The 60,948-nt window shown below is 43.4% G+C and overlaps 3 protein-coding genes across 3 annotated transcripts; 2 read left to right on the forward strand and 1 right to left on the reverse strand.

Moving 5' to 3' along the window:
* The first annotated feature begins 574 nt into the window (after positions 1-574).
* LOC124007315 (sine oculis-binding protein homolog) lies at positions 575-2,209 on the forward strand. The gene is made up of 2 exons (XM_046317798.1): positions 575-856; positions 1,065-2,209. The coding sequence occupies exon 2, from the start codon at positions 1,192-1,194 to the stop codon at positions 1,930-1,932; it is 741 nt and encodes a 246-aa protein (XP_046173754.1). The 5' UTR covers positions 575-856; positions 1,065-1,191; the 3' UTR covers positions 1,933-2,209.
* A 32,163-nt stretch (positions 2,210-34,372) lies between these two features.
* On the reverse strand, positions 34,373-35,851 carry LOC124007454 (5-hydroxytryptamine receptor 1A-beta-like). The gene has a single exon (XM_046318029.1). The coding sequence runs from the start codon at positions 35,722-35,724 to the stop codon at positions 34,492-34,494; it is 1,233 nt and encodes a 410-aa protein (XP_046173985.1). The 5' UTR covers positions 35,725-35,851; the 3' UTR covers positions 34,373-34,491.
* An 8,251-nt stretch (positions 35,852-44,102) lies between these two features.
* On the forward strand, positions 44,103-60,278 carry LOC124006992 (regulator of G-protein signaling 7-binding protein B-like). Its single transcript, XM_046317219.1, has 6 exons — positions 44,103-44,575; positions 45,178-45,350; positions 54,126-54,256; positions 54,529-54,673; positions 58,107-58,177; positions 58,892-60,278. The coding sequence occupies exons 1-6, from the start codon at positions 44,426-44,428 to the stop codon at positions 58,981-58,983; spliced, it is 762 nt and encodes a 253-aa protein (XP_046173175.1). The 5' UTR covers positions 44,103-44,425; the 3' UTR covers positions 58,984-60,278.
* The last annotated feature ends 670 nt before the right edge of the window (positions 60,279-60,948 follow it).

The raw sequence follows: 60,948 nt of genomic DNA on the forward strand, positions 1-60,948 counted from the left end.
ACTCTGGTTAAGAGTGTCTGCTGAATTACTTAAATGTCAAATGTAATGTTCATAAGTGGGATTAGTGTTGGCTTAAATGGTCCACTGAACAATAGCTCATTCTTCTTTTTTTTTCATTAGATGAAATGAAGGTCTCTGCTAAGTTATTAAGCTTAAAGTGTGCGCGTGTGTGTGTGTGTGTGTGTGTGTGTGTGTGTGTGTGTGTGTGTGTGTGTGTGTGTGTGTGTGTGTGTGTGTGTGTGTGTGTGTGTGTGTGTGTGTGTGTGTGTGTGTGTGTGTGTGTGTGTGTGTGAGAGAGAGAGACTAAAGTGCTCTGACCTCCCCATTTACACATTTTCTCAGGCTCCCAGTGACATCCTTTACCAGTTTCCTGTATCCATGGTGACGGGGAGATTTGTCCAATCAACAGTCAGTATTGTGTTGTGGGGAAATGCAGTGTTTCCTGTTTTTCCCACCATCTTCTTCCCATTGGTGTAGGGTGGATTTCTTTGTTTGTGACCTGGAAAGCTACAGAGAGTTCTTACAGATCGTCACATATCTAGGATAATCCATTGCTTATAAAAAAAATTCATTTAACTCTAAGATGTAAATATTGTGTTTTGTCTGTTCCTGGAGGCTGTTGCCATAGCGATAACCAAAATCGACTTTAAAAAAAACTAGTTTCCTGTATCCATGGTGACGGGGAGTTTTGTCCAATCGACTGTTGGTATTGTGTGGTGGGGAAATGCAGTGTTTCCTGCTTTTCAAACGGGCTTCCTCCCATTGGTACAGGGTGGAATTCTTTGTTTGTGTCCTGGAAAGCTACAGTGTCCTTACGGTCTTATGGAGTATCTTTGGCCAGAACCTTAAATAAGAAGTAAGTAACATTTTCCTGATTAACACACTTTTTTGGGGTGAATCCAAGCTTTTAGCGCTGCACAGTTGACTCAGTTCGGCTGAATATTAGATGTTTTATTTGAGTCTGTTGGTCAGTTATATGCAATGTATACTTTTTAATTTTGACATTTGAAATTCTGTTTTTTTATCTTAACAATTGCTAAATCCTTCATCTTTGTGTTTTAAAGTTTGAGACAACATGAAGCCTTTTCAAGCAAACTGCTTTGACGCTCAGTGCTGCCTCCATCCGTCACTACCAACAGTCATTGAGTAACAGACATTACACCACCCCTCTGGTGACTGAACCAGGGAACCATGCAGAGGCCACAGGTTACTGGTGGCACCCCGCTACAGATCCCACCACAGCCTGTACCCAAGAACAGGCACCCCATCCTCCTGTACTCCATCCAACCCTTACTGAGGGAGACAGTTATCAGTAAGGAAGGCCACCCCCATCCCCAGCCTGACTCCCCCCAGACCTGTGGCACTCAAGGCGCAGGCCAGAGCTGCTGGAGCCTGGATGTGAGAGTGGCCGTGCTGCTGGTAATCGTGGCTGGAGCTCTGATACTGATCCTGCTCTACAGACTCCTCCAGCTGAGGCACAGACTGAGGCTGGCCCAGGCTCGACATGCCCTGGAGTACTACAGTTTCTACCACACCGCCACCTACACCCTCAAGGACCCCAGGCTGCCCCGGATACTGCCCACGAATGGAGATGCTATAGAGGTCAGCCCTGTGGCCAACCCTGTGGCTCCTATTGTTGTCACCCCAGTACCACCTCCACCGGTCTCCCCACCACCCACTCTTCCTCTCCCTCCGCCCCCCATCTTGTGTCTACCCCCTCCTCTACTGCCTCCACCCCTTCTCCCACTCTCTTCCTCACTCTCTCTCCCTCTGCCCCTGCCCATCATCCACACCACCCCACCTAGCCCTCACCAGTCCTGGGGCGCCAGCTCGGATGCAGAGGTGTACTCTCGGATCGGAGCGTTCAGACCATCCAGGCTGTCCAGCCTCAGCCACTCACAGGTCATCCTGTTTGAACATTCCTCTCTCTGACATCTTCTCTGGATATTCCACATTAAGAGCATTCCGCTTTGTGGCTGCTTCTATCACCTCTGTGAGAATTCTATAACCTATTTTAATGTTCTGAATTTCAGATTTGTGTGTGGGTGTTCTCCCTTGTGATGAGGTCTTTGAGGATCATGAAAGGGATTCTGTTGAGTTCACTGTTTTATTATCCACTCACTGTTGAGTGCATAGGCTTTGAAATTTCCTGTAGCTGAATTGCAAATGTCCATTTTATGGTCCTATTAAAGTCACAAAGTATTTAAAATGGTTGCCCTGATAAGATACATTTTTCCTAATCTAAAACCATGTTTATTATGTTGTTTGTCTTGAGACATATACCATTTCTCCCACAATCACAATAACTGACCTCACTGTTTCCTTTGATGACATTTCCTTTGGTGCTTTTCCATCACTGGGTCTCTCCCTATGTTTCCTTCCCCTGTCCATAATACTTACTATACTTACTGTACTGTACTGTACTCTCTCTCTCTCTCTCTCTCTCTCTCTCTCTCTCTCTCTCTCTCTCTCTCTCTCTCCTCGCAGTCTGAAGGCATGATTGTTTAATGAAATGTTTTATTTTATTGTAATTGTAAAAAGTTTATATTTTAAAGCAGAACAGCTTAACAGAATATATTGCCAACATAATTCATGTTTATGTCTCTAAGTAATGTAAATAGATTAGATCTGTTCATCACCATCTATAGAGGATTTATGACCTTGTTGACAGACTTCTGCTCTTGGTTCTTACAATGTTTTTTTTGTAAGGTTCCACCATGCCTGAAGATTTATTCACCTTCAATAATTAATAACATTTTATTTCCCCAACTGGTCCTTCATGCATAGTTGATTCATGGGTTGTTATTTGTTTAATAAAGTAGAAGAGCAGGGTGAAACCTAAGACCTCATTTGATCCAATCCCTTGGGTGACTGTTTGCAGGACTGTTATCTGACTTGTCTACTTGCTGAAAGCATGTTAATACACTACACACATGGGCAGCGTCATAACCAGTCAATGGGTTCTGTGTAGAATGAGATTGCGTCTGCTAAATGACTTAAATGTAATGTAATGTACTGTTATAGAATCTGGACATTGGGCACAGTCAACCACATACCAGATGAGTGAGAAGCGAGGCCTTTCTGAAGAGGGATTCAATTGTAAATGTCCTTGATCATTGTGTGGATCTCTGCTTCTGCACTGCATTACCTACATATCAAAATAATCCCATTCATTTTCTAGTTATGGTTCTCCTTTTCACAGAGTTTCGATGAAAGTAGCTCAGGTTCAGTAAATGTCAGGTGCTTTTATTGTAATACTTAACCACCATGCTGTATATTTATCCTTTGCTGTCCGATGTATGACTTTCTGCCACCGAAACCCTTGAGTTAGGAATCCTGCATAATTGCTTCTGTCTCTGCTTGTCATTTAGTCAAATTTGTGAAAATGTGTGAAGAAATCGTGTTATTAATATTGCCCTCAGAGCCTCAGTGTCCAAAAGACTCCTCAAACAAGGCAATTAGTATTGGTCAGTTTTTAACAAAGTCCCTCTAGAGATTAAAACAACCACAAAATGAATAAAAGGAAGCGTAATATTTGGTTGTGCAAAACATGCTCCGTGATGGGAGTAAACTCAGTGGGCCAAATAATGTATTATAAACAGACGGACAGCATACTGTATGAGTATGCAAAATTAATTATTATTAACCATTATTTTACCAGGTAAGTTGACTGAGCACACATTCTCATTTACAGCAACAACCTGAGGAATAGTTACAGGGGAGAGGAGGGGGATGAATGAGCCAATGTAAGCTGTGGATGATTAGTTGACTATGATGATATGAGGGCCAGATTGGGAATTTAGCCAGGACACCAGGGTTAACACCCCTACTCTTACGATAAGTGCCATGGGATCTTTAATGACCACAGAGAATCAGGACACCCATTTAACATCCCACCTAAAAGACAGCGCCCTACACAGGGCAATTTCCCCAATCACTGGCCTGGGGCATTGGATATTTTTTTAGATCAGAGGAAAGGGTGCCTCCTACTGGCCCTTCATCACCACTTCCAGCAGCATCTGGTATCCCATCTAGGGACCAACCAGGACCAACCCTGCTTAGCTTCAGATGCAAGCTAATTTTATTCCATTTAATTAATGTATTTTACTTTCATGAGTAGCGTTTTTATAACTAACCCAAGATAGACCAGAGCCTGTCCTTTCCAATGGGAGCAAATTAATTCATCATAATTGACAGAACAAGCCAGAAGGGCTTGAGCTAGTGAGATGCTATTGGTGCATTCTAGCATTTATTTGTGAAGTGCACGTGTGCAAAAACAATTCACCCTTGCACTCTTTCTAAACTACGCAATTTTTTGAAACTTCGGCAAAGGGTAAAGTCTAAAAAAACAGAGTACACTCTGTTACAGATTCTAGTTTTGGAAACAGAAAATGATTCAGAGATCAAATGTTTCATCGACAATAAAATGAACAGAATGTCGGCCAAAATCCATCTTGCTTCATCTTCTCCCACTGCCGTCCACTGGGCTTCCTCTCATCACCATAATGGGTAGTGAGTGGAAACGCCGAAGCATCCGGTGAAGTATCTGTCTCTATCTCAGAGGGTTGGTGGCACCTTAATTGGAGAAGACGGGCTTGTGTTAATGACTGTAGCGGAATCAATGGAATGGTACCAAATACATCAAACACATGGTTTCCAGGTGTTTAATGCCATTCCATTTACTTAGTTCCAGCCATTGTTATGAGCAAAGGGTATGCTTTGGTTCGGCTGGCGCCGAGCTTACCTCTTGTGCTTGCATACTCTAATAAAGTGTACCTGCATACTCCCTTAAAATACCTTCACTTGGAAATCAAGAAAAAGCAGCAATAGTATTGTTTGTCCATCTTGAAATGCTGTAGCTAGTATACTGCCTCAAAAATAGTCTGAATTAATCTAAAATAATTCATTAATGTTGACATTTTTGCCAAGGAGATCTTAGTCGCATAAAATCTAACTAAGCAGCCTGGTCTCATAGAATAGACGTAACATAGTAAACGTCAATCCGGAACAGTCAAGCTAGTGCCATATTTTACATTTGGTAAGGTTACACAAGACAGAAGGTTACTTAAAACCTCTTAGGGATCCCTAAACCCCCACTCCCGCTTGAATCCCGGTAACGGGATTGATTTGACAACATCCAGTGAAAACAGTCAAAAACAGAAATACTCATAATAAGAATTCACAAAACATACAAGTGTTATGCATCAAAATAAATCTTAATTTCTTGTTAATCCAGCCACGGTGTCAGATTTCAAAAAGGCTTTACGGTAAAAGCAGACCATGCGATTATCTGAGGACTGCACCCCTCATACAAACACATGAAAATCAGATTCAACCAGGCAGGTGTGCAACAAAAGTCAGAAATAGCAATATAATTAATGTCTTACCTTGAAGATCTTCTTCTGTTGGCACTCCAAAATGTCCCAGAAACATCACAAATGGTCTTTTTGTTCGATAATGTCCTTCATTATGTCCCAAAAATGTCCATTTATTTGGCTCATTTGATTCAGAAATACACCGGTTTCATCTCGTCCAACATGCCTACAGTATCTAATAATTTACCTAGAAACTTAGTCCAAACATTTCAAACAACGTTCCTAATCCAACCTAAGGTATCCTAAAACGTAAATAATTGATCAAATTTAAGACGGGATATACTGTGTTCAATACTGGATAAAAACAACGTGAAGCGCATTCCAGGTCAGGCACAACAAAAGACTTGAGTCCATCTGAGTGACACATGGAAAGAACAGAACTACTTCTTCATTTCTCAAAAGAAAAACATCAACCAAATTCTAAAGACTGTTGACTTCTAGTGGAAGCCATAGGAACTGCAACCAGATTCCTATTAAAAAGGGTTTCCCATAGAAATCTAATGGAAAACACATTGACCTCCAAAATTGTTTTCCCTGGATGGATTGTGCTCGGGGTTTCGCCTACCAAATCAGTTCTGTTATACTCACAGACATTATTCAAACAGTTTTAGAAACTGTAATAATAATATGCATATCCTAGCTTCTGGGTCTGAGTAGCAGGCAGCTTACTTTGCGCACGCTTTTCATGGGTATCTGGGAGGATGTAAAATGTAAATGTCATTCAACCCAAAGGTTGTGTGTTCAAATCTCATCACAGAGAATTTTAGCTAATTAGCAACTTACTACTTTTTAGCTACATTACAACTACTTAGCATGTTAGCTAACCTTTCCCTTAGCCCTAACCCTAACCATTTTAGCTAACCCTTCCGCTAAACCTAAACTTAACCCTTTAACCTAACTCCTAACCTTAACCCTAACCCTTAACCCCTAATCCTAACCCCTAGCCTATCTAACGTTAGCCAGCTATCTAACGTTAGCCAGCTATCTAACGTTAGCCAGCTATCTAACGTTAGCCAGCTATCTAACGTTAGCCAGCTATCTAAAACGTTACAACGTTAGTGTTAGCCACCTAGCTAACGTTAGCCACAACAAATTTGAATTTTTTACATATATGTTTTGCAAATTTGTAACATATTCTACATTTTGCAAATTCGTAACATATCATACACATTGTAATTTGTAACATATACAAAATGGAGGATGGACATCCAAAAATTAATACATACCTTACAAAACGTAACATACACAAAATATACAAAAGTATGTGGACACCCATTCAAATGAGAAGATTCAGCCACACATGTTGCTGACAGGTGTATAAAATTGAGTGAACAGCCTTGCAATCACCATAGGAAAACATTGGCAGTAGAAATGCATTACTGAAGAGCTAAGTTACTTGTGTTTGAGATTGTGAGTTGGAAGGGGACGTTACACACAAACTGTTCCGAACTGTTTCGGATGGGAAGCATGCGTACGCCTTAACTCTCAGGTCCTCAACGGTAGCACTATTAATAGTACAAATTCAATCAGAAACAGTGCTTGTTGCCTGCTCCTGGACCTTAGTCATCAGCTCAGGTATATGCTGTGACATCACCAGTGTTCGCTCTCTCTTGTTATCTTTTCTCCCTTTCCTTAAGGTACTGATCCCAGAACACAGACATGCACTTAAATCCCCTAAGAGATTTCACTCTGCACCTTAAGTTTTTAAAAATTACACTGATTTATTTGACAAACTGGGTTCCCATGGTGACAGGTTTTTTCTGGGCTTCGAGACACATAGTCAGGTCCAACATTATTTCCAGGCTTGGCAAAGAGGAGCAAAAAATGCTGTATAAAATAGATAATACAAATACTGAGCTGCTACCCCCCCCCCTTTTTTAAAATAACTACTAGGCTGCAATGCCTTCAGAAGGTATTCACACCCCTTGACTTTTTTCACATTTTCTTGTGTTACAAAGTGGGATTAAAATGGATTTAATTGTAATGTTTTTGTCAACGATCTACACAAAATACTCTGTAATGTCAAAGTGGAAGACATTTTAAAAAATATATACAAATCATGAAAAATAAAAATATATCTTGATTAGGTAAGTATCAACCCCCAGAGTCAATACATGTTAGAATCACATTTGGCAGCACAGGAGGTTGGTGGAACCTTAATTGGGGAGAATGGGCTCCTGGTAAGGATGGGAGCGGAATCAGTGGAATGGTATTAAATACATCAAACACATGTTTTCCAAGTGTTTGATGCCATTCCATTCTCTCTATTCCTGCCATTATTATGAGTCGTTCTCCACTCAGCAGCCTCCACTGTTTGGCAGCGATTACAGCTGTGAGTGTCTCAAAGTAGGTCTCTGAGAGCTTTCCACACATGAATTGTGCCACATCTGCCCATTATTATTATCAAAGTTCTTCAAGCTCTGTCAAATTGGTTGTTGATCATTGCTTGACAACCATTTTCAAGTATTGCCATATATTTTGAAGCAGATTTAAGTCTAAACTGTAACTAGGCCACTCAGGAACATTCACTGTCTTCTTGGTAAGCAATTTTAGTGCCTTGTTGCAAACAGGACACATGTTTTGCATTATTTTGATTCTGTACAGGCTTCCTTTTCACTATCTCAATTAGGTTAATATTGTGCAGTAACTACAATGTTGTTGATCCATCCTCAGTTTTCTCCTATCACAGCCATTACACTCTGTAACTGTTTTAAAGTTACCATTGGCCTCATGGTGAAATTAGTGAGCTGTTTCCTCCCTCTCCGGCAACTGAGTTAGGAAGGATGCCTGTATCTTTGGAGTGACTGGGTGTATTGATATACCATCCAAAGTGTAATAATAACTTCACCATGCTGAAAGGGATATTCAATGTCTTTCTTTATTTTTACCCATCTACCAATACGTTCCCTTATTTTGCGAGGCATTGGAAAACCTCCCTCGTCTTTGTGGTTGAATCTGTGTTTGAAATTCACTGCTTGACTGAGGGACCTTACATATAATTGTACTGTATGAGTGGGGTACAGAGATGAGGTAGTCATTCAAAAATTATGTTCAACACTATTATTGCACACAGAGTGAGTCCATGTAACTTATTATGTGTTGTTAAGCACATTTTTACTCCTGAACTTATTTAGGCTTGTCATAATAAAGGGGTTTACTTATTGACTCAAGAAATTTAATTTTTACATTTTTAATTAATTTGTAAAAAAAAAATGTCTAAAAACATAATTCTACTTTGACATGATGGGGTATTGTGTGTAGGCCGATGACACAATCTAATCCATTTTACATTCAGGTTGTAACACAACAAAATGTGTAAAAATTCAAGGGGTGTGAATGCTTTCTGAAGGCACTATATATTGTATGCTCCAAAGGATTTCAAAGGGGTTCAAGTCCGTAGACGGAGATGGCCATTGTAAAATTTAGATTGTGTGGTAAATTCACAATTTCTTAGTGGATTTTGATGTGTGCTTGTGTAACGGATGTGAAACGGCTAGCTTAGTTAGCGGTGTGCACTAAATAGCGTTTCAATCGGTTACGTCACTTGCTCTGAGACCTTGAAGTAGTAGATCCCCTTGCTCTGCAAGGGCCGCGGCTTTTGTGGAGCGATGGGTAACGATGCTTCGATGGGTAACGATGCTTCGAACCAGGGACCTTCTGCACACATCTGTTGTTGATGTGTGCAGAAGGTCCCTGGTTCGCGCCCGGGTATGGGCGAGGGGACGGTTTAAAAATTATACTGTTACATTGTGTGCACTAAATAGCGTTTCAATCGGTTACGTCACTTGCTCTGAGACCTTGAAGTAGTAGATCCCCTTGCTCTGCAAGGGCCGCGGCTTTTGTGGAGCGATGGGTAACGAGGCTTCGATGGGTAACGATGCTTCGAACCAGGGACCTTCTGCACACATCTGTTGTTGATGTGTGCAGAAGGTCCCTGGTTCGCGTCCGGGTATGGGCGAGGGGACGGTTTAAAAATTATACTGTTACATTGATGCTGTTGACCCGGATTACTGGTTGCTGCGGAAAAAGGAGGAAGGTCAAAAGGGGGGTGAGTGTAACGAATGTGAAACGGCTAGCTTAGTTAGCGGTGTGCACTAAATAGCGTTTCAATCGGTTACGTCACCTGCTCTGAGACCTTGAAGTAGTAGTTCCTGTTATGCAGGTGAGTGAGGACCCAAAAGCGACTTAACAGAAACTGAGTCCAAACAGAGATAACATAATCCTCAATCCTTTACAGGAAATGTCCAAACGGGGAAAACATAAATCCTCTAGTTGTTGAGGGGAATTGCAGGACAAGCGGCAACAGACTGCAGGTCCCTTCGGGTAGGCGTGGGCCGTAGCGGACAGAGACACCTGCTCACACGCAGCATCTGATGATAAGGCAAAACACGACAGGACGGAACAGCTGGGGGAACAGGAGGAACAGCTGGGAGCAGGAACAGAACGATAGAGAGAGAGAGGGATAGAGAGAGAGAAAGAAACCTAATACGACAGCAGGGGGAAACGAAGAGAAGAGAAAGCACAGGGACAAGACATGACAATACATGACAGTACCCCCCCACTCACCGAGCGCCTCCTGGCGCACTCGAGGAGGAAACCTGGCGGCAACGGAGGAAATCATCGATCAGCGAACGGTCCAGCACGTCCCGAGATGGAACCCAACTCCTCTCCTCAGGACCGTACCCCTCCCAATCCACTAAGTGTCGCAGTGCGGAAGAAGAAGTCGCACTGCGACAGGATTAACGACCTGAGAAATACGGAACGGACCAATGAACCGCGGGGTCAATTTGCGAGAAGCTGTCGTAAGGGGAAGGTTACGAGTGGAGATCCATACTCTCTGACCACGACAATACCTAGGACTCTTAGTCCTACGATTATTAGCGGCTCTCACAGTCTGCGCCCTATAACGGCAAACTGCAGACCTGACCCTCTTTCAGGTGCGCTCACAACGTTGGACAAAAGCCTGAGCGGAGGGAACGCTGGACTCGGCGAGCTGGGACGAGAACAGAGGGGGCTGGTACCCAAGGCTACTCTGAAAAAGAGATAGCCCGGTCGCAGACGAAGGAAGCGAGTTGTGAGCGTATTCTGCCCAGGGGAGCTGTTCTGCCCAAGACGCAGGGTTTCGAAAGGAAAGACTGCGTAAGATGCGACCAATAGTCTGATTGGCCCGTTCTGCTTGACCGTTCTGCTTGACTGGGGATGAAAACCGGAAGAGAGACTGACGGAGGCCCCAATCAAACGACAAAACTCCCTCCAAAACTGAGACGTGAATTGCGGACCTCTGTCCGAAACGGCATCTGACGGAAGGCCATGAATTCTGAACACATTCTCAATGATGATTTGAGCCATCTCTTTAGCGGAAGGAAGCTTAGCGAGGGGAATAAAATGAGCCGCCTTAGAGAACCTATCGACAACCGTTAGAATCACAGTCTTCCCCACTGACGAAGGCAGACCGGTAATAAAGTCTAAGGCGATGTGAGACTGTCATGTTTTGTCATTAATTATCATGTCTTGTCCCTGTGCTTCCCCTTCTATTCGTTTCCCTCTGCTGGTCTTATTAGGTTCTTTTCCTCTTTCTATCCCTCTCTCTCCCCCTCCCTCTCTCACTCTCTCGCTCTCTCTTCTCTCTATCGTTCCGTTCCTGCTCCCAGCTGTTCCTATTCCCCTAATCATCATTTAGTCTTCCCACACCTGTTCCCGATCCTTTTCCCTGATTAGAGTCCCTATTTCTCTCCTTGTTTTCCGTTCCTGCCCTGTCGGATCCTCATCTATAATTCACCGTGCTGTGTCTATGTTTTGCCCTGTCGTGTCGTGTTTCCCTCAGATGCTGCGTGGTGAGCAGGTGTCTGAGTCTGCTAGGTTCAAGTGCCTTCCCGAGGCAACCTGCAGTTCTCGATCAAGTCTCCAGTCTGTTCTCGTCTTTACGAGTAGTATTATGCTTTTTGTTTTGTAAAGTTTCTTACTGGATTAAATACTCTGTTTTCGCCAAGTCGCTTTTGGGTCCTCATTCACCTGCATGACAGAAGGATCCGACCAAGGAATGGACCCAGCGACTACAGACGCTCGTAACACTGCCGTCGAGATCCAAGGAGCCATGCTCGGCAGACACGAGCAGGAATTGTCTGCTGCTCGCCATGCCGTGGAGAACCTGGCCGCTCAGGTTTCCGACCTCTCTGGACAGTTCCAGAGTCTTCGTCTCGTGCCACCTGTTACTTCCTGGCCTGCCGAGCCTCCAGAACCTAGGGTTAATAACCCACCTTGCTACTCCGGGCAGCCCACTGAGTGCCGCTCCTTTCTCACCCAGTGTGAGATTGTGTTCTCTCTCCAACCCAACACATACTCTAGAGAGAGAGCTCGGGTTGCTTACGTCATTTCACTCCTTACTGGCCGGGCCCGAGAGTGGGGCACAGCTATCTGGGAGGCAAGGGCTGATTGTTCTAACAATTACCAGAACTTTAAAGAGGAGATGATTCGGGTTTTTGACCGTTCAGTTTTTGGTGGGGAGGCTTCTAGGGCCCTGGCTTCCCTATGCCAAGGTGATCGATCCATAACGGATTACTCTATAGAGTTTCGTACTCTTGCTGCCTCTAGTGACTGGAACGAGCCGGCGCTGCTCGCTCGTTTTCTGGAGGGACTCCACACAGTGGTCAAAGATGAGATTCTCTCTCGGGAGGTTCCTTCCAGTGTGGACTCTTTGATTGCTCTCGCCATCCGCATAGAACGACGGGTAGATCTTCGTCACCAGGCTCGTGGAAGAGAGCTCGCATCAACGGTGTTTCCCTGCTCCGCATCGCAACCATCTCCCTCCTCTGGCTCTGAGACTGAGCCCATGCAGCTGGGAGGGATTCGCATCTCGACTAAGGAGAGGGAACGGAGGATCACCAACCGCCTGTGCCTCTATTGCGGATTTGATGGACATTTTGTTAATTCATGTCCAGTAAGAGGCCAGAGCCCATCAGTAAGCGGAGGGCTACTGGTGAGCGCTACTACTCAGGTCTCTTCATCTAGATCCTGTACTACTATGTCGGTCCATCTACGCTGGACCGGTTCGGGTGCTACATGCAGTGCCTTGATTGACTCTGGGGCTGAGGGTTGTTTCATGGACGAAGCATGGGTTCGGAAACATAACATTCCTTTCAGACAGTTAGACAAGCCTACGCCCATGTTTGCCTTAGATGGTAGTCATCTTCCCAGTATCAGATTTGAGACACTACCTTTAACTCTCACAGTATCTGGTAACCACAGTGAGACTATTTCTTTTTTGATTTTTCGTTCACCTTTCACACCTGTTGTTTTGGGTCATCCCTGGCTAGTATGTCATAATCCTTCTATTAATTGGTCTTGTAATTCTATCCTATCCTGGAACGTATCTTGTCATGTGAAGTGCTTAATGTCTGCCATCCCTCCCATTTCTTCTGTCCCCACTTCTCAGGAGGAACCTGGCGATTTGACAGGAGTGCCGGAGGAATATCATGATCTGCGCACGGTCTTCAGTCGGTCCCGAGCCAACTCCCTTCCTCCTCACCGGTCGTATGATTGTAGTATTGATCTCCTTCCGGGGACCACTCCTCCTCGGGGTAGACTATACTCTCTGTCGGCTCCCGAACGTAAGGCTCTCGAGGATTATTTATCTGTGTCTCTTGACGCCGGTACCATAGTGCCTTCTTCCTCTCCGGCCGGGCGGGGTTCTTTTTGTTAAGAAGAAGGACGGTACTCTGCGCCCCTGCGTGGATTATCGAGGGCTGAATGACATAACGGTTAAGAATCGTTATCCGCTTCCCCTTATGTCATCAGCCTTCGAGATTCTGCAGGGAGCCAGGTGCTTTACTAAGTTGGACCTTCGTAACGCTTACCATCTCGTGCGCATCAGAGAGGGGGACGAGTGGAAAACGGCGTTTAACACTCCGTTAGGGCATTTTGAGTACCGGGTTCTGCCGTTTGGTCTCGCCAATGCGCCAGCTATTTTTCAGGCATTAGTTAATGATGTTCTGAGAGACATGCTGAACATCTTTGTTTTTGTCTATCTTGACGATATCCTGATTTTTTCACCGTCACTCGAGATTCATGTTCAGCACGTTCGACGTGTTCTACAGCGCCTTTTAGAGAATTGTCTCTACGTAAAGGCTGAGAAGTGCTCTTTTCATGTCTCCTCCGTTACTTTTCTCGGTTCCGTTATTTCCGCTGAAGGCATTCAGATGGATTCCGCTAAGGTCCAAGCTGTCAGTGATTGGCCCGTTCCAAGGTCACGTGTCGAGTTGCAGCGCTTTTTAGGTTTCGCTAATTTCTATCGGCGTTTCATTCGTAATTTCGGTCAAGTTGCTGCCCCTCTCACAGCTCTTACTTCTGTCAAGACGTGTTTTAAGTGGTCCGGTTCCGCCCAGGGAGCTTTTGATCTTCTAAAAGAACGTTTTACGTCCGCTCCTATCCTCGTTACTCCTGACGTCACTAGACAATTCATTGTCGAGGTTGACGCTTCAGAGGTAGGCGTGGGAGCCATTCTATCCCAGCGCTTCCAGTCTGACGATAAGGTTCATCCTTGCGCTTATTTTTCTCATCGCCTGTCGCCATCTGAGCGCAACTATGATGTGGGTAACCGTGAACTGCTCGCCATCCGCTTAGCCCTAGGCGAATGGCGACAGTGGTTGGAGGGGGCGACCGTTCCTTTTGTCGTTTGGACAGACCATAAGAACCTTGAGTACATCCGTTCTGCCAAACGACTTAATGCCCGTCAAGCTCGTTGGGCGTTGTTTTTCGCTCGTTTCGAGTTTGTGATTTCTTACCGTCCGGGTAGCAAGAACACCAAGCCTGATGCCTTATCCCGTCTGTTTAGTTCTTCTGTGGCTTCTACTGATCCCGAGGGGATTCTTCCTTATGGGCGTGTTGTCGGGTTGACAGTCTGGGGAATTGAAAGACAGGTTAAGCAAGCACTCACGCACACTGCGTCGCCGCGCGCTTGTCCTAGGAACCTCCTTTTCGTTCCTGTTTCCACTCGTCTGGCTGTTCTTCAGTGGGCTCACTCTGCCAAGTTAGCTGGTCATCCCGGTGTTCGAGGCACTCTTGCGTCTATTCGCCAGCGCTTTTGGTGGCCGACTCAGGAGCGTGACACGCGCCGTTTCGTGGCTGCTTGTTCGGACTGCGCGCAGACTAAGTCGGGTAACTCTCCTCCTGCCGGTCGTCTCAGACCGCTCCCCATTCCTTCTCGACCATGGTCTCACATCGCCCTAGACTTCATTACCGGTCTGCCTTTGTCTGCGGGGAAGACTGTGATTCTTACGGTTGTCGATAGGTTCTCTAAGGCGGCACATTTCATTCCCCTCGCTAAACTTCCTTCCGCTAAGGAGACGGCACAAATCATTATCGAGAATGTGTTCAGAATTCATGGCCTCCCGTTAGACGCCATTTCAGACAGAGGCCCGCAATTCACGTCACAGTTTTGGAGGGAGTTCTGTCGTTTGATTGGTGCGTCCGTCAGTCTCTCTTCCGGGTTTCATCCCCAGTCTAACGGTCAAGCAGAGAGGGCCAATCAGACGATTGGTCGCATACTACGCAGCCTTTCTTTCAGAAACCCTGCGTCTTGGGCAGAACAGCTCCCCTGGGCAGAATACGCTCACAACTCGCTTCCTTCGTCTGCTACCGGGTTATCTCCGTTTCAGAGTAGTCTGGGTTACCAGCCTCCTCTGTTCTCTTCCCAGCTTGCCGAGTCCAGCGTTCCCTCCGCTCAAGCGTTTGTCCAACGTTGTGAGCGCACCTGGAGGAGGGTGAGGTCTGCACTTTGCCGCTACAGGGCACAGACTGTGAGAGCCGCCAATAAACGCAGGATTAAGAGTCCAAGGTATTGTTGCGGCCAGAGAGTGTGGCTTTCCACTCGCAACCTTCCTCTTACGACAGCTTCTCGTAAGTTGACTCCGCGGTTCATTGGTCCGTTCCGTGTCTCCCAGGTCGTCAATCCTGTCGCTGTGCGACTGCTTCTTCCGCGACATCTTCGTCGCGTCCATCCTGTCTTCCATGTCTCCTGTGTCAAGCCCTTTCTTCGCACCCCCGTTCGTCTTCCCTCCCCCCTCCCGTCCTTGTCGAGAGCGCACCTATTTACAAGGTACATAAGATCATGGACATGCGTTCTCGGGGACGGGGTCACCAATACTTAGTGGATTGGGAGGGTTACGGTCCTGAGGAGAGGAGTTGGGTTCCGTCTCGGGACGTGCTGGACCGTTCACTCATTGATGATTTCCTCCGTTGCCGCCAGGATTCCTCCTCGAGTGCGCCAGGAGGCGCTCGGTGAGTGGGGGGGTACTGTCATGTTTTGTCATTAATTATCATGTCTTGTCCCTGTGCTTCCCCTTCTATTCGTTTCCCTCTGCTGGTCTTATTAGGTTCTTTTCCTCTTTCTATCCCTCTCTCTCCCCCTCCCTCTCTCACTCTCTCGCTCTCTCTTCTCTCTATCGTTCCGTTCCTGCTCCCAGCTGTTCCTATTCCCCTAATCATCATTTAGTCTTCCCACACCTGTTCCCGATCCTTTTCCCTGATTAGAGTCCCTATTTCTCTCCTTGTTTTTCGTTCCTGCCCTGTCGGATCCTCATCTATAATTCACCGTGCTGTGTCTATGTTTTGCCCTGTCGTGTCGTGTTTCCCTCAGATGCTGCGTGGTGAGCAGGTGTCTGAGTCTGCTAGGTTCAAGTGCCTTCCCGAGGCAACCTGCAGTTCTCGATCAAGTCTCCAGTCTGTTCTCGTCTTTACGAGTAGTATTATGCTTTTTGTTTTGTAAAGTTTCTTACTGGATTAAATACTCTGTTTTCGCCAAGTCGCTTTTGGGTCCTCATTCACCTGCATGACAGAGACCATGGTCAAGAGGGAATGGAAAGCGGTCTGAGACGACCGGCAGGAGGAGAGTTACCTGACTTAGTCTGCGCGCAGTCCGAACAAGCAGCCACGAAACGGCGCGTGTCACGCTCCTGAGTAGGCCACCAAAAACGCTGGCGAATAGAAGCAAGCGTACCCCGAACGCCGGGGTGGCCAGCTAACTTGGCAGAGTGAGCCCACTGAAGAACGGCCAGACGAGTAGAAACGGGAACGAAAAGAAGGTTACTAGGACAAGCGCGCGGCGACGGAGTGTGAGTGAGTGCTTGCTTTACCTGTTTCTCAATTCCCCAGACAGTCAACCCGACAACACGCCCCTCAGGGAGAATCCCCTCGGGGTCGGTAGAGGCTACAGAAGAACTGAAGAGACGCGATAAAGCATCAGGCTTGGTGTTCTTAGTGCCCGGACGATAAGAAATCACGAACTCGAAACGAGCGAAAAACAACGCCCAACGAGCCTGACGCGCATTGAGTCGTTTGGCAGAACGGATGTACTCAAGGTTCTTATGGTCAGTCCAAACGACAAAAGGAACGGTCGCCCCCTCCAACCACTGTCGCCATTCGCCTAGGGCTAAGCGGATGGCGAGCAGTTCGCGGTTTCCCACATCATAGTTACGTTCCGACGGCGACAGGCGATGAGAAAAATACGTGCAAGGATGGACCTTATCATCAGAATGGGAGCGCTGGGACAGAATGGCTCCCACGCCCACCTCTGACGCGTCAACCTCGACAATGAATTGTTTAGTGACGTCAGGAGTAACAAGGATAGGAGCGGATGTAAAACGCTTCTTGAGGAGATCAAAAGCTCCCTGGGCGGAAACGGACCACTTAAAGCACGTCTTGACAGAAGTAAGGGCTGTGAGAGGGGCTGCCACTTGACCGAAATTACAAATGAAACGCCGATAGAAATTCGCGAAACCGAGAAAGCGCTGCAGCTCGACACGTGACTTAGGGACGGGCCAATCGCTGACAGCATGGACCTTAGCGGGATCCATCTGAATGCCTTCAGCGGAAATAACAGAACCGAGAAATGTGACGGAGGAGACATGAAAAGCGCACTTCTCAGCCTTCACATAAAGACAATTCTCTAAAAGGCGCTGGAGAACACGTCGAACGTGCTGAACATGAATCTGGAGTGACGGTGAAAAAATCAGGATATCGTCAAGGTAAACGAAAACAAAGATGTTCAGCATGTCTCTCAGTACATCATTCACTAATGCCTGAAACACAGCTGGAGCATTAGCGAGACCGAACGGCAGAACCCGGTATTCAAAATGCCCTAACGGAGTGTTAAACGCCGTTTTCCACTCGTCCCCCTCCCTGATGCGCGCGAGATGGTAAGCGTTACGAAGGTCCAACTTAGTAAAGAACCTGGCTCCCTGCAGAATCTCGAAGGCTGACGACATAAGGGGAAGCGGATAACGATTCTTAACCGTTATGTCATTCAGCCCTCGATAATCCACGCAGGGGCGCAGGGTACCGTCCTTCTTCTTAACCAAAAAAAACCACGCTCCGGCTGGAGAGGAAGAAGGCACTACGGTACTGGCGTCGAGAGCAACAGACAGATAATCTTCGAGAGCCTTACGTTCGGGAGCCGACAGAGAGTATAGTCTACCCCGGGGGGGAGTGGTCCCCGGAAGGAGATCAATACTACAATCATACGACCGGTGAGGAGGAAGGGAGGTGGCCCTGGACCGACTGAAGACCGTGCGCAGATCATGATATTCCTCCGGCACCCCTGTCAAATCACCAGGCTCCTCCTGTGAAGAGGGGGCAGAAGAAACAGGAGGGATAGCAGACAGTAAACATTTCACATGACAAGAAACGTTCCAGGATAGGATAGAATTACTAGACCAATTAATAGAAGGATTATGACACACTAGCCAGGGATGACCCAAAACAACAGGTGTAAAAGGTGAACGAAAAATCAAAAAGAAATGGTTTCACTATGGTTACCAGAAACTGTGAGGGTTAAAGGTAGTGTTTCACATAATATACTGGGGAGAGGACTACCATCCAAGGCGAACATGGCCGTGGGCTCCCCTAACTGTCTGAGAGGAATGTCATGTTCCCGAGCCCAGGCTTCGTCCATAAAACAGCCCTCAGCCCCAGAGTCTATCAAGGCACTGCAGGAAGCTGCCGAACCGGTCCAGCGTAGATGGACCGACAAGGTAGTACAGGATCTTGACGGAGAGACCTGAGTAGTAGCGCTCACCAGTAGCCCTCCGCTTACTGATGAGCTCTGGCTTTTACTGGACATGAAATGACAAAATGTCCAGGGGAACCGCAATAGAGACAGAGGCGGTTGGTGATTCTCCGTTCCCTCTCCTTAGTCGAGATGCGAATACCCCCCAGCTGCATGAGCTCAACACCTGAGCCAGTGGGGGGAGATGGTAGTGATGCGGAGAGGGGGGACACTGTTAACGCGAGCTCTCTTCCACGAGCTCGGTGACGAAGATCTACCCGTCGTTCTATGCGGATGGCGAGTTCAATCAAAGAATCCAAGCTGGAAGGAACCTCCCGGGAGAGAATCTCATCCTTAACCTCAGCGTGGAGACCCTCCAGAAAACGAGCGAGCAACGCCGGCCCGTTCCAGTCACTGGAGGCAGCAAGAGTGCGAAACTCTATAGAGTAATCCGTTATGAATCGATCACCTTGACATAGGGAAGCCAGGGCCCTGGAAGCCTCTTTCCCAAAAACTGAACGATCAAAAACCTGTATCATCTCCTCTTTAAAGTTCTGATACTCGTTAGTACACTCAGCCCTTGCCTCCCAGATTGCCGTGCCCCACTCACGAGCCCGTCCAGTAAGGAGAGATATGACGTAGGCGATACGAGCTCTACCCCTTGAGTATGTGTTGGGCTGGAGAGAGAACACAATATCACACTGGGTGAGAAACGAGCGGCATTCAGTGGGCTGCCCAGAGTAACACGGTGGGTTATTAATTCTGGGCTCCGGAGACTCGGAAGCCCAGGAAGTAGCTGGTGGATCGAGACGGAGATTGTGAAACTATTTTGAGAGGTCGGAGACCTGAGCGGCCAGGGTCTCAACGGCATGCCGAGCAGCAGACAATTCCTGCTCGTGTCTGCCGAGCATCGCTCCCTGGATCTCGACGGCTGAGTAGCGAGGATCCGTAGTCGCTGGGTCCATTCTTGGTCGGATTCTTCTGTTATGCAGGTGAGTGAGGACCCAAAAGCGACTTAACAGAAACTGAGTTTATTAAAGTCCAAACAGAGATAACATAATCCTCAAACCTTTACAGGAAATGTCCAAACGGGGAAAACATAAATCCTCTAGTTGTTGAGGGGAATTGCAGGACAAGCTGCAACAGACTGCAGGTCCCTTCGGGTAGGCGCGGGCCGTAGCGGACAGAGACACCTGCTCACACGCAGCATCTGATGATAAGGCAAAACAGGACAGGACGGAACAAGGACACAGCAAACAACAAACAGCAAACAGCAAACAGCAAACAGCAAACAGCAAACAGCAAACAGCAAACAAGAATCAGACAAGGACAGAGCCAGAAACCGAGAGAGAAATAGGGACCTAATCAGAGGGCAAAATAGGGGACAGGTGTGAGAGAGTAAACGAGGTCGTTAGGAGAATGAGGAACAGCTGGGAGCAGGAACGGAACGATAGAGAGAGAGAGGGATAGAGAGAGAGAAAGAAACCTAATACGACAGCAGGGGGAAATGAAGAGAAGAGAAAGCACAGGGACAAGACATGACAATACATGACAGTTCCCCTTGCTCTGCAAGGGCCGTGGCTTTTGTGGAGAGATGGGTAATGATGCTTCATGGGTGACTGTTGTTGATGTGTGCAGAAGGTCCCTGGTTCGCGCCCGGGTATGGGCGAGGGGACGGTTTAAAATTATACTGTTACACTTGGGGTTATTGTCTTGGTGGAAGTTCCACTTCAGCCTCCTGGCAATGTCCTGGTACTTGGTAAAGTTCATGATGCCGTTGACAATAAGGGCCCCAAGACCAGTGGAAGCAAAATAGCCCCATAACATCAAAGATCCACCACCATATTTTACAATAGTTATGAGGTTCTTTTCTGCATATGCATCCTTCTTTCAACCCAAAACCCACCACTGGTGTGTGGCCAAAGAGCTCTATTTTTTATTTAATCTGGCAATAGACCCGTTTCAATCCAAGTGCTACAAGCAAAAATGAAAGCCGATGGCATTGAGGTCACTGGCTTCAACAATAAGTGCATAGATGACGTTGTCCCAACGGTGACTGTACATACATACTCCAACCAAAAGTCATGAATTACAGGCAACATTCGCACTGAGCTAAAGGGTAGAGCTGCCACTTTCAAGGAGTGGGACTCTAACCCGGAAGCTTATAAGAAATCCTGCTATGCCCTCCGACGAACCATCAAACAGGCAAAGTGTCAATACAGGACTAAAATCGAATCGTACTACACCAGCTCCGACGCTCGTCGGATGTGGCAGGGCTTGCACAAGCCTACCAGACACAAGCCTACCAGACGAGCAAAATAACTTCTATGCTCGCTTCGAGGCAAGTAACACTGAAACATGCTTGAGAGCATTAGCTGTTCCCGATGACTGTGTGATCACGCTCTCCACAGCCGATGTGAGTAAGACTTTTAAACAGGTCAACATTCACAAGGCCGTAGGGCAAGACGTTTTACCAAGACGTGTACTCCAAGCATGTGCTGACCAACTGGCAAGTGTCTTCACTGACATTTTCAACCTCTCCCTGTCTTAGTTTGTAATACCAACATGTTTCAAGCTGACCACCATAGTCCCTGTGCCCAAGAACACTAAGGTAACCTGCCTAAATGACTTCCGACCCATAGCACTCACGTCTGTAGCCATGAAATGCTTTGAAAGGCGGGACATGGCTCACATCAACACTATTATCCCTAGACCCACTCCAATTTGCATACCGCCCCAACAGATCCACAGATGATGCAATCTCTATTGCACTCCACACTGCCCTTTCCCACCTGGACAAAAGGAACACCTACATGAGAATGCTATTCACTGACTACAGCTCAGCGTTCAACACCATAGTGCCCTCAAAGCTCATCACTAAGCTAAGGACCCTGGGACTAAACACATCCCTCTGCAACTGGATCCTGGACTTCCTGACAGGCCGCCCCCAGGTGGTAAGGGTAGGTAATAACACATCTGCCACACTCCATTGTCATTTGCATTCATTGTTTTCAATTGTGGTTTTGTCCCAGTCTCTTCTAATGTGTTCTGCACAGCTTGTGAGAGTCGCAGAGGGAAATAGCATTCTGGAGAGTCAGCTTTCAGGAAAAACATCAAAACTAAATAAAATAAAATAAAAAATATACAATAGGTGTAGACCTTACAGTGAAATGCTTACTTACAAGCCCTTAACCAACAATGCTTTAAGAATTTAATAAGAAATACGTGTTAAGAAATACATTGAAATGAAAAGATAAATAATTAAACAGCAGCAGTAAAACAACAATAGTTAGGATATATACAGGTGATACCGGTACAGAGTCAATGTGCGGGGGCACCGGTTAGTCGAGGTAATTGAGGTAATATGTCCATGTAGGTAAAGTGACCATGCATAGATAATAAACAGAGAGTAGATAGCAGTGTAAAAGAGGGGTCTGGGTAACCCTTTGATTAGCTGTTCAGGCATCTTATGGCTTGGGGGGAGAAGCTGTTAAGAAGCCTTATGGACCTAGACTTGGTGCTCCGGTACCACTTGCTGTGCGGTAGCAGAGAGAACAGTCTATGACTAGGGTGGCTGGAGTCTTTGACAATTTGGAGGACCTTCTTCTGACACCACCTGGTAAAGAAGTCCGGGAAGTTTGGCCCCAGTGATGTACTGGGCCGTACGCACTATCCTCAGTAGTGCCTTGGAGGCCCAGCAATTGCCATCAGGCAGGGATGCTCTCAATGGTGCAGCTGTAGAACTTTTTGATGATCTGAGGACCATTCCAAATCTTTTCAGTCTCCTGAGGGGGAATAGGCTTTGTCGTACCCTCTTCACGACTGTCTTAGTGTGTTGTTGGTGATGTGGACATCAAGGAACTTGACGGTCTCAACCTGCTCCACCGCAGCCCGTCGATGAGAATGGGTGGAGTATTCGGTCCTCCTTTTCCTGTAGTCCACAATCATCTCCTTTGTCTTGATCACATACTCGGTCCATTCAACAGTTTCAGATGAATATGTGTGAAAAAAAGGACTGGGGGCGGGAGGGCGAAATATACTTCTCTCATGTGCAAAGATACTCAAAAGGGGTGATGATATTAATTAACAATAATTTTGATCCAAATGTGCAAATTTTCTTAACAGATCCGCAAGGTAGACGGATGATTTTAAGTATGTTATTGTGTTATTCTCGTTGGCACCAAAAGTTTAAAAAGTCTTGATAGGGGACAGAATGTGGTGGGCCATCAAATCATTAGCATATATATATTACTCTAACAGAATTTCCACATGTGCGAGGATATTGGAAAATTTATCAAAGCCTATTGGGTGATAACTTGTTTCTAATTAGGACAGACTAATTTATAACGGACTTTTTCTGACATAGGTACAGCAAATACCCTTATTGTATGGGATACTTTTAAATATGCCTTTAGAGGCCATGCCATTCAGTACTCATCTCTAAAACAGAAGCAAAAGAGTCCACATTAACAAAGGACATGACAGGACTAATAGTAGAGATAGATAGAAATAAAGACTGTACCATACAGGCACAGAATATTTTAGAGAAAAAACACTAATAAATGGAGGAACTTATTGAAGAAAGATCAAGTGTAATATATTATAAAAATAAAGCGCACTGGATGGAATATGTATATATATATATATATTTTTTTATTTATTTATTTATTTTATTTTATTTTATTATTATTATTTTTTTTAATCTTCAACATTGAAATGCTACCAAAAATAATTTACTGAATCTTGTTACAAATGATGGAGTGATTCACCAAACAATATTTTGATAGAGGAAGCAAATTACCTTAAGCATATGTTTTCGTTTCAGTCTCCTCCATCTCCACTAACCAAAGATCATTTTATGGATTGTTTTTCTATTAATATTGTAAAATTATTAACGGCTGTACAGAAAGACGCATGTGAAGGCCAAATTACAGAGGAGGAAATTCTTGATGCAATTAAAGCCTTTAAATCCAGGAAATCTCCAGGGTTGGATGGCATACCAGTGGAGGTATACCAAACCTTTTTTGATATACTCAGAGGAACGTTATTAGCATGTTTTAATCACTCCTACAAAAATGGTAGATTATCAGATACTCAACTAGAAGGTCTGATTTCATTATTACTGAAACAGTATTCAACTTGTAAATATAAAGATCCGGTCCATTTCAAAAATTGGAGGCTCCTTATACTTCAGTGTTGTCATGCAGAAATTCTAGTAAAATGCATAGCGCACAGAATTGAAAAGGTATTGTCGGATATTATTCATCCTAATCAGATCCTAATCAGGTTTTTCACATGGTCTATACAGATTTGGTCTTGGTAGATTTGCAGTGGTCTGATACTCCTTCCAGATCAATATTATCGCGTGCACAGTGCTTCTTGGGATGTTTAAAGCTTGGGAAACCTTTTTGTATCCAAATCCGGCTTTAAACTGCTTCAAAACAGTATCTCGGACCTGCCTGTTGTGTTCCTTGTTCTTCGTGATGCTCTCTGCGCTTTTAACGGACCTCTGAGACTATCACAGTGCAGGTGCATTTATACGGAGACTTGATTACACACAGGTGGATTGTATTTATCATCATTAGTCATTTAGGTCAACATTGGATCATTCAGAGATCCTCACTGAACTTCTGGAGAGAGTTTGCTGCACTGAAAGTAAAGGGGCTGAATCATTTTGCACGCCCAATTTTTCAGTTTTTGATTTGTTAAAAAAGTTTGAAATATCCAATAAATGTCGTTCCACTTCATGATTGTGTCCCACTTGTTGTTGATTCTTCACAAAAAAATACAGTTTTATATCTTTATGTTTGAAGCCTGAAATGTGGCAAAAGGTCGCAAAGTTCAAGGGGGCCGAATACTTTCGCAAGGCACTGTATATCTGAACTGGTTCTCTAGCAGATAAGTAAGAATGTCTCACCCCATGTTCAAGAATGGCCATATTCCTTTTATTCAGATTACAACCTCTCACTTTTTTATTTTTAAAATAAATTAAAGCCTTAGAAAGTTGATTGCAATTTCAGTTGAATCCATCTGAAAATACAAATAATACCAAAAATATTGGGGTTAACTCAAATACACTAATTGATAGAAAATCATTATTTACATAAGTATTCAGACCCTTTGCTATGAGACTCAAAATTGATCTCTGGTGCATCCTGCACCATTGGTCATCCTTGAGATGTTTCTACAACTTGATTTGAGTCCAACTGTGGTAAATTCAATTGATTGGACATGATTTGGAAAGGCACACACATAAGGTCCCAAAGTTGACAGTCATTGTCAGAGCAAAAACCAAGTCACGAGACTAAAGTAATTGTCTACTTAAATAAAGGTTAAATAAAAGATAAATAACTACAAAATTGTCCGTAGAGTTCTGAGACAGGAGTTGTGTATTATTTCACCTTTATTTAACCAGGTAGGCCAGATGAGAACAAGTTCTCATTTACATCCACGACCTGGCCAAGATAAAGCAAAGCAGTGTGACAAAAACAACAACACAGAGTTGCACATAAACAAATGTACAGTCAATAACACAAAATAAAATAAAAATATAAAAATACATGTACAGTGTGTGGAAATGTAGAAGGTAGGCAATAAATAGCCCCTAGAGGTGAAAATAATTACAATTTAGAATGAATACTGGAGTGATAGATGGGCAGATGATGTGCAAGTAGAGATACTGGGGTGCAAAAGAGCAAGAGGGAAAGTAATAATATGGGAGTGAGGTAGTCGGGTGTGCTATTTACAGATTGGTTGTGTACAGGTACAATGATCGGTAAACTGCTCAGACAGCTGATGCTTGAAGTTAGAGAGGGAGATATAAGACTCCAGCTTCAGAGAGCTTCAGTGAGCTGAGATAAGGCTGGGCTTGGTCCTTCTGTAGCTCAGTTGGTAGAGCATGGCGCTTGTAACGCCAGGGTAGTGTGTTCGATCCCTGGGACCACCCATACGTGGTCCCAGGGTCCCACTCATGCACACATGACTGTAAGTCGCTTTGGATAAAAGCGTCTGCTAAATGGCATATATATATATACCTAGCAAAGACTTATAGATGACCTGGAGCCAGTGGGTTTGGCGACGATATGTAGTGAGGGCCAGCCAACAAGAGCATACAGGTCGTAGGGGTAGGTAGTATATGGGGCTTTGGTGATAAAAAGGATGGCATTGTGATAGACTACGTCCAGTTTGCATGAGTAGAGTGTTGGGTGCTATTATGTAAATGACATCGCCGAAGTCAAGGATCGGTAGGATAGTCAGTTTTACGAGGGTATGTTTGGTGGCATGAGTGAAATGGGAAGCAGATTCTAGATTTAATTTTGGATTGGAGATGCTTAATGTGAGTCTGGAAGGAGAGTTTACAGTCTAACCATACATCTAGGTATTTGTAGTTGTCCGTATTCTAGGACATAACTGTCCAGAGAAGTGATGCAAGTCGGGAGGGTGCGGGCAGCGATCGGTTGAAGAGCATGCATTTGGTTTTACTAGCATTTAAAAGCAGTTGGAGGCCACGGAAGGAGTGTTGTATGGCTTTGAAGCTCGTTTGGAAGTTTGTTAGCACAGTGTCCAAAGAAGGGCCAGATGTATACAGAATGGTTTCATCTGCGTAGAGGTGGATCAGAGACCAGAAGCATCACCAGCAGCTAGAGCGACATCAATGATATATACAGAGAAAAGAGTCGGCCCGAGAATTGAACCCTGTGGCACCCCCATAGAGACCAGAGGTCCAGACAACAGGCCCTCCGATTTGACACACTGAACTCTATCTGAGAAATAGTTGGTGAACCATGCGAGGCAGTCATTTGAGAAGCCAAGGCTATTGAGTCTGCCAATAAGAATGCGGTGATTAACAGAGTCGAAAGCCTTGGCCAGGTCGATGAAGACAGCTGCACAGTACTGTCTTTTATCAATGGTGGTTATGATATCGTATATTGATATTTAGAAATGCAGGGCAGGATGGAAATAGGTCTATAACAGTTTGGGTCTAGAGTATCTCCCCCCTTTGAAGAGGACGATGACTGCGGCAGCTTTCCAATCTTTGGGGATCTCAGATGACACGAAAGAGAGGTTGAATAGGCTAGTAATTGGGGTTGCAACAATTTCGGCGGATATCTGGACCCTGGAGAGGTCTAGCCCAGCTGATTTGTTGGGATCCAGATTTTGCAGTTCTTTCAGAACATCAGCTGTCTGTATTTGGGTGAAGGAGAAGAGGGGGGGGGGTCAAGTTGCTGCAGGGGGTGCTGAGATGTTGGCCAGGGTAGGGATAGCCAGGTGGAAAGCATGACCAGCCGTGGAAAAATGCTTTTTTGGAATGATCAATTATCGTAGAGTTATCGGTGGTGACAGTGTTGTGTCGAGGCACAGATCTGTGGAAAGGTACTACATTTTTTTAGCATTGAAGGTCCCCAAAAACACAAAGGCCTCCATCATTTTTAAATTAAAGAAGTTTGGAACCACCAAGTCTCTTCCCAGAGCTGGCTGTTCGGCCAAACTGAGCAATCGGGGGAAAAGGGCCTTGGTCAGAGAGGTGACCAGGAACCCGATGGTCACTCTGACAGATCTCTAGCATTCCTCTGTGGAGATGGGAGAACCTTCCAGAAGGACAACCATCTCTGCAGCACTCCACCAATCAGGCCTTTATGGTAGAGTGGCCAGACGGAAGCCACTCCTGAGTAAAAGGCACAACAGCCCACTTGGAGTTGGCACCTAAAGGACAGTCAGACCATGAGAAACAAGATTCTCTGGTCTAATGAAACCAAGATTGAACTATTTGGCCTGAATGCCAAGCATCACATCTGCAGGAAGCCTGGCACCATCCCTACGGTCATGCTGTGATGGTGTTTTTCAGCGGCAGGGACTGGGACACTAGTCAGGTTTGAGTGACTGATGAACAGAGTAAAGTACAGAGAGATCCTTGATGGAAACTTGCTCAAGAGTGCTCAGGGCCTCAGACTGATGTGATGGTTCACCTTCCAACAGAACAATTATCCTAAACAAGACAAGGCAGGAGTAGCTTCGGGACAAGTCTCTGAATGTCCTTGAGTGACACAGCCAGAGCCCGGACTTGAACGGGATTTAACATCTCTGGAGAGACCTGAAAATAGCTGTGCAGCAACGCTCCCCATCCAACCTGACAGAGCTTCAGATGTTCTTTAGAGAAAAATTGGAGAAACTCCCCAAATACAGGTGTACCGTCCTGCAAAGCTGTCATCAAGGCAAAGGGTGGCTACTTTGAAGAATCTAAAATATGTTTTGATTTGTTTAACACCTTTTTGTTTACTACATGATTCCATATGTGTGATTTCATAATTTTGATGTCTTCACTATTATTCTACAATGTAGAAAAACCCTTGAATTTGTAGGTGTCCAAACATTTGACTGGTACTGAATATGTTTTCGTACTCGTTGCCTGATTTATGAACCATTTTTTCTCTTTTCATTTGTGAGTTCTTTGCCTCTGCCCGTGTTGATGGATGACAAAGGGATTTTACATGTGTTACCTCATTTTTATACCCCAGTAAAACAGGAAGCCATGGAAGGCCACAATACAGTTCCTTAAACTGAGATTCATTTTCAAAAGTAGAATGATGTAACTTGGTTTGTTTTGATTTTTTTTAGGGGTGCCAACAATTTTGACACCTATCTTTTTGAGAGAAAAAAGTATTAATTCTTAAACAAAATCTATCTCTGAACAATTGTATTAGTGTAATTTGTACTATCTATTTATACATTATTTTTTTCCCTAATTTTTATCAAGTGTGCAAATCATTTTGGACCTGACTGTAGGAACAAAGGAGCAATTTACTAAGAGAGAGAATTAGCTCAGGCCTTTGCTGATTCCATGCGAAAGGGAATTGTTTTAATTGTTTAACATATTAAGAGCCAAAGTCCTTTTGTGTGGAGATGTGGAGCGCTAAAACCAGTTTTCATGACTGAGAGTGACAGTACACAGCGGGGAGACAGTGGGTTAGTGTTTGTGCTCTACTGTATGTGGGCAGCATTCCCTCAGTGCTGTTCATACAGTAGGTGAGAATCTTTTAAACTTCTCCTTTTCAGAGGAACAGAGGTTTTTAATCTTTCACCTGCTAGCCACAGGAAAGCCTCTGCTCTGCTCTCTGCTTAGATAATGACTGAAGCTCTACCAATTTGTCCCTGAGTCTATCAAACAGTGACACATCAGAGTTTATCGCCACCTCTCCTTATTAAAATACTCTTTTAATATATTTTACTGTCTTGTGTACTTTATGGATGTTTTCACATTATTGTTAAATACAGTACTGTAGGTGTGGAGTTTGTGCTCTTTTGGTTCAACAGTAAGCGATCTTTGTTTAGTCCCGTGGGAAGCAGTGTGATACACATTTTAGCTTAGTTTTCAGTGTCCGTGGGTTTACTTTCATAAGCATTGGTCTTTATAAGTGGGCTTATCCATAGTGAGGAAATGTTTGCTTACGAATCAATGAGTCCAGACTGTAGGATTTGAGAGGGTGGCGCAGAATGCCACAGACTGACAGGCTAGATCCCTCTCTAATAATGGCTTTAGGAGGATCTTAAGGTATATTCCAACAATCGACACACATCCTTCTGCTCTATGTTATTCTATAGACCATTGATCCTTTATTGATATAGGCAAAGCCATATCTGTATGTGCATTTCATATAGTCCATGAGCCAGACTATTAGTTTCTTCCTTGTGAAAGGGCAAGGACAGAGTACAAGGGAATGTTTCTCATTAGTGAGGATTGGCTTGGTTAACTCTGTGTTGGGCTTTTCCTGTTGATCTTTTACAAGCAGCAGTGTCCGCTTCAGAGACTTACAAGCTTTTTGTTTATATACCATTGGATCAGGGACATAAAGGGGTCTGCCTAGCTTATTCGAGAAGCCGGTAGAATGTCAAAGACAAGCTGTCTGACTGTTATGATCCCGTCCTTATTGTGACTGGAAACTGGGGGGTGAGGGGAGGGTAACAAATGAGCAGGTTGGTCCTTCTGTAGCTCAGTTGGTAGAGCATGGCGCTTGTAACGCCAGAGTAGTGGGTTTGATCCCCGGGACCACCCATACGTAGAATGTATGCACACATGACTGTAAGTCGCTTTGCATAAAAGCGTCTGCTAAATGGCATATATATTATTGACGTTTATTGGCATGAATCTTTCCCTGGAGGCAGAACTGAGCGTTTTCTGTCAGGTGTGCCAGCTGCAAAGTAAAAAAAAAATGCTTTTTGGTCTTAATTTAGGGTTAGGCATTAGGGTAATAGTGTGGTTAGGTTTAAAAATCTTATTTCATGACTTTGTGGCTTTGCCAGCTAATGACCACTGCAGAGCTGCCTCCACAGCAAGATTCATGACAATAAATGCCAACCTGCAACACATGATAGAGTGTGTTGGCACATTACTTATCAGAGTGTGTTGGCACATTACTTATCAATCTGATGAATTGATAGATGGAAAGTCCACCTATGCGTCTATCCGTCTGACCATATGTCTGTTGTGCGTTTGAATATACATGTGTGACATTGTGTCTCATTGTGCATCAGAATCATCTTTCTCCTTCTGTTCAGTCAGTTGGATGTCAATGTTGGCTGTCAGTGTCAAGCTGGGGAGGGACAGGTAATGGCTTTGAGGAGAGAGAGAGAGAGCTCATGTTCTCTCATTCTGCACCTTTGCCTTTTTCACCACTCTTTTGTGCTTTCGTAGTTTCTCCCCAACCCTGTTCACGTTGTCCCACCTTATCATCCCTTTTCTAATCCCTTTCCAGCACCTTCCCCGCCTCAGGTGGTCAGACAGAGACAGAAATTGAAAGAGGAAAGATAAATGAAAAGAACAGTAGATGTGCCTTTTGGCTGATGGCGGGGAAACGGCCCACGTTGTTTTATTAATTTCCTCAGTGTTTCTAAAGAGATGACAAACCCCTTGTGAATAGTACCCATAACCATAATATGCCAATGTGCATTGTCTTAAGACCTGTATCAAATAAATCAAATAACGCACACTTTTTTTTACACCTGTTTGTGTGCGTATGTGTGCCCTCTTCTTCTATAATATAATAATAATATATGCCATTTAGCAGACGCTTTTATCCAAAGCGACTTACAGTCATGTGTGCATACATTCTACGTATGGGTGGTCCCGGGGATCGAACCCACTACCCTGGCATTACAAGCGCCATGCTCTACCAACTGAGCTACAGAAGGACCATAAGTATTCTTCTCTCTTCTCTGATGTATGTGTCGTCATCTTTAATCTTCCTGTCCCATTGTTCTCTATAGACCACAGGTGAGTGGGAGCAGCCCCTGCAGAATGCTGAATGACAGCAGCTGCCAAAGGTACAAACAGCAACACTACAAAAAATGAGCTTCTGTTTAATGTCAAGTGTTCATCTGTTTCCTGCTACTACAAATTGCATCACTGGTGTGAGCTTTAATCCGGGGTGGGAGGTGACATAGAGAGAGAGAGTAGAGAAAGAATGATGGACAGAAATGGATATGTGCTGTATGTATTTCTCTTTTTCATCTATTCATATGATGAGTAACTAACTCAGGAGTACCTCATTTCATCATGTACTTATTTATTTAAGCTGTAAGCTATTATGTAAGGACTAGCAAGCAGAGACCAAAACGGAAACCAATTCTTCTTCTGCCATGGGTTTATAGGTTTAGTTGAAGGACTGGAACCTAATGGTACTGACAGAAGAACACCGGGGGCTGTTCTTCACTGCCACGGAGGTAGCATAACTGAGCAGCTCAAGTGCACATGGTTGATGTTCTCATATTCTCCAATCCACACAGTGATTTAGTGAGGAGTGCACGGGAGATTGCAAAGGAATCTGAATGACAGCTTTATGATTCATTCTCCATCATGGTTCTGTCTGTCTGAAATGATCTCTGGCTATTTGCACCCCAAGTAGACCCTTAGACAAACACTGTGCTTTGTTGGAGAATAAGAGGAGAGTGGATGAGATGGGACAAATGTAGGTGGATGGTTGTTGCGAGGAGTGGGCCTTGGATATGGTTATAGGGCCAGGAGATTTCCTTATTTTTCCAATCAGTGCAAGAACAACTTTGGGCCCAAGTTGTAGTCTTTAACAATGTTTTTAATTCCCCAACTGTGGTACTCAGGGCTGTGAAAACAAAATGGGGCTCCGCAGGAAGGTGGTGTCTCGCCAGCTGTGGGGCCCCACGTGGGCCCTCTGTATTCCTGTTTTCTAGACGTCCTTTGATCAGATAATTGCCCCTCAAACCCAGAGTTTGAAGGCCCTGAGAGTCGCTATGGCGACGCGGCTCTCCATCCTCTTTTTCCATTGAGTAGTCTTTAGTGGGTCTAGCTTGTGTGGGAAGGATTGCCGGGGTTGCTGAAGGAAACAGCATGCCATGCTCCATGGGGCACAATGGCCAGTTATATTGTATCCCTTTGAAAACCAACACGAAATAACATTTTACATGTAATGCCAGTGTTAAATGAATCAGGTTCAAGGTGAAAGTTAGGTCTGTATATGATTAGAATACAGTTTTACATTTAAAATGTAAGATAAAAATGTAAGACCCTTTGCATGGGTGGACTCCTTCACCCTCTGGAGATTTGCTGAAAATCACACAGAGGGACATGTGTGTGGGTCTGTTGTTGAGTGTTTTGCACAGAGAAAAGCCCTGTGCTGAGTTGAATTGGTCTCCTACGCTGTGCAAATAGCCCATCTTTGTTGCTATGCTAATGCCCCACTACAGACCATACAATGGCTTCCAGATGCATAATGACACAATCAATCAAGCTAGCATCTTGTTTTATAGCAGTGATCAGATCACAAACACTCCAACATACACATCGCACCATCCTCTCTCTCTCTCTCTCTCTCTCTCTCTCTCTCTCTCTCTCTCTCTCTCTCTCTCTCTCTCTCTCTCTCTCTCTCTCTCCCTCTCTCTCTCTCTCTTCTTCTCATCATTTCTGTTCAGTGCACACACACTCTCTCTCTTACTCTCTCATTCTTTCTTTCTGACTTTCTCTAATGAACCCACAGAGTGCAGGTGTAATTAAAAAATATACATACACTACCATTAATGTTGCATATGACTATTGTAGCTGGAAACAGATGATTGTACGCCTATGTAGATTTCCATAAACAGAGGCCCATTATCAGCAACCATACTCCCGTGTTCCAATGGCACGTTGTGTTAGCTAATCCAAGTTTATCATTTTAAAAGGCTAATTGATCGTTAGAAAACCCTTTTGCAATTATGTTAGCACACCCGAAAACTGTTATCCTGATTAAAGAAGCAATTAAAACTAGCCTTCTTTAGACTAGTTGAGTATCTGGAGCATTAGCATTTGTGTTCGATTATAGGCTAAAAATGGCCAGAAAAAACACTTTCTTCTGAAACTATTATTTTTCTGAGAAATGAAGGCCATTCCTTGTGAGAAATTGCCAAGAAACTGAAGACCTCGTACAACGCTATGCACTACTCTCTTCACAGAACAGCGCAAACTGGCCCTAACCAGAATAGAACCAGAATAGAAGTGGAGTGAGAGTGGGATGCCCCGGTGCACAACTGAGCAAGAGGACAAATACATTAGAGTGTCTAGTTTGATAAACAGACGCCTCATAAGTCGTCAACTGGCAGCTTCATGAAATAATACCTGCAAAACACCAGTCTCAATGTCAACAGTGAAGAAGTGACTCCGGGATGCTGGCCTTCTAGGAAGAGTTGCAAAGAAAAAGTCATATTTCAGACTGGCCAATAATTTTAAAAAAAGATTAAGATGGGCAAAAGAACACAGACACTGGACAGAGGAACTCTGCCTAGAAGGCCAGTAGCCCGTTGTCGCCTCTTCTCTGTTGACGTTCACTGAGACTGGTGTTTTGCGGGTTTATTTAGTGAAGCTGCCAGTTGAGGACTTGTGAGGCGTCTGTTTCAATTTTATGTTATTTTGATGGATAAAAAATGTGCTTTTCTTTCAAAGACAAGGACATTTCTAAGTGACCGCAAACCTGTATGTCCCCCATTCATATCAGCACACACACAGACACAGACACAGACACAGACACAGACACACACGCACGCACGCACGCACGCACGCACGCACACACACACACACACACACACACACACACACACACACACACACACACACACACACACACACACACACACACACACACACACACACACACACACACACACACACACACACACACACACACACACACACACACACACACACACACACACACACACACTCATTATAGTAGGGGAGTGTCATCGGCTTACTAGGTTATTGGTTTATAAAGCTTGTTATTGTGGAGCTTTCAACTTTGACTTGCTGTCACTAGTTTTGAATTCCATTGCATTATTTGTATTTTTATATCCCTGTGACATGCCTCAATTGCTAAATACAATTTGAACTTCCTGAAATGATTCATACTGGGATAGACAATTAGCACTTCAGTGATGGACATCAACATTACGCATTAGATTTTGTGTGTGTGTGTAAGTAGTTCAGGGATGTTACTGGTGATGTCTGTGATTATCTCAACCACCAGTCTGTTGTGAAAAAAAGTGATTATTTGCTGTGGGCTTATTTGGGTATATCTCTATACACAATTATTCCTACAAGAAAAAACGAAATGATGCTTATACTTCCATAATGCTTTCTATTGCTGATAGACTTGTAAATGTAGGTGACTCAACACAAATAACTATTTCCCCCTAAAATGCTATGGCAAATGCCTAAGAGATTAATACGAAGCTCCAAGTAAGCACACAAATCAACACATAAGTACAGAAGATCCTGAAATAGGACATGGTTTATTGAACACTACAAAGCATGCTTGACATGGGCACGAGTGATCAGCTCTGACATCCTGCAAACCTGTTTATACAGCTTTGTAAAAAAAACTCCTGGTATAATAATAATATTAATAATAATACAATTCGTTTTATTAAACAACATTTACTGTCAACTGTCAACCTTTCAGTAGACCCATGTTTGACTGACTAATGCTACTGAAATGGTTGTAAGATTTGTCTTCTGCAGACATCACTCCCAACTCTGCAGTCAACCGTTTTACATCATAAACGGATTATGTAATATGCTTATGTTTTGCAGTAGTGACATTTGATTATTTTCTTAAAGGCACTTTGGAAGTCTTTGTTGAAATATGCGTAAATGATGGGGTTCAGTAGAGAGTTGGAGTACCCGAGCCAGTTAATGACGTCCTCGAGCCACTTTGGCATTTGGCACGACTGGCAAAAGGGCATTACCAGGGCGACAATAAAGAAAGGCAACCAGCAAAAGATAAAAGTGCCCATAATTATACCCAGCGTCTTCACAGTCTTGCGCTCTCTGGCCATGGCCATCTTTCTCTTTGCCTCCATGTTCTTATCTTGTCTGCTCTCAAAGAGCGGCTCGGAATTGGGGTTGTTGGGGAGTGGCAGGTTGTTTTTTGAGTTGCTGTGAACCTCGATAATCTCCAACAAATCGCCGTGCTTGACCGCACCGTTTACGCAGGGGGTTGGTTTGGGCTCCACGCTCCTCTTCCAGCTTTTACTCGGGTCCCCGTTGGTCCTCTTGTGGAAAAGAGCAGGGGACAGTGCCAAACAAGAATCAGACACTTTCTTTTTCTCTGTTTTACGCACTGTTCTCATGATTCTAAACCTGGCAGCTTTGAATATCCGTCCATATAAGACCAACATGAGTATCAACGGAATGTAGAACGCGCCGAATGTCGAGTAGATTGTGTACCAGGGGTCTCGACTTATCATGCACTGCTCGGGATTAGCTATGTCCTCCGCTTTACTACTCGGCTGGGAACGCATGATCAACATAGGTGGAACAGAGATGGAAAACCCGACAAACCAGGTGACACTGATCAAAACCGCCGCTCTTCTGGGAGTCCTCTTCTTCATATACTCTATAGGTTCGGTAATGGCCCAGTACCTGTCCAAGGCGATGGCGCAAAGGTGCAGTATAGATGATGTACAACATAACACATCTAAAGAGATGAAAATGTCACATGGTACCTGTCCGAGAGTCCACCTGTTTAAGACTTGGTAAAGGGCCGCCATGGGCAACACCAGAACCGATACCATCAGATCAGTCACGGCCAGAGACCCAATCAGATAGTTCCCTACATTCTGAAGATTTCTCTCCAGGGCGATGGCTGCAACGACACACGCGTTCCCAAACACGGCACAGAGGATAAGTACGGCAAGAAGAAAGGAGGTGAAGATTTGGGAACTTAGTTTAATCTCTGCATCAGCTGTCGAGGTTTCGTTTTGAAAATCAAATGGAAACCATGCGGCTGTAGTGTTGTTTCTTTCCTCCATGGTGATGAAAAAGGAAGCGCTCCTCAGTTACTACATGTCAGTTCCAGTGCGTAACGGAGCTCCATCCTTGGAGAGCATTTGGTGATCTGAGCTGGATTCTTTGCGCCCTTCGCATAGCATTGCATACACTCCCTGTGCCGGGGGGTGAAGACTGACGAAACTGTATATTTATACCAGTGATGGAAAATGCGTCAGTTGCCTGTGAGGTTGAAATAACGATTTTCTCTGCGCACCAACAGTTGGGTTCTCTCTGAGAGAGTGCGGGCAGTGAGATGCAGGCGCTATCATCACTGGGACATTACCAACAGGTTTTGATAGAACAGCAATGACAGTGAATTTGCATGTAATATCCCCCCTCGTCCAAACACACACACATTTGAAAGGTTTATGTATTTATTATTCATAATGTTTTGTCAAGAGCAATAACAATTATTCTCGAAAATCACAGCTTGAACGGAAACAGTAGGCTACATATGCCTATCCTTTCTCAATGCAGAAAATAATAAAAACGAATCTGCCATTGCTGTTCTTGCTTCTAAATAAAGATGTTGAATGTATATAAGTTTCCCTCAGATCAGAGAGAGGAAACTTCTACACACCTCGATGTGAGCAGCAGGGCCGATGCTGCCACCTGGCGTAGGCCCTAGATGGCAGCGTGGATGTAGGATGGTACATATTTTTTTGTTAGTATCTGACTCTCCTTAACTACAAGCAATGACGTAATTGTCCTCTAACTTTCTGTTGTCCACCAAATTCCTCTTCAATTAAAATATGAATTCCTCATTTTGAGGGAATGCAAAGGAATTTGGAAATTCCAGGTAGGATATTTTATGTCTTACTGTGCCCTCTTTTTCATTGCTGTTCTCATCTGCCACAGAATCAGACATCGGTCTCCATGGTCAAACCAGGGAAGGTGGCTATTTTCTGCTGCAGGAAGTTTCGTAAAGTCTTTGTAGACAGAACATGCATGCATCTGGTGGGTGAGAGTGGGTTACTTTTCCAGTTAGCATTGTGTATGGAAAGCACATAGGACATGATTCTAGTTATGACTCCAAAGGCAATTGTTCAGAGGCCGTATATATCAAACATCTCAGGGTAGGAGTGCTGATCTAGGATCAGTTCCCCCTGTCCATGTACTCTTATTCGGTGTGAACTAAAAGGCTAAACTGATCCTAAATCAGCACCCATACTTTGAGATGTTTACTCTGCCTTAGACTGCAAAAACATCCAAGTAATGTTGGGTGTAGGGAAATTCCACGTTAACAGATTTACAGAAAACATTGATTTCAAAGTTTAAAGGGGCAATCTGCAGTTGCTACATCCATTTTTGGACTTATACATTAATACATTAATTATATGTACCCATTGATTCTTGAAGAATATAACTTATTAATAACTTATGATCTTTAGTTCAAATGCCATACCCAATCAGAACCTGAAATATATATATATATTTTTTGTCAATGTTGGTAAAGAAAGTAAATGCAAAACAAACACTATATAACCTCAAAACATGGTTAAAACTGTAATTTTGATATCATGGAAGGTCGGTGTAACCGATGTGAAATAGCTTGCTAGTTAGCAGGGTGCGCGCTAATAGCGTTTCAATCGGTGACGTCACTCACTCTGAGACCTTGAAGTAGTTGTTCCCCTTGCTCTACAATGCTTCGAGGGTGGCTGTTGTCTATGTGTGCAGACGCTCCCTGGTTTGGGGCGAGGAGATGGACGGAAGCTATTCTGTTACACTTGCATCCATAGCTCTGTATATCAATTTGAGAGTGGCGACATTTCTCCATACCCATCCCTCAGCTTTTTACGAAACAGGGAAGAACAGTTTGTTATTGTTTCTACTGCTGATTGCCCCTTTTAACAAACCATACACGTCTATGCACAATGACTACTTTAAACAATTTACACTGAACATTTTAGACATTTACTGGAAGAACTGTGCAGATGTAAAATCTCCCTCAGTTTTTTATATGAAAACGTTTTTCTAAAACTCAGTTAAATATCTTCTCCGAATTGAGATTCAAAGAAAGAATGGGGTGCCAGCTATGACATGACACCTTCAGTTTGAATAAAATCTATTTTGGTTATTGAACTAGAGGAAGTAAAGTGGATTTACACCCTGTAACAGAATTATGGTAATTACATCATAGGTCCTTGATCTGTACTACACAGATGTTGATGTATCCTGAATAGGTAGAAATATGCAATATGCATATTTGGGTATTATTGTCACGCCCTGGCCATAGAGAGGCTTTTATTCTCTATTTTGAGAAGGGCCAGGGTGTGACTAGGGTGGGCATTCTATGTTCATTTTCTATGTTTTGGATTTCTGTGTTGTTTGGCCGGGTGTGGTTCTCAATCAAGAGGCAGCTGTCTATCGTTGTCTCTGATTGAGAACCATACTTAGGTAGCCTTTTCCCACCTGTGTGGTGTGGGTAGTTATTTTCTGTTTAGTGTGGTTTGCACCTGACAGAGCTGTTTCGGTTGTTCTTTTGTTACTTGTTGTATTTAGTGTTCAGTTTAATAAATAACATGAACACGTACCACGCTGCGCTTTGGTCCTCACCTTCTTCCACCAACAGTTGTTACAATTATTCTTCACTGGCTATTATTCTAATGATCTCCGGCCCCAAATAATACCAAATTATGAATTTACAGACGGCAAATTGTTCCCCCAAAACTAAATATAAGCGTTGATATTAGTTGGCAGGGGTCTTTAACTCAACATGATTGTGTTTTCATGTGTTTCTCATACCCTTTAATTTTATGTTAGATGTTTTCTAAGACCCCTTTTCCATCCGTTTCACCAGAAATCAAAGCCTTTACTTAATCCACATTTTTAAGATGGAAAATTGTAAAACATTTATACCTATGCTTTCATTTCCCAAAAATATAGGATCATAGCTTTCATTTGACTTCCAATTTGATATGCTCCTATGAACTTCACACATTGGTCCTCATGGGGCCTTTTACATGGAAATGCCCTGTATTAAAGGTCAGTAGCTTCAGTTCAAATAATCCTGTCATTCCCTTGTAAAATTCATGAATACAGGGACGAGAAGGAGGTAGGCTAGGGATGACGATGATGTTGACAACGACGATGGTAATGTGTTGTTGATGATTTTGTTAGCACATTGTTATGTTGTTGATGAGATGATCTAAGAATGCACAGAGCACTTTACTTATGAGGCAACTTTGGCTTGCTATACTTTTGTGCTGCTGCTAATGTTGGTCACTAGTAGGATCACTGTATATATTTGTATTGATGGCTGTTAGCCCTATGACATGATGTACTTGCTGAAACAATCTTAAGGAAGTTTGTTCTGAAGTGTCTGTCCTCTATCTGAGAAATATAAGAAGGATCAGGAAACATTTATTTTAAATTTACTATTTTCTACATTTTAGAATAATAGTGAAGACATCAAAACTATGAAATAACACATATGGAATCATATAGTAACCAAAAAAAGTGTTAAACAAAACAAAATTATATTTATATTTAAGATTCTTCAAAGTAGCCACCCTTATATTGATGACAGCTGTGCATCGTTTCTTCCACTCTTCTCTGCAGATCCTCTCAAGCTCTGTCAAGTTGGATGGGGAGCGTCGCTGCACAGTTATTTTCAGGTCTCTCCAGAGATATTTGATCGGGTTCAAGTCCGTGCTCTGGCTGGGCCAATCAAGGACATTCAGAGACTTGTCCCAAAGCTACTCCTGTGTTGTCTTGGCTGTGTGCTTAGGGTCATTGTCCTGTTGGAAGGTGAACCGTCGCCCCCGTCTGAGGTCCTGCGCGCTCTGGAGCAGGTTTTCATCAAGGATCTCTCTGTACTTTGCTCTGTTCATCTTTCCCTCAATCCTGACTAGTCTCCCAGTCCCTGGAAAACATCCTCACAGCATGATGCTGCCACCACCATGCTTCACCGTAGGGATGGTGCCAGGTTTCCTCCAGACGTGATGCTTGGAATTCAGGCCAAATAGTTCAATCTGGGTTTAATCAGACCCTAGAATCTTGTTTCTCATTGTCTGAGAGCCCTTTAGGTGCCTTTTGGCAAACTCCAAGCGGGCTGTCATATGCCTTTTACTGAGGAGTGGCTTCCGTCTGGACACTCTACCATCCTGCAGAGATAGTTGTCCTTCTGGAAAGTTCTCCCATCTCTACAGAGGAACTCTGGAGCTCTGTCAGAGCTACTATCGGTTTCTTGGTCACCTCCCTGACCAAGGCCCTTCTCCCCCCATTGCTCAGTTTGGCTGGGCGGCCAGCTCTAGGAAGAGTCTTGGTGGTTCCAAACTTCTACCATTTAAGAATAATGGAGGCCACTGTGTTCTTGGGGACCTTCAATGCTGCAGACATTTTTTGGTACCCTTCCCCGGATCTGTGCCTCGACACAATCATGTCTCTGAGCTATACAGACAATTCCTTCGACCTCACGGCTTGGTTTTTGCTCTGACATGCACTGTCAACTGTGGGACCTTATGTAGACAGGTGTGTGCCTTTCCAAATCATGTCCAATCAATTGAATGTACCACAGGTGGACTCCAATCAGGTTATAGAAACATCTCAAGGATGATCAATGGAAACAGGATGCTCAATTGACCCTCATAGCAAAGGGTCTGAATACTTATGTAAATAAGGTATTTACATATATATATTTGTTTTTATAAATTTGCAAAAATGTCTCACTTCGTCATTATGGGGTATTGTGTGTAGATTGACGATAACTTCATTTTATTTAATCCGTTTTTGAATAAGGCTGTAACGTAACAAAATGTTGGAAAGGGAAGGGTTCTGAATACTTTCCGACTGCGCTGTATTTCCATAGATTTTTTTCAACTGGAATCGGGGGACCTTAAGGCAAGTCTTGTGAGGCCTGTGGGCAACAACCGACATGTACGTGTTTGTGAGAGTCTCCCCTTTTCACAGAGATGTGTAGAAAAGAAGAACACCATCGTGTTCGTGAGAGTTTCATCTTTCCATAGAGGGGTCATAATAGCCTACTACAGACGATTTTGTGAGAATACCGATTTTCGGAATGTCTCATCATCTGACAAACATTGCTCTAGCTCTGTAACCTTTCACAACAAGCACATATTTCCTGACCGTGTCTGGAAAGGGGCAAAGTTACACATTTGTCTTTGATAATGTAGTTGCCCATCAGCTAAGCATGTAACAGTTGACAGTGGCCAATGTGGACCTACATTTACATAACATTTGAGTCATTCTTATCCAAAGTGACTTACAGTAGAGTGCATACATTTTCTCCATATTTTTCATACTGGTCCCCCGTGGGAATCAAACCCACAACCCTGACATTGCAAGCACCATGCTCTACCGACTGAGCCACACAGGAGCCAGTGTATTTCATTGAGAGACACTTACACTACTGTACAGTGTGGTCTACAGGTACTACTCTGGTTCTCGTCTGACTGACCCGTAGAAAAGAGCAACACCTTCTCTTGTGGAGGTACCCAGGTTCAAGTCACCATACGTGGCTGCTGTAAGGCTTTTCAGCCGGTGGCCGTGAAGGGTTTCTTATGAGGTTTGTCTCACTGCTTTATTGGTGCAGGGCTTGCACTGTATTTGGTGCTCATTTATAATCTGTAATATAAATATGCCCTGCTATGGTGCGCGATTCACACACTTGCACTGCACATACCAATGAAAAACATGTTAAGCAACGGTAAGGGAGACGCCTGTACTAGCGGTTGATATTTGTGTTTTGATAAAGTCATTCTTCTTGTTCCAAGAGGAGTTCAATTAGTTTTGGTTGATAGCTGTTAAACTCAAGCCCTTCCACAAAACACTCTCTTCATGGTTTGCAGACTGTCTCTGTGATATTGGTATTTTAATTGGGGGGCCTAGTGCATGTCAAAAAGCCCTCAGTTCTGCCCAAAATGAAAGACTCTCTATTGCCTCTGAGTGTTCTCTCACAATGACACTCGACAGACTGATTGGACTGCTCTCATATCATATGTGAACATCATGTGCAAAGGGAACAAAGAGATGTTAATGTCCCCTCCCCTTCCAAAATTAAAACAATGCGAGCACCTGCAAAATCATTATTTGTCCAAATGATCAGTGACAACATATAAGAGTACCTAGATGTCTACTTAAGTACCTAGATGTCTATTTAAGTACCTAAAGTACCTAGATGGCTACTTAAGTACCTAAAGTACCTAGATGTCTACTTAAGTACCTAAAGTACCTAGATGTCTACTTAAGTACCTAAAGTACCTAGATGTCTACTTAAGTACCTAGATGTCTATTTAAGTACCTAAAGTACCTAGATGTCTACTTAAGTACCTAAAGTACCTAGATGTCTACTTAAGTACCTAAAGTACCTAGATGGCTACTTAAGTACCTAGAGTACCTAGATGTCTACTTAAGTACCTAAAGTACCTAGATGTCTACTTAAGCCCCTATAGCTGCAACCCCCACATCTTCTGTAAGTCCTGCCTCCACATGCTGACCAAGAACAGGCCTGCCAACACCACATGTCCCTTATCCCGCACCGTCATCCCACACACACTTTTCCAGAAAAGTGGGCTACGGTGTGAATTTATCGTGCATACTCCTCCCAATGGTTAACTTATTGATAATGACTAGCTGTTTTATCCATACTTGTAAATGGTATAGATGCTCTTTGATGAGAGTTTTAACAAAAATGTGTTTAAATTGCCTTTTGCTTTCAGAGCTTAACCAGTCAGCTAAGACTTTCTTCCCAAAGGTCTACAAATGTCTGTCTTCCCAAAGCACAACTTTTAAAAAGCTAACTGTGTTAAATGTCCTCTTACCAACTGCCGAAAACATTTCAGCATCATTTGGGGTGAGGTATATTGTGTATTGCTTGCAGTCAGTGGTGTAAAGTATTTATGTAAAAATACTTTAACATTTTTTTTTAGGTATCAGTATTCTACTATTTCTATTTTTGACAACTTTTTCTTCACTACATTCTTCATTTTGGCTCCCGAGTGGCACAGTGGTCTAAGGCACTGCATCTCAGTGTAAGAGTCCCTGGTTCGAATCTAGGCTGCATCACATCCGGCCGTGATAGGGAGTCACATGGGGCGGCGCACAATTGGCCCAGTGTCGTCCGGGCTTGGCCGGGGTAGGCCATCGTTGCAAATACGAATTTGTTAAATAAAGGTTCAATTTAAAAAAGAAAAATAACTTTTTACTCTGTACATTTTCCCTGACACACAAAAGTACTTGTTACATTTTGAGTGCTTAGCAGGACAAAAATTGGTCCAATACACATTCTGATCAAGAGAACAACTCTGGTCATCCCTACTGCCTCTGATCTGGCGGACTGACTAAACACAAATGCTTCATTTTGTAAATCATGTTTGAGTGTTGGAGTGTGCCCCTGGCTATCTGTAAATTTGGAAAAACAAGAAAAAAATGTGCGGTATGCTTTGCATAATATAAGTCATTTGAAATTATTCATACTTTTCCTTTTGATACTTAAGTATATTTTAGCAATTTCATTTACTTTTGATACTTAAGTATGTTAGTACTTTACTGATTGACTTTTACTTGATTCATTTCCTATTACGGTATCATTACTTTTACCAAAGTATGACAATTGGGTACTTTCTGGGTGATGTAGTATTCTACATTGTGTTTATTAGTGCCTACTGTCAGGTAACTCCCCTGTCACCATATGTTACTGGAATCAAGAGCACTGCCTGAAATGTGTTTCTATTCTTTTTTTGGGATGCATTTCTATAGGTCATATTTAAAAAGTTCTCACATGAAGCAGTTGTGTAGATAGGCCTATTTCATATTTTGTGACAGTTGAGCATGTTTTACCATCAATCTTTTCACTGTCAAATCCACAATTGTTTTATGCGGGATATAAGTGTGATAGAAGTGTTATAGAAGTGAATGTGAAAGAACAAAAACTATGATTGTTCAAAAAAATCTGGTTGAGAAATAGCTTTGCACCGAGACATAATAGGCATATTTTAAGCACTTTAATATTTTTTGCAATTTTGTGTGTTCCAGGAACTCGTTGTAAATATTGTGTCATTCAGTGTATTACCAGACATATTATACCAATTTTACATAACAAATTGCCAAATCTCTGGCAAGTTACCTGTCAAGTTTACAGTTTTCATTGGTTTGCATTTGTGGTGACAATATTTTGGTTTGCTTGTAAAGTAGCCTAGGCCTATATATTTATAATCATCCCCATGTAGACCTATCGATCTCAGACATCAGTCGGGGAGGCTTCGATGTGCATGTAAACTCATGAGATCTACTTTGAGTATATTACTACTGGTCTTTGAGTGTGCTTTTACTCCTGCCAGATACGAGTAATATTTTGAGGTATTTACGTCTACTCACGTTTTCATGTGACAGACTCGCATGTTTTGGAGTCGTCGATGCCTCCAATGACCGAGCAGTGACGAATGGCAGGCTCCGAGTGTATTCGCCTCTCACGTGAAAGCACAACGGAAGACCACATTCAGCCACAGTTGGCCTTCTGCAGGGTGAAGGTGACTCGTCTAGCCGCTGAGGGGAGAGCTGCAGAGAGGGAGCTGCGAGAAGCCATCCGCTACTCGCACTCATCCTGCAAGCTGAACATTTTAGACCCTGTAGGAACATCGACAAGAGCCTCCACCTCGGCTGCGACCTCGGGGGATATTATAGATAGGCTGTCCGCTGGGTTTTATCAGTGGCTGTGTATGCATGTGTTCTGCTCCGGACGGGCGCAAGAACCGCCCCAGATCCGCTGCGAACATTTTTCAGCCCCGCAAACCACTGCAGAGGGACCCCGAACGCCGGGAGAGCACCGAGAGCACGCGGAAAGCCCAGCGGGCCGTAGGCGAATGTAGGATGGTAAGTTATGATCTATCGTTCCCTCGTTAGTCGCAATAACTATGGAGTCATCGCTGGCATACTAGTATAACAGCAGACACATTGTAACCTATATATTTCCCCCATGAAAATCACGTGTTCTATTAAACCACAAAGACAAATTAAAATGCGCAGAGACACATTTCTTACCAAGCTACATTTTTCTGCCAACTAAGTCGTAAATGTGAGTCCAGGTACCATAGAGCGATTTATATAAGACTGTCCTTTGTGTCTTAGCGCTTTAAGGTGTGATAAACAAAATAATGTATGTTGAACTCACAAGAGCATGCCACAGGGAGAGCTGGTGTAATATTACACCAATGTGCCTCAATTAGGAAGCCTATATATCGTCTATATGAATAGGCTATATTATGTAGCGCAATATTGTTATTATTCAAGTATAGGCTATATTATGATTAGTGAGGTGCAATTGGCTATGTGGCCTATACGGGTCGGGTGGCAGTCATAACATTGATCTACTGCGTGTCCACTTGCATATGCAATAATCTTGTCGCTCCCTTGAAAATGTATGGTGCTATGCGTTAACTTGCTGAAAGGGGTTATTTGTCCATGTTGCTTCTCAGACAGTCCAAGATTTCAACACTCTCGTGGCGCTGTACCGAGAACAGGTCATCACTATTGGGGAGATTTCGTCCGATTGTCCCTCTTTACGCGAGGCGTTGCACCGCACCAGGACCAAAGGATGTACCATGGCCCAAGCTGCCCATCAGAACCTCACCGTGATATCTGGATCTGGGTAAGGAATCTACGATATACGGATACAGTTTCATCAACATGATATGTTGACTTCTTCAATTGTCACTGGAACTGTCCATGGTGCTAGTGTATGTCATTTTAAGGCGCGCTATTCGAGATAACAGCTTGCTACATGGTATGAAAGTCCCGCCTACTTCCTGGATCATCTCCCACACTGTTTTGAATGGCCTTCAATACCCCTATTATATAATTAAATTTATTAAAACGCGTCATTTATGATATTATGTAACATTATATATTCGTATTAGTGGATTAATTTACTTTCACCCAATGCCTTTGAAGGTTTTCGATAAGGAAAAATATTTGGGGGTGATTTCTGGTATATCATAAAAATCAGTCACAGTTCAACAGTTAATTACCCGATTAAGTACAACACCATTGGAAATTAATGTTGACATTTCCATGTATAGGAATATAAACTTAACGTTCAACATTATTTTCCAATGGTATTGTAGGCTAATTAATCAGGTAATAAAAAAATCGTACTATGATTTATTCATTTTGATGATATATGAGAAATCACCAAAACGGGTTTGCCCTCCCTAATTTAAGATATATGTCAAACGTATCGTATTCGTGGATTAATTTTCTTCTGATCAGTAGCGGTGCGTGTATAAAATCACTGGGGAAGCAAAAGAAAAAGCAATATTACAACCTAGTATGCGTTGTGATAATTGCATTGTTTGCTCTATAACCTGTTAGTTCATATGCATTGCGACCGAGATATATAAGAGGCCGAGACAATAAGAATACATAGTACCAGGATAAATTCACACACACCTTTGTTTTACCACGAAACCGGATAGCAACCTCTGTTACATGAACTACAGCATGGTTAAGCAAGTTCATGTTTCCGATATTTTGGAATCACTAAACTATTGATTTAGAACCACAGAGTTACCGCAATTCATTTCAACTTAAACATTTCAACATCATCAAATCACCTCTGCTTAGTATAATACAGTGACAACTACAAGATACGATCATAGATACAATTTGGCTACCGGTACAAAGACCTACAAACATTTACAATGAATAGCAAAATCACAGTGATCACAAGAATGGCTTCAGTTCAAAGTCTACGTTGATACCGAACGGGGCAAGGTCTTTAAATTAAAGATCCAGGCAGCCTCTCGTTTTAAGAATATATTGTCAAGGTCACCCCCTCTCCTAGGGAGGGTGATGTGTTTGATGCCAATATAACTAAATAGAGTGGTTCGCTTCCAAAAACTGGGTACGTCGAGTTTTTGCACCTACAATTCTCTGACATTCATACTTTTAATTCGTACTTCGTATTACCCACATCATTTTTACCACAAGGACAAGTTATAAGATAAATAACTGCCCTCGTGGAGCACGTGATAACAGCTTTGATTATCTGTTTCCCTGTTAGGGGGTGTTTGAAGGATCTACATTTGTAAGTGTTATTGCATTGAGCACAGCCATTACACTTATACTTTCCATCCGGTAAAGGTGCAACTAGACGTTGTGCAGCGGTATTTTGGGGTGTTAAATCAGAGTTGACCAATTGATCTGATATTCCCGCCCCGCTAGAATACGACCATGGGAGGGTCCGAAAACATATTACCGATACTGTCATCGGATCTTTGAACGTGCCAATTTTTGAACGATTCCCTTAATTTGTTCAGAGAACTTTGAATAGTAGGCAGTAAGAACACAATAATGCTTCTTTTTACGAGACTGTCCTTGAAAGAGATCATGTCTCGATTTGTTTTGCATTTTCTCAATGGCAATATTAATCTGACAATTTTTCACCCCCTCTTCTTGAATTTTCTTTGGGTCTCAGCCATTTTTTGCAAGTTATTTTGATTCGACAGAATTGGCTGTAGGGCAAACTGTTTTTCAAGGGAAGCGGGTGACTATCAGCCCTCAGCAAACTGTTACGATCAGTAGGTTTCCTGTAAAGATCAGTGTATAGAACATTATCACGCACAAAATCAGAAGATTAAGGAAAATGATTTGAGGTGTGTCAGATTGCATAGTAAATCTCAGGTGCTCAGAACAAGAGTTAAGAAAAGCATGGAATGCCTTGAGCTGTTTTGCATCACTCCTCCATAGAACAAAAATATCATCAATGTACCGTTTCTAAATAATATAGTTAGGCAAGAAAACATTTTTGAGAGGATTGAGAATTTACTGTTTATCCATGTAACCCACATACAAAGTAGCATAGTTAGGATCCTTAAGGGATCCCATAGCAGTACCCTTCATCTGAATCTGAATAAAGAAATACTTTAGAAACATGAAATAGTTGTGTGTGAGTACCATTTCAGCCAATGTTATAATGCATGGACTGGTAGGTAGTTCAGTAGGGTCACGTTGCAGAAGAAAATGTTCTATGGTCTCAATACCGCATGGAATATTAGTGCATAATGACTCAACATCAAAGTAACTATCGAAGTATTCTCAGGGAGAGGATCAAGAGATTCAATAATAGAGATCATACTGCTGGTGTCCTTTACAAAGGAGGGGAGCTGTACTACGAGCGGTCTAATAAAATAGTCCATAAAGGGGCTGTTACTGCATCAATGCCTGCTATAGGGCGCCCTGGAGGTTTTGTAACATTTTAGTGTAATTTTGGCAAAGTATAGAAAGTGGCAATTTTAGGGTGTTGAATAGCCAAACAGATACATTTTTGGTTATCTGACCAGAACTTAAATACCCATCTAAGACAGTAAAGATAGGGGGGTAGGGGTCACTTCTGAGTTTCTTGTAAATCTTCTTGTAAATGGGTTGTCAAGCAGTTGTCTATGACACTCATTTACATAAACTGTCCTATCCATGAGTACAACCGACCCACTGTTATCAGCAGGGCGGGCAAGGACTGACGTATCGGATTGTAAATCAAGCAAAGCTTGTTTTTCATCCTTAAGTAAATTATGGAAAGATATGTACTCATGTTTGTTCTTCAGCATATTAAACTATTGATTTAGAACAACAGAAAGTTACCTCAAGTCGCAAAGAAAACACCACTAACGCAAACTCATCCCTTTCCATACAAATGTGCACAACCACAACATTCAAACGAGGCTACAAAGAAAACTAATGGGACTGTAGTGACTGTGTTGATGTCAAAATCGGGGGTGTGAACTAGGTTTCTATTCAAGTGTTGATCGACATGGTAATGGCTCTATAGTATTGGGGAAAAGTTGAAAAAACTGACCCTCCGTTACATCTTGACGTGTCATGTCGTAACGTACAGCACGCATAAAGCAACTATTTCTGTCTTACAATCTCTCTCCACCAGGTGTAGCACTTCTATCATAAAACAAGAAATGGACAGTGACGTGGTAATGGACAGTGACCTAGTCATTTTTTTCGTCATCATTGCAAGCGATCATCATTCTCAACGCCGCTGTTTACTTCTAAGATCACTTTAGTGTAACAGTATAACTTTAAACCGTCCCCTCGCCCATACCCGGGCGCGAACCAGGGACTCTCTGCACACATCAACAACAGTCACCCACGAAGCATCATTACCCCTTCGCTCCACAAAAGCCACGGCCCTTGCAGAGCAAGGGGAACTACTACTTCAAGGTCTCAGAGCAAGTGACGTAACCGATTGAAACGCTATTTAGCGCGCACGCTAACTAAGCTAGCCGTTTCACATCCGTTACATTAGCACCGCCCTAAAAACCCGATTCAAAATCAACACCAGCTTTCAAATAGGTATGTAATGACACATTATATAAACTCTTTATAGTGTTTTATTTACATGTTAGAGGTGATAAGGTGATAAGTCCAGGGTCCAGAGTAACGCTGAGGTCCTTCACATTATTATTTGAGACGACTGTACAACCATCAAGATTCATTGTCAGATTCAAACAGAAGACCTCTTTGTTTCTTGGGACCCAAGAACAAGCATCCCTGTTTTGTCTGAGTTTAAAAGTAGAACATTTGCAGTCATCCTTATGTCTGAAACACATGCTTCCAGGGAGGGCAATTTTGGGGCTTCACCATGTGTGTGTGTCATCCGCATAGCAGTGAATGTTAACATTATGTTTCCGAATGACACCACCAAGAGGTAAAATATATAGGGAAAACAATAGTGGTCCTAAAACGGAACCTTGAGGAACACCAGAATTTACAGTTCATTTGTCAGAGGACAAACCATCCACAGAGACAAACTGATATCTTTCCGACAGAGAAGATCAAAACCAGGCCAGAATTTGTCTGTGTAGACCTATCTATGGCTAATTTAGGAAAGGGACGAATTTAGCGAGCTAGCTAGCCACCGGTGGACAGTGCCATCGAGATGCAACATTTCAAGTTTCCTTCTGTCAATATTGATGTTTGGCTTGTGATTGGTCTGAAGCCAAATCCAAACGGGCTTCCATTGCTACATTTGTTTTTGGTGCACCAGGACCGTTTACAGCTGAGCTCACTCAGTTTAGCTCAATGCTGGTTGGTTAATATATATATTTTTATTTATTTAACCAGGCGAGTCAGTTAAGAACAAGTTATTATTTACATTGACAGTCTACCGGGGAACAGTGGGTTAACTTCCTTGTTCAGGGGCACTACGACATATTTTTACCTTGTCAGCTCAGGGATTCGGTCCAGCAAACTTTCGGTTACCCAATGCTCTAACCACTAGGCCTCAAGGGAGGCCAAATGCTTGCTGGCTTCCCTTGCATTCAGTGCTACCAGTGGAAATATTCTTTCTGACCAGACAGAATCAGATAGAGAAAGCAGGGCGCAGTTTCATTCGCTTGGATGCTTTCTCCGGTGAGAGACATCCAGCCTTTTGCGAATTGAAGGACATTTCTGAAACACAGAGAGATTTAAAAAAAATATATATATATTGCTTTTTACTTAGTCAATTTTGGGGGGAAAACCTGGCTTCCCTTGTCATCCATGAATACACTCCTCTGCACCAATACAGATTGAGAAACCCACTGTTTTGTCAATTATCACGTTGAAATCAATTACGCAAGAGGAGGAAGATGAGGTTGCACGTCCTGTTAAAAAACACTCCGAATCTGGGAATAATGTGTACATCACTGTTTAGAGGACAATTTGTAGAAGACAGCTACATTTTGAAGTATTGCATTTTGATTCAAGTGGGTCGCTGACAGGGTAAGTGTAATGCAACACTGAAATTAATAGAACGGGGCAACCGTTTTGGGGTGTAGCTCTGTTTAAAATAACACTATGCAAAGGACACACATAAACTTGGAATAACCTATACATGGTTGGTTAGATGAGCATTTATAAGGCTTATATCCAGTGATGTATATAAACCCTGGATTGCTTATGCTGTGCATTTGTGGTACGTCCAACCGGCCTCACAACCGCAGGCCATGTGTAACCACGCCAGCTCAGGACTTCCACATCTGACTTCTTCACCTACAGGATCGTTTGAGACCAGCTACCCGGACAGCTGAGGAGTATTTATGTCTGTAACAAATTCATTCTGATTAGCTGGGCCAGCTTCACGGTGGCTGGGCTTGGCTCCCAAGTGGGTGGGTTTATGCCACCCAAGCCCAACCATGGCAGCGCCCTTTGCCCAGTCATGTGAAATCCATATGAATTTATTTCAATTGACTGATTTCTTTATATGAACTGTAACTCAGTAAAGGCATTGAAATTGTTGCATGTTGCGTTAGTATTTTTGTTCAGTATATATTTTGGGATGGCAGATGTTGATTTCACGAGGCTGCCTGCCACCACGGAAAAGGGGACAAACTACTTTTTCTGTTGGTTAACTTCAACGAATCGCTGCCATAGGATATCAACAGTGACAACGGCTGGCTGCTATTTAAGTTATAGTTTGACTGTCAGATCAGTGTATTGGTGTATGGCCAGCGGCTTGAATAGAGAGACCGCCCCAAATGAGGAAGAAAATGATAGCTGCGTTCTAAGTCCTGCGAGCCCCAGCGCGAATGACAAAGTTAGCAGTACAAAAACAAAAAAGATATTCATCTGTTTTAAGCAATTGATTTTGTATCATCATGTTGACTATAAACTTTTATACTAACATCACCAATCTCAGGTTAATAGGATGTGTATTCCCCCCCAATTCAATGTGTTCAAAACTTCAGTTTGTGTAATGTAGTAACAAATACTGTCCACATCATGGAAAGTACTGTAATATACATTAATTAGATATGGCAAAATCAATCTATTTAGGGTGATAGTAAATGAAGAAAACTCAACAATCACGTATATTTCTCACTAGTTTAACCATTTAGAGATTAAAAACATGAGCACTCCATAGTGAGTGTGCAGCAGCACATTCTTTCAACTTCCCGACTTAAACTGCCGCCTTTTCATGCATCTTTTGAAGGCCGTTCAAAAACAGCGCGATACTTGTTCCAAGAAGCAGGCGGGACTTTCATACCATAGTGACCAACTGTCTATGCTTTATGAAGTAAAGCTACAGGGACTTTCTCATAGGCAGCCTGAAAAAGTGTTTAACACTTTAAAGTCATAACACATATGTGTTATTTCTTAGTTTTGGTGTCTTCACTATTATTCTACAATGTAGATAATAGTAAAAAAAATCAAGAAAAACCCTTGAATGAGTAGGTGTCTCCAAATGTTTGACTGGTACTGTATATTCTATATGTGTACACTACCGATCAAAAGTTTGGGGTCACTTAGGAACGTCCTTGTCTTTGAAAGAAAAGTTGTTTTTGGTCCCTTCAAATAACATCAACTTAATCAGAAATAGAGTGTAGACATTGTTAATGTTGTAAATGACTATTGTAGCTGGAAATGGCTGATTTTTCATGGAATCTCTACGTAGACGTACAGAGGCCCATTATCAGCAACCATCACTCCTGTGATCTAATGGCACGTTGTGTTAGCTAATCCAAGTTTATCATTTTAAAAGGCTAATTGATCATTAGAAAACCATTTTACAATTATGTTAGCACAGCTGAAAACTGTTGTGCTGATTTAAAGAAGCAATAAAACTAGCCTTCTTTAGACTAGTTGAGTATCTGGAGCATCAACATTTGTGGGTTCGATTACAGGCTCAAAAGGGCCAGAAACAAACAACTTTCTTCTGAAACACGTCAGTCTATTCTTGTTCTGAGAAATGAAGGCTATTCCATGCGAGAAATTGCCAAGAAACTGAAGATCTCGTACAGCGCTGAGTACTACTCCCTTCACAGAAACAGCGCAAACTAGCTCCAACCAGAACATAAAGAGAAGTGGGAGGCCCCTGTGCACAACTGAGGAAGAGGACAAGTACATTAGTGTCTAGTTTGAGAAACAGATGCCTCATAAGTCCTCAACTGGCAACTTCATTAAATAGTACCCGCAAAACACCGTTCTCAACGTCAACAGTGAAGATGCGACTTCTAGATGCTGGCCTTGCTGGAGATGCTGGAGGTATAATGGTGTGGGGGTGCATTGCTGTTGAAGACACACTTAACCAGCATGGCTACCACAACATTTTGCAGCGATAAGCCATCCTGTTTGATTTGCGCTTAGTGGGATTATAATTTGTTTTTCAACAGGACAATGACCAAAAACACACCACCAGGCTGTGTAAGGGCTATTTGACCAAGGAGAGTGAGGGAGTAATGCATCAGATGACCTGGCCTACACAATCACCCAACCTCAACCTAATTGAGATGGTTTGGGATGAGTTGGACCGCAGAGTGAAGGAAAAGCAGCCAACAAGTGCTCAGCATATGTGGGAACTCCTTAAAGACTGTTGGAAAAGCATTCCTCACAAAGCTGGTTGAGAGAATGCCAAGAGTTTGCAAAACTGTCATCAAGGCAACGGGAGGCTACTTTGAAGAATATAAAATATATTTGGATTGGTTTTAAATCAAATCACATTTATTTATATAGCCCTTCGTACATCAGCTGATATCTCAGTGCTGCACAGAAACCCAGCCTAAAACCCCAAACATCAAGCAATGCAGGTGTAGAAGCACGGTGGCTAGGAAAAACTCCCTAGAAAGGCCAAAACCTTGGAAGAAACCTAGAGAGGAACCAGGCTATGTGGGGTGGCCAGTCCTCTTCTGGCTGTGCCGGGTGGAGATTATAACAGAACATGGCCAAGATGTTCAAATGTTCATAAATGACCAGCATGGTCAAATAATAATAATAATCACAGACAGAACAGTTGAAACTGGAGCAGCAGCACGGCCAGGTGGACTGGGGACAGCAAGGAGTCATCATGCCCGGTAGTCCTGAGGCATGGTCCTAGGGCATGGTCCTAGGTTTAACACTTATTTGGTTACTACATGATGCCATATGTGTTATTTCATAATTTTGATGTCTTCACTATTATTCTACAATGTAGAAAATAGTCATAATAAATAAAAACCCTTGAATAAGTATGTGTCCAAACTATTGGCTGGTAGTGTGTGTGTGTGTGTGTGTGTGTGTGTGTGTGTGTGTGTGTGTGTGTGTGTGTGTGTGTGTGTGTGTGTGTGTGTGTGTGTGTGTGTGTGTGTGTGTGTGTGTGTGTGTGTGTGTGTGTATACATATATACATATATATATATATATATATATATATATATATATATATATATATATATATATATATATATATATATATATATATATATATATATATATATATATATATATATATTTTCTAAATACTTTGGGGGGACAAAATAATTCACTCGCGGGCTGGTGTTGGCAGTGAGCCACCTATTTCCAGCCCCTGCTTTAAAGCCAGGGGGATTCAAGAAGTGCCAAGGATAGGAGACAGGGATCAGATTTGAAACGGTCTATTCTCCAACTGTATATATGTGCTTTAGGCCAGAGGATGGGGAGATCCACCCAGAGATCTGCCGGCTCTTCATTCAGCTGCAGTGCTGCCTGGAGATGTTCATCACGGAGATGCTCAAGTCCATGTCTCTACTGGGAGTGCTGCAGCTCCACAGGAAAGGTGCTATACCAATCTCAACCAGCAGAGGGCAGGGTAGTCTATAGTAAAATGTTCAGTGTCATACCAAGATAAAGAGCAGTGTATCTTCTCACAATGAAATAAGATGTAGCTACTGTAGTATGGCACACATGAAGACATCAAAGCCAAATTCCATAGTTTTCTTATATCTCAGACAAAGCATTGGAACATTTAGACATGCAGTTCAGACATTCACAAGCTATTCACAGGTTACCCAGTGTTATATGTTGATCATATGTAAATCCCTCTCACAGGAAAAGATTCATACCCAGAGCCCAGGTTGGACTTCAAGATGGATGAGAGCTCTGATGTGCCCATTCTGGAGGAGCAATCCTCCTCACCTGTAGACTACCAACATGAGTCCTGGCTGGTGTGCACCGATATTGAAAACATAGAGAGGTACAGTATAATGCAAAATGCTAATACACTCATGGTCTCTCATAGTGAGAATGTCCAGGTCACATGAGTATAGGCCATACATAAAGAGGATTATCAACAGATTGGACATCATAGTCAACATTATATCATTGATGAGCTTTAGTCTGTGATGCTTTTGCAAAAAGATGTGCGGTATTGATGCATAATGCATTCAATGTGAGAAAAAAAAAGTTGGTGATAAACCTGCAATGGGTAAATTGGTGAAAGACTCAGACAGACACAGACGCAGGCAGGCAAACTCGAATCTCAACCCACAGGATTATGGTTAGGGTGGTCACATTCTCCAAACTGCCTCCAACCGCAAGGCCTCCAACCGCACCGCAAATGTGTATGGCCCAGTACATCACTGGGGCCAAGATTCCTGCCTAATCATAGACTGTTGTCTCTGCTACCACACAGCAAATGGTACAGGAGCGCCAAGTCTAGGTCCAAAAGGCTTCTTAACAGCTTCTACCCCAAGCCGTAAGACTCCTGAATAGCTAATCAAATGCCAACCTGGACTATTTGCATTGTCCCCCCCCCCCCCCACACACGCAAATTTTTACGCTGCTGCTACTCTCTGTTCATTATCCATGCATTGTCACTTTACCTCTACCTAAATGTACATATTACCTCAATTACCTTGACTAACCGGTGCCCTGTACCGGTACCCCCTGTATATAGCCTCCACATTGACTCTGTACCAGTACCCCCTGTATATAGCCTCCACATTGACTCTGTACCGGTACCCCCTGTATATAGCCTCCACATTGACTCTGTACCGGTACCCCCTGTATATAGCCTCCACATTGACTCTGTACCGGTACCCCCTGTATATAGCCTCCACATTGACTCTGTACCGGTACCCCCTGTATATAGCCTCCACATTGACTCTGTACCGGTACCCCCTGTATATAGTCTCCACATTGACTCTGTACCGGTACCCCCTGTATATAGCCTCCACATTGACTCTGTACCGGTACCCCCTGTATATAGCCTCCACATTGACTCTGTACCGGTACCCCCTGTATATAGCCTCCACATTGACTCTGTACCGGTACCCCCTGTATATAGCCTCCACATTGACTCTGTACCGGTACCCCCTGTATATAGCCTCCACATTGACTCTGTACCGGTACCCCCTGTATATAGCCTCCACATTGACTCTGTACCGGTACCCCCTGTATATAGCCTCCACATTGACTCTGTACCGGTACCCCCTGTATATAGCCTCCACATTGACTCTGTACCGGTACCCCCTGTATATAGCCTCCACATTGACTCTGTACCGGTACCCCCTGTATATAGCCTCCACATTGACTCTGTACCGGTACCCCCTGTATATAGCCTCCACACTGACTCTGTACCGGTACCCCCTGTATATAGCCTCCACATTGACTCTGTACCGGTACCCCCTGTATATAGCCTCCACATTGACTCTGTACCGGTACCCCCTGTATATAGCCTCCACATTGACTCTGTACCGGTACCCCCTGTATATAGTCTCCACATTGACTCTGTACCGGTACCCCCTGTATATAGCCTCCACATTGACTCTGTACCGGTACCCCCTGTATATAGCCTCCACATTGACTCTGTACCGGTACCCCCTGTATATATAGCCTCCACATTGACTCTGTACCGGTACCCCCTGTATATAGCCTCCACATTGACTCTGTACCGGTACCCCCTGTATATAGCCTCCACATTGACTCTGTACCGGTACCCCCTGTATATAGCCTCCACATTGACTCTGTACCGGTACCCCCTGTATATAGCCTCCACACTGACTCTGTACCGGTACCCCCTGTATATAGCCTCCACATTGACTCTGTACCGGTACCCCCTGTATATAGCCTCCACATTGACTCTGTACCGGTACCCCCTGTATATAGCCTCCACATTGACTCTGTACCGTTACCCCCTGTATATAGCCTCCACATTGACTCTGTACCGGTACCCCCTGTATATAGCCTCCACATTGACTCTGTACCGGTACCCCCTGTATATAGTCTCCACATTGACTCTGTACCGGTACCCCCTGTATATAGCCTCCACATTGACTCTGTACCGGTACCCCTGTATATAGTCTCCACATTGACTCTGTACCGGTACCCCCTGTATATAGCCTCCACATTGACTCTGTACCGGTACCCCCTGTATATAGTCTCCACATTGACTCTGTACCGGTACCCCCTGTATATAGCCTCCACATTGACTCTGTACCGGTACCCCCTGTATATAGTCTCCACATTGACTCTGTACCGGTACCCCCTGTATATAGCCTCCACATTGACTCTGTACCGGTACCCCCTGTATATAGCCTCCACATTGACTCTGTACCGGTACCCCCTGTATATAGCCTCCACACTGACTCTGTACCGGTACCCCCTGTATATAGCCTCCACATTGACTCTGTACCGGTACCCCCTGTATATAGCCTCCACACTGACTCTGTACCGGTACCCCCTGTATATAGCCTCCACATTGACTCTGTACCGGTACCCCCTGTATATAGTCTCCACATTGACTCTGTACCGGTACCCCCTGTATATAGCCTCCACATTGACTCTGTACCGGTACCCCCTGTATATAGCCTCCACATTGACTCTGTACCGGTACCCCCTGTATATAGCCTCCACATTGACTCTGTACCGGTACCCCCTGTATATAGTCTCCACATTGACTCTGTACCGGTACCCCCTGTATATAGCCTCCACATTGACTCTGTACCGGTACCCCCTGTATATAGCCTCCACATTGACTCTGTACCGGTACCCCCTGTATATAGCCTCGCTACTGTTATTTTATTGTTGCCCCTTAATTATGTTATTTTTCCATTTTTCTCATTTATTTTTTTGTATTTATTTTTGTATTTGATTTTTTCTTCAGTTTATTTTAGTAAATACTTTCTTAACACATTTTTTTTCTTCTTAAAACAACATTGTTGATTAAGGGCTTGTAAGTAAGACCTTTCACTGTAAGGTCTACACATTTGTGACAAATACAATTTGATTTGATTTTGAATATCATCAAGGACCTCAGCCACCCGAGCCACAGCCTGTTCACCCCGCTACCATCTAGAAGTCAAAGACGGTACAGGCGCATCAAACATGGGAGTGAGAGACTGAAAAACAGCTTCTATCTCCAGGCCATCCGACTGTTAAACAGTCACCACTAGCCGGCCTCCGCCCAGTACCCTGCCCTGAACCTTAGTCACTGTTCTAGCCAGCTACCACCAGGTACTCTACCCTGCACCTTAGAGACTACTGGCCTATAGAGTCATTGAACACTGGTGACTTTAATAATGTTTATCGGCAGGTAGCTTGGCAGTTAAGAGTGTTGTGCCCCATTAGCTCAACATACCCCACTCTCCCCTAAATGGATTTAACCATGATTCCCCCTGTCTCCCTAGGGACATGCGAGAGATGAGAAACCTGCTAAGCAAACTCAGGGAGACCATGCCTTTACCACTGAAAACCCAAGGTAAGTGGAATTTATACGGTATGAGTGTCACGACTCAGGATAAGACCCAGATGCAGACACAGGATAGTACTATTCTCAGAATATTTATTATAACAAAAAGGGACAGGCAAAAGCCAGGTCGAGGGCAGGCAGGTACAGGACGGCAGGCAGTGGTTCGTAAAGCAGGTCCGAGTCAGGCAGGTACAGGACGGCAGGCAGTGGTTTGTAAAGCAGGTCCGAGTCAGGCAGGTACAGGACGGCAGGCAGTGGTTCGTAAAGCAGGTCCGAGTCAGGCAGGTACAGGACGGCAGGCAGTGGTTCAGGTCCGAGTCAGGCAGGTACAGGACGGCAGGCAGTGGTTCAGGCAGGTACAGGACGGCAGGCAGTGGTTCGTAAAGCAGGTCCGAGTCAGGCAGGTACAGGACGGCAGGCAGGCTCAGGGTCAGGACAGGCAGAAAGGTCAGAACTGGGAAGACTGGAAGACTAAAACTTGAGAACAGGAAAAATGGGAAACATGCTGGTATGACCTAACAAGACGAGACGAACAGACAAACAGAAATACGTAGCGGATAATGGGGAAAATGGGAGACACCTGGTGTGGGGTGGAGACAACCACAAGGCCGGTGAAACAGATAAGGGTGTGACAATGAGTGGATTAAATCATTTAAAAAATACACAATATTGAAGGCGCTGCACTGCACTGTGCTCAGGTTTCGCTGTCTGTGTTCTGTCTAGATGACAGCAGTCTGCTGAATCTCACTCCATATCCGCTGGTCAGGCAGAGGAAGAGGCGCTTCTCTGGGTTCTGCTGCCTGGTGTCCAGCTGAGTGCCTGATAGGTCCTGCAGGTAGCAGCAAGGGGAACACACCAACCCTACCCAACATCTTACATGTTTTCCAACTTATTACTGCCATTTAGGAAATTATATATTTTTTAATCTTATGCTGATCAGTCACTTTACTTTTGAATAGGATTCGCTGTAGAAAAAGCTATTCAAAGGATAATGATGTTATGCATATTTTGCTATTATGTTATTCAAGCCATCTCCCTTTGTAGAAAAGGAGAACCTTTATAGGTCTATAGGCAAGCCCAAACAGATGTACCAAGCTGATGACATAAGAGATTCAGTATGTTGGTAGACGGCTTCACCTAAACTCTGCCTTCAGACCTCTTCCTCAGAATGTCATTATATTTATTTCACTGTGCAATGCTTCTTTTGCAGTCTTCAATGAAAAGGAAATCGGTCTCCAACGTACATTTTCCATCAGAAGGGCTTTGCAATGTTACTCCTAAAAGCCATTTGCCAATGAATGTAATTCAAATATATAAACAATGGTCAAAATTCTGTTTTGTATGAAACTTTCTTTGAATCATTTTTTATTTAGATGATCTGAAGATCATCTACTGTAAATCGTTTGCATTTATTTATTTTGTATGTCTTGGCAGAAAGAGTACAGCATGAATAGTAGTGTATACATGTTGCGCTATAGATTATTCTATGAATGATAGTATGTAGAGGCCATTTTATAATGTGAATAAACATTTTTGTATAGAAATAAGAGTTTTTGTCTGGTTTATACAGTGGCTCTTATCTGTAGTGTCTTGATGTTTGGATTCAGAGCCAATACTTGATGCCCACTGAGAGGATACACCCACCTAAAAAAAATACTGCAGTATACTATGGTTTACAGTGTCTTCAGAAAGTATTCACACCCCTTGACAGCCTGAATTTAAAATGTATTCAATTGAGATGTTATGTCACTGGCCTAGACACAATACCCCATAATGTCAAAGTAGAATCTTGTGAACATTGTTGACAAAAAAGAAAATACAAATCAATTTTTATAAATGTGGAAAAAGTTGAGGGGTGTGAATACTTTCTGAAGGTATTGTGAATAGTATATTATTTACTGTAGCATTTTTGCGGACTTTATTGTACTATTCAATGTAGTGTTTTTGTGAACAAAAGTCAGCAAAAACACTACAGCGAATACTGTAGTGTTTACTGTAGTATACTGTAGTATTTATAAATACTGTTGTAAAAGAACTGTAGTATATACTATAATTCATGTACTATTTTTGCAGAAAGTAGTATACTGTTGTATTTGGGTCTTTCTATAAATAAAGTGGCCAATGTGTAACATCATTTCAAATGGTTTGATATACGTATATTTAAATATGATTTTCTTGCAGCTTCACATGTGTGGTGACAGGAAAAAGAGTCTAGGTAGGCACAATGAGACCATAACTCCTAGCAACAGTAAAACATCGGTGTCATTCAAAATGTCACATGAAACATGTATACTGCCTGTTTCTTTGTCATGCCTAGTAGCCAGGTCTGTTTGTGCTTTAGTCAACTTATCCATCATTTATAGCCATGCTAAACATTCCAGAATAATTAAATAACAGCATTTCTATATTTTTTAATAGTTGATATAATTTAATACAATAATATAATACAATGGGTTCTGTCAACAAAAACGTCGACAATAATAATAACAATAAAATCATTATAATTAGTCAACTCTTCAAGCAGTGTGTGTGTGAGTGAGTGAGTGAGTGAGTCCGTCTTTCATTCCTTTGTCCTCTAGAATGTCAGAGAGGAGCGACCTCTGACCTCATCCAATGACTTTTGAGAAGGAGACGAGGAGAGAGAATGTAACGAATCAAGGAAATTCAATTGAGATTCTCCCAAGGACAGAGGAAGCAAGTATTTGACAGCTACAGTATTAAACATGTTTGACAGTGCCAGGCTGACTGACTGAGCTACCATAATACCCATGGCCTGCCGA

The sequence above is a fragment of the Oncorhynchus gorbuscha genome, linkage group LG20 (assembly GCF_021184085.1).
Source record: "Oncorhynchus gorbuscha isolate QuinsamMale2020 ecotype Even-year linkage group LG20, OgorEven_v1.0, whole genome shotgun sequence".
Lineage (NCBI taxonomy): Eukaryota > Metazoa > Chordata > Actinopteri > Salmoniformes > Salmonidae > Oncorhynchus > Oncorhynchus gorbuscha.

Coding starts and splice junctions, on each gene's coding strand:
- LOC124007454 (XM_046318029.1), bottom strand. CDS start 35,724: ATGGAGGAAAGAAACAACACTACAGCCGCATGGTTTCCATTTGATTTT.
- LOC124006992 (XM_046317219.1), top strand. CDS start 44,426: ATGTGTTCTGCTCCGGACGGGCGCAAGAACCGCCCCAGATCCGCTGCG. Junction 54,674..58,106: donor GATATTGAAAACATAGAGAG/GTACAGTATAAT, acceptor CTGTCTCCCTAG/GGACATGCGAGAGATGAGAA. Junction 58,178..58,891: donor TTTACCACTGAAAACCCAAG/GTAAGTGGAATT, acceptor TGTTCTGTCTAG/ATGACAGCAGTCTGCTGAAT.
- LOC124007315 (XM_046317798.1), top strand. CDS start 1,192: ATGCAGAGGCCACAGGTTACTGGTGGCACCCCGCTACAGATCCCACCA.